We start from the raw sequence: 72089 nt of genomic DNA, 5'->3' as shown, positions 1-72089 counted from the left end.
GGATAATTCATCTGGAGGGATTCCAGGTCTGTTACAATGATGCACTTAAACCTGTTAAGCTTCAAATCCCACATACAGGACACCCAATAGCTCAGAGAGTCCATCTGATACCTCACACTCCACTGTCACACCACTCCTCTTCAACTCGGCACCAGTCAATACTGTGGCGCCACACAGACAGACCTCCATCACTCATGAACTGATGTTCTGCTTGTTGCCGTCGTAACACAAGCTGCTTTTTCCTGTATGGACTGTCCCTTCCATTCTCATGGTCTGAGCTCAGTTTTGCCCCAATATTCACAGTCAGACTGACCACATTAACTCGACTGACCTGTTGACCCGTTTACACAGTGTACAGTGTAACAGAAGGCCAAGCGTCTCAACGAATGCCACTACAATTGAGACTGGTTTGTAGTTTAATGGTATTGAGGGAAAAACATATTTGTAATTTTTATCTGAGAACAAAGCTGGATCCAAAGGATAAATTATTTTATATATTCTGTCTCTCTCTGTCTGTCTGTCTATTATTTTTTTCTTCTGTTTTTCTGGCTCATAAAGCTTTAATCTTCAACTTCAAAGAGTTTTTATCTTTCAAACAAGTCTTTATCAATCCATCATTCATATTTGTTTTCATAAGCGTTGCTACGGAGCCCTGGACATGACATGCAGGAAAAAATATTAGGCTAAATCGTGTGCACGATTTAATTTTCTTTCTTGCATGTCCAGGGCTCTGTACGTTGCATTTCTAGTAAAAAAAAAAAATAATTAAAAAGTGAATTTCAATTCATTTTAATTCTGCTTCCTAAATCTGAACTGCAATTTGGAATCATGCTTTCTATCTCAATCCAAATTCAGTTTAAATTCAGGAACTGGATGAGATCCACAGTGCTAGTTTGTTGTGTGTGGTTGCCAGGGTGTTGATGCTCTTCTCAAGTCAAGTTTATTTTTAAAGCACATTTAAAAACAACTAGTGTTGAACCAAAGTGCTGTACAGTTTGAGAAAAAAGGACACAGGCACAACAGAAACAAGAGAGAAAAAAAATCCTGCAGTTAACTAAAATTAACAGAGTAGGACAGCAACAGAGAGAGAGTGGAAAAAAGAAAAGAAAAAAAAGCATTAAAATCAACAAGTCATACTAACACAGATGGGATTTCTACAAAAAACAAAAACAAAAAAAACTATATCTTTTAAGCAACACCACAGGCTATAGGGAGAAATGATGTGTCTTCAACCTAGATTTGAATGTGGATAATGTGGTAGAGGACCTGACAGAGAAAGGAAGGGCATTTCACAACTTGGGGGCCGAAGTTACAAACGCCCGGTTGCCCTTGGTTTTCAGACTGGAAGCAACTGGTTTGATGAGCGAAGGAATCTCACTGCAGAATATGGTTGAATGAGATTGACAATGTACTGTGGTGCTAGACCATGCAAGGCTTTATAAACACAGAGCAAAACCTTAAATTCAACTCTGTATTCAACTGGTAACCAGTGCAAGGAAGCGAGAACAGGTGTGATGTGGTCCCTCTTCCCTGCACCCGCTATAGGAGTCTAGCCGCTGCATTTTAAACTAATTGCAAGCGATGAAGAGTGGATTTAGGCAAACCTACATATAAGGAATTGCAATAGTCCAATCGTGATGTGATAAGTGCACGATTTACTAATTCTAAATCCTTTTTAAGAAGAAAATGAATAGTAGGTCAGAATCAAAGATGATACCCAGATTCTTGACTCTGTTGTGCAAAGTTAAAGACAGGGTACCTAACTATGCTTTCTCAAGTAAAGCATTTGAACGCTCTGAAACAATCTGAACTGAAACAATTCAACTGCGCAGAGGCGTATGTACATTTTTTGTGCATACGTTTGTTCTCTGAATCACACGTATGCACATTTGAGAAATGATTGTAAGATCAAATATATGTTTCTATGCAACATTTTATAAATGAAGCCCTGCAATATTAATAGAGATTCTTAACTTAACAAACAGCACTAATAAAGTTGAAGACAATCTGTAAATTGTCTCTGCACAGGTCTAGGCAGCAAATTAAAGCCCCGGGCAGCAGAAGTGATGGCAGTGGGCCACAGGGCAAATGCATGATCCCTTATTCTGTACAGCATGTCCTGATGTAGGGAAATAGTTTGCATTTTTGGAGTCGAGCCTGGACTGTGGAGGGCAGAGAGAGAGAGATATTGTGTGTGTGTGTGTGTGTGTGTGTGTGTGTGTGTGTGTGTGTGTGTGTGTGTGTGTGTGTGTGTGTGTGTGTGTGTGTGTGTGTGTGAGAGAGAGAGAGAAAAACAAATGAGCCGTGTCCAGAGATGGTGAGATCACCACGCTGGCGCCAGTTATCAGGATACCATCTCAGACTGACCACGAACTTCACACACACACACACACACACACACAAACTTGTTTACCTGGTTATGATAGTCACATTAACCAAAGCTGACTTCCGAATTTATGTAAAGTGTCAACATTAGTTACAGATACAGTTTTGTTTTCCATTGACAATGCTTCAGTACATCATGCTGACAGCTGACTCATCCATCTCATCTGACTGATATTCAATGATCCTGAGACACACTAAAGTCACAGCCAAAGCAACACGTCTGATGGCTCAATCATCATGATGCAGCGATACAGTTACACCAGCTGAAAGATCGTTCAGAGTCCAAAACACATTCTCACTGTGGTCCAGTGCTGTACAATTGAAGAATAAAGAAGATGGTGTTACCTTGTGATTCAACATCTGGGGAGGTGATTGAATCATGGAAGGTTCAAATAATGGCTGCTCAATGATTTGTCTCCATTGTGCCCTTGATGAACACACCTAACCCCACTCAAGGATGATTGTCTCTGTAGGAAGTGCACTGTAACACACACACACACACACACACACACACACACACACACACACACACACACACACACACACACACACACAGACACACAACTGTTGACATGATTGTGAACAAGTCCACACTTGATCTTGATTTCATGACTGAACACATGCTTTCTAACATGTCAAACATGAATAATAACAAAATAAACCAATAAATTGAATTAGGTTTTTTTGGGGTTTTCTCAGTAGTGTTGTAACACAAGAGCCTCCAAACATGATCAAAATCTATTTTCTTCAAATTGTAAAAGGTTTTCTATCAAATGATACCATGAACTACAAAGCCCCGCACATGACCTGCAGGAAAAAAAATAGTAGGCTAAATTGTGCGCACAGTTTACTAAGTCATTCCCCTCGATTTATAAATCATGCACACGACTTACTAATTTGTTCACTAATGAAATAGTAAATCGTGCACACAATTTAGTAAATTGAGGTAACAACTTAGTAAACCGTGTACACGATTTATTACTTTTTTCCTGCATGTCATGTGCAGGGCTTCATAATGAACTTAATTTTATTTTTGTAGAGTTATAAGCCTTTACTTTTAAGTAACTTATTATCAGAACAACTAGAATAACATTAACATAAACAATACTGGACAAAGAAACTGAGGAAACTATGGGTATTGTAACGAGGCAGCGGACTCGGGGAGATCCATATGCAGCTTTAATGAACAATCGTAGTCGTACAGGCAATGGTCAAATAACAGCAACAGGGATAACGTAGACAAGGCAAAAACAAGGTCAATACCAGGCAGATAGTCAGGGCAGGCGGCAAGCAGAACAGGGTAATCCAGGAAACAGGCAGAGATATAACAAGGCAGGCGACAATCGATAAACAAGGTAAACAGGCAGTCCAGGGTCATACACAAGATAGCAGAAGACAGGGTAAACGCTCAGTAATGTATGCACGGCAAAACAAGACTTTGCGAAGCATAATGAGATATGAGAGTCTTAAATAGTCCAGCTAATGTACAACAGGTGGAGGTGTAATCAGCCCAGGTACGTGGTGTGGGAGTTGTACTTCTGTGACAGGTTAGTATTCCGGTGACGGTGCCCTCAGGTGGTGATCGGAGGAAGCCACAGAGACCGTTTCTGTGACAGAGCTCCCTCCCTGCGAGCGGCTCCTGAAGCGAGATGGGTGTTGACGCCGGGGTCTCCCACGAGGCCGGGGGGCCGGACGCTCCGGATGGGTCCTGTGAAATTCCGTGATGAGATTTGGGTCCAGTATGTCGTCAGCATTGATCCAGGACCTCTCCTCCGGGCCGAACCCCTCCCAGTCGACCAGATATTGTAAAGACCCCGGCGTCTGGAGTCCAGGAGCTCGTTGACCTGATAGGCCTCCTCGCCTTCCACGATGATTGGAGGGGGTCTCTGGTCACAGGTCCCCTCTAGGCTCTCCCCTCCTCTCGGACCACCTGCAGGCTAAAGCAGAGACACATGGAAGGTGGGTGAGATACGGTATTCAGATGGTAAGTCTAGACGATAGGAAACTGGAGTTATTTGTCGTAAGACTTTGAATGGACCCACGTACCTGGGACTGAGTTTTCTGCAGGGTAGGCGGAGACGGAGATCCCTGGTGGAGAGCCATACCATCTGTCCAGGTCTGTATGAAGGTTGGGGTCAACGATAGCGATCGGCCTGCTCCTTGGTTCGACGTACTGCCCTCTGCAGGTGAACATGAGCCTCATTTCAGACCTCCTCGCTACGTTGCAACCAATGGTTCACAGCAAGTAAGTCAGTAGGTTCCCCGGTCCATGGGAAGAGCGGAGGCTGGTATCCAAGAATGCACTTGAAAGGAGAGACACCGGTGGCTGGTTTGTGTAGTGAGTTCTGTGCATATTCGGCCCAGAAGAGGTATCTGCTCCAGTCTGAGTGATTCTGGTGACAGTAGGAACGTAGGTATTGTATGAGCTCTTGATAAAGTCTCTCTGCCTGCCCATTGGCTTGAGGATGGTACCCAGAGGTAAGACTAATGTTGACATTGAGTCTCTGGAAGAAGGATGACCAGAGGCTGGAGGTAAACTGGGGTCCGCGATCTGAGACGATGTCCTCGGGTAGACCGTAGAAGCGGAAAACGTAATTACACAGATGTTCAGCGGTCTCGAGTGCAGTGGGCAGTTTGGGTAGAGGTATGAAACGGCAGGCCTTGGAGAAGCGATCGATTACGGTGAGTATGGTGGTATAACCTTGGGAGTTGGGTAAGTCGGTGATGAAGTCAACAGCAATGTGAGACCAGGGACGCTGTGGAATCGGTAGGGGTTGAAGAAGGCCTGCAGGTGAGTGACGGAGGGTTTTTGTAGTCTGACAAACGGTGCAATTCTGGATGTAAGTGATAATGTCTGACGACAGAGTTGGCCACCAGAAGCGATTGGTTACCAGTTGGGTAGTTGCGGCAATGCCTGGGTGCCCAGTGCTGGGTGACGTGTGAACCTCCTGAATTACCCGTTGACGAAGTGTGGAAGGGACGTAAGTGAGAGAAGCTGGGCAATCTGCGGGAACGGGTTCTTGACGTTGGGCTTCAGTTATCTCGGACATGATGTCCCATTGTACGGGTGCGAGGAGAATAGTTGCGGGCAATATGGTTTCATTAGATGGTGGGGTGAGACTGGATTCGAACTGGCGTGAGAGTGCATCTGCCTTCGTGTTCTTTGAGCCAGAGTGGTAAGTTACATTGAATTGGAAACGTGTGAAGAAGAGTGCCCATCTGGCCTGACGATGGTTGAGGCGCTTGCCGGATTTCATGTACTCCAGGTTGCGGTGATCTGTCAGGACGGTGAAAGGATGTTTGCTTCCCTCCAGCCAGTGCCGCCAGTGCTCCATGGCCGCTTTCATGGCCAGCAATTCACGGTTCCCAACATCATAGTTTTGTTCTGGAGGGGTACGTTTGCGGGAATAGAAAGCACAAGGGAACAACTTAGGAGGACTGGCAGGCGGCAATCGATAAACAAGGTAAACAGGCAGTCCAGGGTCATACACAAGATAGCAGAAGACAGGGAAAACGCTCAGTAATGTATGCACGGCTGACTTCGCGAAGCATGATGGGATATGAGAGTCTTAAATAGTCCAGCTAATGTGCAACAGGTGGAGGTGTAATCAGCCCAGGTATGTGGTGTGGGAGTTGTACTTCTGTGACAGGTTAGTATTCCGGTGATGGTGCCCTCAGATGGCGATCGGAGGAAGCCACAGAGACCGTTTCTTTTTCGAGACACTTTTTTTTGTGTTTCCTTCATGATGTGTACACCCGCATTTCTGTTGCTCTGCCTTGAGCAGAAGGACCGCTCCCTCGAGGCACATTTGGACGATTTCTTGTTCCTAACACCATATACACATTTCCCGGACAGCAGCCTTTGCAACTTTCTGTACGCCGGCCTCAACGCCGCCACTAAAGCGCAGCTGTCTGGGGAAGGACCTCGAGGGAGCTTCCCTGAATATGTGGAGTGGGTGCTGGCGTCATGTGGATCATCGATGACCGTGGATTCCTGCAATAACGACGCCAGTCCCACTCCCACTCCAGTGCCCAGCCAGGAACCTCCAGACGGTGTGGAAGGTCAGCGCGACGCCACCGAAGACAGAAAGCCCGCCTCCACCGCGATGCAAGAGCCAGTGATGAGTGGAATGACTGAGCATAACATCGCCGTGGAGCCGGAGCCCAGCGTGTCAGACCAAGTGTGTGAGTTTGCTGCTACTTCCATCGCCAAGGGTGTCAGTGAGGAAGACGAGGGTTTCGAATGGAGCCCCGCCCACCCTCCCGCCACTGAGAGTGAGTTCCAGGCAAGCACCAATGACTGTTCGTTTGAGTTTGGAGAGGATTCTCTACCTCTGTTAATTCCTGAGACTGTCTGCCCTATTCTAGATGAACTGGTCCCACCCAGCCTCCCTCTCCAAACCCCTGATAATGACTTTGTTTCAGTCCCTCTGCTATTCAGCCTGTTCTCCAGCCCTCAACCATGCCTGCTACCCAGCCCTCGCTGTCTCACATCACGCCCTTAGCTCTACACCAGCCTCCTCTCAGTGCCGTGGCTACACCTGGGGCCTTCAGGTGATGAGGATCCTGCGGCTCCGCCTCCGGCCTCAGGTCACGTCGTAACTCCTCGGCTCATCGTCCTGACTCCTCCGCCGCTGCTCCTTCCACCCTCGAGCGTTCGGCTCCACTGGACTCCCTCGGACCCTCAACTCCACCTGGGTCAGACATCGCCATCACATTGCCACAGACCTACGAGTCGTTCGAGTTTCTCCGACCCTCCACCCCTACGGCTCCGATTGGCTCTGCCTTCCCTCAGGTTCTGCCTCGGCCCTCAGTCGTTCCAGCTCCACCTCAGCCCTCCGGTACCCTGCTGCTGCCTCGGGGGGCTGTCGCTGCGACTCTGTTGCAGACTCCGAGACCATCGGCATCACTCCGCTCCTTTTGCTCTTTGTCTTCACCCAAGGATCCATCTCCATCAGCTGCGCTGCTTCCACGCCTCCCCAAGGTTGTTTGGAGCATTCACCACCTCGGCTCCTCCCTCCAGCAACGCCGCCGTGGGTTGCCGTCCTGGCTGTGGCCTTGAGCACCATCTGGACTGCTCTGCTCAAGGCTACCACCTGGATTTCACCACCACCTGCAGCTCCGTGGACTTCACCACCATCTGTACCTCCCTGGACTTCTGCACCTCCCTGGACTTCACCATACTCCAACCCTCTCCCGGAATTTCGCCCTCCTTAGTCTCCTCTCATCTCACAGTGCGAGGACGCACCTTTCCGGGAGGGGGCGATATGTTACATGTGCACTCTGTTTTGGTTTTTGTTGTTGTTCCATTTCCCGCCGCTAGTTTATCACCATGGTTACTGATCACCTCAATCATCACATTCAGCTGTGTCCAATCACCCCCTTGTGTTTCTGTGTATATAAGCCCTGTGTTTCCTGTCTAGTATTGTCTGGTATCGTTCATGTGGTGTTTGGTCGTCTCCTCGTTGTACCTGTTTATGGATTACTCTCCTTGTGGATTTACTAAAGAAAGTTATACTTCTATACTCCTCATTGTGCGTGTTTATGCTCCTAACCAGCAATTGTAACAGTATCGGAGGTAATATTTCAATTTAATAATGATAAATATTAGAATTTGATACTATAAATATAACAGATTCATCCTCATCCAACAATTTTTACAGGTACATCAATCATAGTTTGTGCAGGAGAAGAATACCTCATTTTAAAAAAAATTCTAACCTTAACTATTCATGCATAAGCACAAGCTAAAAATATAATCATGTGAATGGATACCTACAACCACTGCTTCTTTTCACCATGACTTTGACTGTTGATTAGATTGTGAGAGTGTGGCTTCTTACAGTGCTTTGACAGCACTGATCATGTCAGCACACGATTATGGCAGGAATCTCTCTCTCTCTCTCTCTCTCTCTCTCTGTGTGTGTGTTTGTGACATATCAGGACACAAATGTGTATAATGACATAGGTATTACAAGGAGAAGGTGACTAATGAGGACATTACTCCATGTCCCCATTTTTTAAAAGGCTTATAAATCATACAGAATGAGTTTTTGTGAGAAAGTAAAAGTGTGTATAGTTTCCTGTGATGGTTAGGTTTAGGGGTAGGGGTAGTGTAGGGCGATAGAAAATACGGTTTGTACAGTATAAAAACCATTACGCCTATGGAATGTCCCCACAATTCACAAAAACAAACGTGTGTGTGTGTGTGTGTGTGTGTGTGTGTAAAAACAGGAATCACATGATGTGTGTGCTGTAGGGGATTTGTTTAAAATCAGATGAGCTTGATCTCTGTCTGACGCCGCTGTGACTGGCACATCTAGTTTTATCTGTTGAGTAACACTTACAGGTGTGTGTGTGTGTGTGTGTAATGTAAGCCTATATGAACTTACTGACCCTTTCTGTTTACTTGAAGTAGATGTGAATATTAATGGTTGATGATGTTATTTAAAATGATATTTTAGGAGTGCAGAAGGATGGATGAGCTCATACTAGTACAGTTGCATTAAAATAACTGCATGTAAGAGTGTATGAGCAGATCTGCGGTGCAATGCAGCCAAAGCACCCAATGACCCTTTCACCGCACACACGCTCTCTCTCACGCTCAGATTATAAAAAGTGTGTAAAAACTAAAACAGCTCCTCATGTGATTCTGTGTGATAGTCGATATTTAGTTCTGTCTTACATAAGGAGGGTTTCATTTTCACAAACCGGACACACTAACCCTCTGAACTGGACCAAAGCAGCAGCAGCAGCACATCAAGTACTTGCACTGTTTATGCACTATGCAGTGACCCTAAAAGTTTTTGGACACATATAGGTCACACTTTAAAAATGACTGAATGGATTAGAAAAGCAAATATATTGAAGCAAATGTAAAGAAAGAAGCGTAAGCTAACTTTACAAGAAAAAACTTTTCACTAAAACAAAAGTTTGTTCATTTAAAACAATAGGTCTAGTAAAAAGAAAGACAAAAAAGTATTGTGCCACTTTGTAGTTTGTCAAACAATGTCGAGGGGGTCAATAATACTTTAAAGAAAGCTCTTCACTAGCATTTCCATTCATCTCAGTGGCAGCTATAACTGTCTGTAAAGGATGTGAGTTAAATTCAATTACTGAATTTTTTTTATTTATTTTTTTTGGTGTAGTTACAGTGTCTCCCAGCAGGGCCAGTCCATGCCAACTTCATAATTCCATTGACTCCATGAGTCTATGATTCTTCATGATATGAGCCTTTTAAATGGAAAAATTGGATCCACAGAAAGGCCATGACCTCTACCACACCCTTCATCATGAACACACACACACACACACACACACACACACACTGCTACTCCCACATCCAGTGGCTACAGATTAACCTGACTGTGCATTCAGATGGAGGGAGTGAAACAAAAAAAAAAGAAAGAAAGCAAGAAAACTCCCATATCAAACAGACAAATGACTGGAATTAAATGTTCCAATGAACCATGACAGAATCTTCCAGAAATGCTGAATGCAAAGATTTAGACAAACATTAAAATGTAAAGAGATCTATAAAACTCTCTCTCCGCGTGTGTGTGCGTGTGTGTGTGTGTATGTGTGTGTGTGTGTGTGTGTGTGTGTGTGTGTGTGTGTGTGTGTGTGTCTATAGGGGCTTTCGCACTGGAGGAACCTTTTCATAGTTCCTAGAACTAATTCCGGAAGTATCCACTTTTGGTTGTGTTTGCACTGCAGGAATTGGGAATAAATTCTTGAAACATCATTTGGGGGAACTAAATTGGCTCCTACTTCAGAGTAGGGTCTAACCCAATAGAAACTACCAGTGACATAAGTGTACGTTGATTGGCCGAATGCATGTAAAACACTGTCCCCCGGCATTTTTAAAAAGCTGTATAAACACACTGTTTATAGCCCAATTACTCCATGAACATGGAAATCAGCATTATATGGACCAACACCAAAGTCCAGAAGCTTCTCAACCTTCTTCAACCTGCCAGCCGGAGTGCCTATGATAGCCATTCCATCATGAAATACATTTCCCATAAACCTTTGCCTGGACTCATTATTGTGTGATTACATCCACACTGTAAAAAAGAAAAAGTTAGTTCAACTCAAATTTTCAAGGCAACCGACTGCACAGAATTTTTGAGTTGAAGATATCAACTTAATTTTTTAAGTTTTGAAGAACTACAATTATTAAGTTGCGTCAGCTAAGTTTTTCAAGTTCTGACAACTAAGTTTTTTCTGGAACTTTCAAATCTGTAAAAGCTTACTATTTTGAGTTTAAATTACCCCCCCCCCCCACATTAAATCATCCACTGACAGTAAACCAGTTAATTTATGCATGTTTATTTGAACGACTTTGGCACAAACAGCTTTACAATTCCACAATGTAAACAAGTAATCTTATACCCAAAGCAAATACATCAGGTTTCAGTACTATAATATGGGCAGTTTTATTTTTTACTTTCCGACTCTTGTTGAGACCTTACAAATAATGCAATATTGACAAAGATTACCGATAAACAGTTGTATAGTGCCTAAGAACAGAAATGTGTAAATCCCCAGCTGAAAAAGCCAAATTATCTGAACTTTCTGAACTTTGAAATTAGGAATGTTTCTCCTCGACAAAGATGTCAGGGAAAGTTACCGCTGGCATCGTGACAAGATGGCGGAAGCAAACTTTCAAACTTTCGCAGGGAGCTCCTGGGAAAATCCTTGGAAACCCCGTCGCAGCTGGTTGCCATGACAAATTTCAAATGAGCATGTGCAGATAAGTTGAACTCACTCTAACTGGGTGTCAACTACAACTTCAAAATAAAATCAACTCAATTTATAAAATAAGATGAACTTTTCCTCAGAAATGTCTGAAAGTGAGTTCAAGTGGCTTACAACAGATAGTTCAAGTTCCAACTAGCAATTTTATTGTCAGTGAATGCAAAAATCTTAGTAAGGTGAACAATTTTGAGTTGTCGTTTTTACAGTGCACCTGTGAGTCATTGGCTTGTTAATGTCTGTGTATATAAGCTCTGGGGTTTTTTTTCACTCTTTGCAAAGTCTTTTATGTTGTTACACTGCATTTCTGAGCGTTATCTTGGTTTTCTGATTTTCTGTCCATATTCTGGATTACCCTTTTAAGTATGTTTTCTGCCCTGTTGCTTATTTGGATTGTTTGCCCATGTGTGTTGACTCTTTGCTTGTTATATGGATTACGGTTTTAGATTGTCCCAATAAAGCTGCAGTTGGATCTTAAGTCTCAGAGCAGTTCGTAACAATAAGACATGCAAGTAGATTTTAATGTGTTTTATATATTTGTATTTTATTCCTCATAAAGGTTTGCAAGTGCAGAACATACAGAAACAGTAAAAAAAATATTAGCCTGTCAGTTTGGTGCCTAGAGGACACATTTTGTACCTTCCTAAATCCTATTTAGTAATTAAATTAATCTTTTTTTTTTTAAATCTACCACAGAGAAATAAATGAATCAATACAGTTTAAATTAAATTAATTCATACAGCTGGTATGTAAATCTATTATTAGAACTTATTTTACTATGGAAAACATTGAGATTTGTGCCTCTAATGCTATAAATAAGTAATGGGAGACCAAAGTGTTTCCTATTTATGGAAAGTACCATGTGTCAACAGAAGGGAAGCAAAGTGAGGTCAGTGTGAGCATCCGTTAACTCAGTGATTCCTGTGTATACTCCCTTAAACACACATGAGATCATCAATCACTCCTTCACTGTTGTCATCATACAGTATGAAAATATGAGGATCAGTATTAAATCTGTGACCTTGTTTATATCATGAGAGCTCATGCAATGGATAAATCTGTACTTAGAAAATGTTTTATTGATTTTCCTTGGCAAACAAGCCTAACTTGGTTTTACAATTTTCAGAAATTTTTCTGAAATCAGAAATCATTTGTGCTTTTCTTCAACAGGAATTGATACATTAGTTACACATGCCAGAAAGTATTTAAAACATCATCTTCCATAAATCTCTAGTACAGAGACACACTCCTGCTCTTTCTGTCAAGGTCAGTGTATTTCATTTGTTTGTGGTTAGAGGCGTTTATGGGTGTAAAGCTCATCTCTGTCACAGCTGAGCATCTGAAGTGTGTGTGTGTGTGTGTGTGTGTGTGTGTGTGTGTGTGTGTGTGTGTGTGTGTGTGTGTCTGTGTGTGTGTGTCTCTGTGTGTGTGTGTGTCTGTGTGTGTGTGTGTGTGTGTCTGTGTGTGTGTGTCTCTGTGTGTGTGTGTCTCTGTGTGTGTGTGTGTGTGTGTGTGTGTGTGTGTGTGTGTGTGTGTGTGTGTGTGTGTGTGTCTGTGTGTGTGTGTCTCTGTGTGTGTGTGTGTCTGTGTGCACGTGTGTGCCGGGCTTCTGTCTTCTGTCTGGTGCAGGCATTGGCATTTGTCCCAGCTGGCACATTAATCTAAAGAGTGAAGCTAATTATGGCCACAGTACAAACCTCCAAACATGAGGCTTGTGTCAGACCAACACATCTGCTTAACCTGCAGAAAACAAAGATTAATGAAAATATTATTTAATACTATCTTTTTACTTCAAAATGTCAAATGCGTAATTCAATGTGTTACTTGGCATTTCTTTGTAATTATTTGTGAAATTTACTAGAAGTTTCTGGGTGAAAATTGTTTCAACACCATTTTTCCCGCCATGAGAGTAAAAAACATTGTTTGGAATTTCAATAGCAACACCATAATTACTATATAATACTGTTTACAGCTGCTCATGAAGCTGCTGGAGTTGAAAACCGATTATGGTAAGGGGTGTTACATTTACCACACAAACTCTAAGCAGTTGATCAGTCACAACCAAGCGGAAACCTCCCCCAGTCTCTCGTGAAGCCAATACGGAAGTGACTTAAACTGCGATACAGCGACTGGCCGCTAGGGACAGGCTCCAAAAGAGAGCAGAATCTCATTGAGTCCCATGTTAAATTGGCCAAGTTTACAGCAGAATAAAACATGTTTAAATTGTTGGTTCAAATTGTGGTTTTGGTCTATACTGCTAATTTTGCCCTTCATTACAATTGTGAGGGGGGTGAATTTTTTTCTAACTCATTCTTTTAAATTATATTAAGCCTTAAAGTTCTGCATAATTAAGGGCGTGGTCACTTGAGTGACAGGTAGATGCCGCTGCTGTCTGTGAGCCGTCATGTTACCTCAGCTAATTCCAGCCGCTGAATTTGGCATCTTAGCCGTATTTGTGCTCGATTATTTTATACAATTATTAAATATGGCTTGCTGCATAATATTCAAGACTGATGTGTGTCTGTGTAGATGTGCATGCATGCGGAAGATAAACAACACACGTTGTTGGATCGTGGCATTGGCTAAAAGTTTTGTTTGTGAGATTTACTACAATGACAATACCAGGAGGATATACAACTCTGACAGCACTGCTTGGATATTATAACTAAAACTGCTGCACTATTTTGAAAAAATATACTTTGGACACAGGCTCATTTGTTTGTTAGATACGATCGTATACAGTTTTACAACATAAACGCTGCTCAGATTGCATTATTTCTTGAAGAACGATGACAGAGAGCAGATCATTCAGAAGAAATGTTATGCAAACAATGGATAATATATCAATATTTCATGGACAAAAAGTACTGTTTTTTGTTTTGCAATGGACATTTATATTTTACCCAAGTGCCACAGATTGGATTCATCTCGCGATCTCTATTATAAAGGTATGAAGTCCCATTTTGATTTTCCATGTTGTTATGCACACCCAACACAAATTACTGGTGTTGGAGCATCTATATCTTAAAAAACACCGTAGATTGACAGTAAACCTTTCGAACTTTCTGATGATAAAACTTATCTTCATTAATATTTTAGATCATATCTAAGATAGATAGATAGCTCCTTTGCCTGCTAACATGGTCACGTCGAGCAACCAGTCACATCAGCTCAAACCACCTCCCCGCCTCTTTGCCCATTTTCAGTTATCCGGGAGTGACGTGCGGTGACGCGCAGCTAAGATGGCCGTCAAAACATTTACGCGTCAAAACTGCTGTTCAGAAATCTATGGGTGACGCCACGGACACTACGTCCATATTTTTTTTACAGTCTATGGTCACAACAGACCAGGCCAGCTGGAACTAAAACAGAGCATTTCAGGCAGAGGTTCTGCAGCAATGTACAGTATAACATTTTTTTTTTTTTTTTTTTTTTTTTTTTACTTTAAATCATGTAAAGGTATTCTAGAATATCTCAAAAATAAAAATGTTAAATAAAATTGTCTCCTCTTTAGTAGAGATTTCAATAATGTGTCAAAATGTGGTCAGTGTTTTAGACACCAAAGTCAGCAATCAAAAGTCAGAGATCTCAATATGAACTCAAACATTTACTTCAAGTGATCAGAGCTGCTCCACATTCATTTTATAGCTCTAGACTCTAAATGAAGACTAGAGACTCATTTGATTTTGTTTTTATTTCTCCTGAGGATTATTAAGAGAAATAACATGGTAACTCAATGATACATAACTGTGGAGTCTTATGAGCTATTAAAGGAAACTTCTGAGCAACAAAACCTCTCCTGTTCGCCCCACTTCTTCTGCCTCATCTCTGTTCTATCATGCCCAATCCATGATCATTGGACTCCTGCACCCTCACAGAATAGACTCCAATATCAAAATCGTGAATCTGTCTCATGTCAGGGTCTGATGGATCAGACCAATTTCAGTTCTTTCAGGTAGGAAGGACATTTTCTGCATGTTATTCTATTAATAAAATGCTTATGGCACTTTTGAGGTGAGCTGATTTTTATGAATTTGCATGTTAATATAATCCTTGAGCATGATGAAGGAAATCAGATTTGGTTTGGCTTTTTTAGTTAGCACTAAAAGTCCCCTGGAATACTTAATATATGAAGTGAGTAACGAATGGATAGAAATAAGGCAGGAGATGAGCTGATGGAGGGATACCGGAAGTACTGTGACGTAGTGAGGTCAGCAGCCATTTATATACTCTTGCATAACGATTGACAGGATTAGACTGAACCTTTGTTTAGAACCTCATCACATGTGTGCTCTTTATTTTATTCTATTTTATTTATTTATTTACTTTTTTAAGCCAAAACATTGAGCAAATACAGACCATCTCAATCTGACCAGACAGGCTGCTGAACACCAGGATCCCAGTGTCCTGTTGATGTAGCGAAAGCAGCGAAGGCTTCCGTGTTTACGTCAGAACGCTGTCTCAGCATTGGCCAAAGCTGATCACGTGATCAGCACGATACATGCGTGTGATGCTGATGCAGGAGCTGGCCAATAATGACTCGGCGTTCTGATGTGCCACCCTGACCCTTACGTAGCCTCGGCACTGGTGTGTATTGTTAGGTTCAGAGCAGTGTTGACCAGATTTATGAGTGAAGAGTAACCCTGTAGCCGACATGTACAGTGTGTGGCTCATTATTCATGTTACAGCCGTTTAATCCTGCAGAGATGGATAGATTCATGACCTTCATGAAAACACTCCCATAACTGCACACTAAAAGTGCATGACAAATATCCACTAACAATACAGCATGCCAGTGGACTTAGTGTTAAGAGCGCCAGACCTCCTGTGAGGGATAAATGTGGATCACTGAGTGTGTGTGTGAGAGAGAGAGAGTGTGTGAGTGTGTGTGTGTGTGTGTGTGTGTGTGTGTGTGTGTGTGTGTGTGTGTGTGTGTGTGTGTGAGAGAGAGAGATTTACATTTACACACTTCACACACTAATTCAAAAATATGTTCATCAAAAAAAACAAGGAAAAATATTCGGCTGCTTCATTGATTTTAAAAAAGCCTTTGATTCTTTATGGCATGATGGGCTTTTTCTAAAACTTATCCAAAGTGGAATAGGAGGAAGGACATATGATATCATAAAGGACATTTACAACGGGAACAAATGCTGTGTCAAGATCAATGACAAACGAACTGATTATTTCAGTCAAAATAAAGGGGTCCGTCAAGGCTGCAGCCTCAGCCCAACTCTCTTTAATATATATATCAATGAGTTGGCATCAGCACTTGAGAAGTCCTCCTGTCCTGGTCTGACCCTCGAGGGCAGAGAAATCAAATGCCTCCTGTACGCCGACGACCTTCTGCTGCTGTCACCTCATGAAGAAGGACTGCATGAAAGCCTCTCAATTCTAGAGAAGTACAGTAGCGACTGGGCCTTACCAATTAACATGGACAAATCCAAAATCATGATCTTCCAAAAAAAACCTCGCCTTACTGACAAAAAATATAATTTTACAATCGGGGGAACACTTCTCAATCATGTCACATATTATAATTATTTGGGTCTCACAATCTCAGCTTCTGGACAATTTGAAATGGCAATGAAAGATCTGACCGATAAGGCACGCAGGGCTTATTACAATATAAGAAAATCATTGTTCAAATTCAACCCACCCATAAAACTGTGGATGAAAATTTTTGATGCCATCATCAAGCCCATTCTTTTGTACGGCTGTGAAATCTGGGGCCCCAAATTTAAATTAAACTATGAATCGTGGGACAAAAATCCTATTGAAATTTTCCACCTCGAATTCTGCAAAAATATCCTGGGTCTCCACAGAAATGCCCCTAGTCTGGGTTGCAGGGCAGAACTGGGCAGATTCCCTCTCTTATCTGAAATCCAGAAGAGAGCAGCGAAGTTCTGGTTTCATCTGTCAGACTCACAGGCAGATGCCTACCATCACTGTGCTCTTTCATACAGGGCAGGACACCCAGAGAATGACCCCTTGCACTATTTAGTAGAAACACACCAACTAAATTCAAAAATTCAATTCAAACTCTCAAAAATTAAAGAAATAGGTCAAAGAACCCAGGAAAAATACACCCATGATTGGCAGATCAAAGCAGCACAAATAAACAAATTAAAATACTTTCACAAAATAAAGACAGAGTATCAATTGGCACCTTACTTAATAAAAATTAAAGAATATCGTCAGAGAAAGCTCCTGGCGAAGTATCGTCTGAGCGACCACAGCCTGTACATAGAGACGGGCCGACACAAACAGAGCTGGAGAGCCAAAGAGCTCAGACTCTGTTCAAACTGCTCCGATGGAGTCGTGGAAGATGAACTACATTTCCTTACACAGTGCAGCAAATATAATAATATTAGAGAAACATATTTCACCCAAATTGGTCAAATTCTACCTGAATTCCAACAAGCAAGCCACATTGAGAAACTTTGTTATATTTTAGGAGAGAAAGAGAAGTGTGTCCACCTGGCAGCAGAGTATGTGTCCTCCTGTCATATTATGAGGGACAAAGAATAAACCCTCTCCTTTCATTTTTTTTTTTTTTTCTTTTTCTTTTTCTTTTCAATCTCATTACTGCTCTCTGTATTTATTTACCATGTTTTTTTGTTTTTTTTTTGTTTGTTTAGTTTTTTAACCACTTGTTAAATTATATGATAACATATACAATATAGCCATGCATGTATATATATTTCTTTTTTATCTTCTTCCTTTTATTTTATTTAATTATCAATCTATACCTGTATAACCTATTACATGTTTATTGCTTTGGCAACATTGTATCATAACACAGTCATGCCAATAAAGCCCAATTGAATTGAATTGAATTGAATTGAGAGAGAGAGAGAGAGAGAGTATGTGAGTGTGTGTGAGAGAGAGAGAGAGTGTGTGAGTGTGTGTGTGTGTGTGTGTGTGTGTGTGTGTGTGTGTGTGTGTGTGAGAGAGAGAGTGTGAGTGTGTGTGTGTGTGTGTGTGTGTGTGTGTGTGTGTGTGTGCGTGAGAGAGAGAGAGAGAGAGTGTGTGTGTGTGTGTGTGTGTGTGTATGTGTGTGTGTGAGAGAGAGAGAGAGTGTGAGTGTGTGTGTGTGTGCGTGAGAGAGAGAGAGAGAGAGTGTGTGTGTGTGTGTGTGTGTGTGTGTGTGTGTGTGAGTGTGTGTGTGTGCGTGAGAGAGAGAGAGAGTGTGTGTGTGTGTGTGTGTGTGTGTGTGTGTGTGTGTGTGTGTGTGTGTGTGTGAGTGTGTGTGTGTATGTGTGTGTGTGAGAGAGAGAGAGAGAGTGTGAGTGTGTGTGTGCGTGAGAGAGAGAGAGAGAGTGTGTGTGTGTGTGTGTGTGTGTGTGTGTGTGTGTGTGTGTGTGTGTATGTTTGCGATTTATCGGCCTACACACACCATCCATCAAAATCAGCTGTGAACTATTTAACCTTGCTGACTTTAGGAGTGTCGTTCATAATCCTGAGCCGTTAAACACAAACACACATCAGAAATAACCCCAGTCCCTGCCCGTCTGACAGCGCTGTATAATGTTCCTCACAGAAATATCTACAGTTCAGGCCAAGTGCTTCTGGCACCTTGTTTTATTTCAACAACTAAAAGAAAACTTATAAAACCACTCACATAAAATCTGTATTTTCACCTTTTTTTTTTTGTTTAAAACTACTTAACAATCTCATGTTTGTATTATTGTTACTGGTATCAAAGGAGTGCTGAGCACTTGTTGGCTGCTTCTCCTTACTGTACATTAAAATTTTAAAACAAAATTACAACAAAATTCACATTAGTGATTCATTCATTCATTTATGCCATTTATATTTGCCTACAAAACTATTTTATGATGTATTAAAGTAGAAGTCTTAGATTAAAAACATTTTAAGATAAGAAAAACAAATTCAGTGAAGTCTAAACTTTTGAGTGGTAGTTTATTTTTTATATATGTATTTCTTAAAATAAATATAATAACTCAGGCAAAGTTATAACCTAACTAAAAATGTGCTCGTATCATATTCCAACCTCTGCCTAAAATACACACTTAAAACAAGTTTAGACCGTTTATTTGAGATTATTTATTGAAGGTGTAGTTGTAACTGATCTAATCTTCACCATTAAAGGATTAGTTCACCCTAAAATAATCATTCTGAAATCATCATGTCCAAACCTGTATGACTTTCTTTCTTCTGTGGAACATCAATTGTAATTTTTTACGTAAAAGGGACTTTTGCAGTCATATGATGTTTTTGTGAGAAAAATGCAAAGTAACTTGCACCCAAATGCAAGTTATTAACTGAAAATGTTCCACTCTAGAGGAACTGGATTTTACTGCACTAGTTGTATGGACTATTTTTTTAGCTACTTTTGGTGCTTTTTTTAAAATATATATTTTAAAGCTCGACAGACTTTCCTTATATTGAGAAGTTGAGCCGAGACTTTTCTCTTCCACAGAAGAGACTCAGACCGGCTGAATTATTATTCTGGGCGAAGCTTTAAAAACAATCACTCTTTCTCAAGTGTTCTTGGTATTGAGGAAATGTGTGTTGTGAAATAATCTCTGATGATCATCACTTTTTAAACTCAGCAATAAATGCATTTTGCAAATGTGTCAGCATTTCAAAATCCTTTTGTCAGTATTACCCTATAATCATGATTTAATATTTCTAAATATAAATCTTACTTTTGAGATTTAGAATCATTACTTTTATTGTTCAGAAGGAGCCAAATTACTTACTGATGAATTATTTATTAATGATTAAATTAACAAAATACTGATATTATGATTCATTTTGACTGATAATAGATTTATAAATAAAATAAAATCAGCGCTAATAGACAGAATATGCTCCACTTGTCCTGTTTGATGTTTAATCAGAACTATTAACATGTTTATAAAGAAATTCATTTGTGAAATGAGCAACATGGGCAGCATAATGTTTCCATTCACAGTATCCTGAGGAACTGCTTTATAATTATATCACTTTTCAAAGTAAATAGTGTTTGTTTGTTTTGTTTAAAAATGATCTGCATTGCTTTCGCAATGATGTTCTACTGCCAATAAAGCTGAACTGGACAAAACTGATCTTTTCTCTATTTTTTAACCACCTGACAAGCCCGGGTCACCTGATCAATCTTTGCTCTGATTGGTGAGAGCAATTTACAAGCGGTCTTCTATTGGACAGCTGAGCCGTCCATAACAACGAGTCATCGGGTTAAGGGCGGGACTTGTCGTAATACGAGCTGGTGCTTACCTTCTTTCTGTCCACTTGAGCTGTCAATCAAATGCCTGTTTTCAGTGTTTGGTGTGGAGGCTTATAAATGGAATAAACCAGCAGAATGGTACGAAACCCTTTAAAGTGGGTGGAGACAACCTGGGTCTAAATTATATTTCTTCTGTTTTATTTCTTCGCTGTGTGCTTTGAATTTAGTGCCTATTAAGGCATTTCAGCATCATTGTTTATGTGTGAACGATTGTCCAGATTGCTGCTGAAGCAGACGGCGCTGTCACATGATGTCTGATCCTTTTCTCAGCGCAGGTACGTTTGGACCAATCACAGTCGATTGTGATGATTAGGTGGTCGTTTATAAAAAATCATTTTACAGTGATGGCGGAGTGTAGATCTCCTGCGCATGCCACCTACCGATCCTTGCAAAGAACGTAAATAATAGATTACACGTGTTAGTTATTATATGTTTGCAGTAAGACAAAAACCGTCACGAGACGTGAATTTTGCCCAAGAGGAATGCGGCATATCGGGCCACCGAGCGCCCCCTGCCGGAATAACGCCTCCTTGGACATCTCGAGCTGGAAACATTTGCTGTTCAACGATGGTATGGAAAAGAGGCGGAGGAGGAGTGGATGAAAGGAGGAGGAGTGCAGGAGAGCAAAAAAACCAAAACACTCGCGCTGTTCGCCATGTTGTGTTCGGGAAAACATGAGAGAATATATAGACACATCTGAGGGTTTTTTCAGCGCATATAGAAGATTTAACGTGATAGAAACGGAGCTGATATGATCTGAACTGCGATCAGCTGATCTACTGATCCGGGATCATCCGGACGAAAAACGCGTTTCAGAGGCGCATTAGGATTTTACGGGGGAATATAGTTTATCCGACACTATGATATACACTATTTTTATTTGATGTAGATGTTCCTGTTTTTTGGATCCTAATTTAAACCCTTGAACTGGATTTATATTCGTGTGTTCTGGAATGAAGATCATGACTATGATTATATAAATCTTCAGATTTCTTCTGATCATTTAAAAGAAGCAGAAGATCATCTTGGGATGTTTTTGAACTTGAACGAATCATGGATGGGAATTTTCGCCATGCATGTGGCGATAAACTCCAAATGAGCGCTGTTTCTGTGTGTGATGAGAGTGATCGATATACTGATCAATAAGTTTCAGGACATGTTTCTAGTGTGTAGTGGACAAGCTGCTGTCTCAGGCCACCACACTTTGATTTATAATACAGTATGGTTATATTAATGTTTGATATTTCATCTATGCAAACACAAACACGCGCACTGACCTCCAGGCTGAGGATTTGTCAAATCTCTCAACACTAAACCTCTCTTACAGACTTACACATTGATCCGGACCTGTTTGCTCACAAATAAATGCTTTTGGCAATATTAAAACATTAATTTTAGAGGGAGCGGATTATCAGCTTGGGATTTATTACAGTACAAGAATCTGAACTGAAAATGAGGACAGGCACCAAACTGGCCTTGGCCATATTCCTCGTCTCCTGTTCATCAGGTAGGTAGACATTTCTGCGTTATGTCTTGTGTAATTGTATGTAATAAACTGCACAGCTACAGCCCGTTGACAAACACGCATTTTGTCATGGATTGTGTGTAACATGCTTTCTCAGGCTGTATCGGATTAATTTAAAGCTTTTGCCAGTGACACAAGGAGCTGCTTGTTACTGCCGTGTGTGTTACTGAAGTGTAGCTGGTGTGTATGAGGTCCACTATGATTGTGCAGTTCTTGAACAAAGGTCTCTTATAGTTCCCATACCTGACCATGATTTTTCTGCTTAGTCAATAAGGATTTTTAAAATAACTTGAAGTGTGTATATTCACTGCAATATTTGGTCTAAAGAGCATTTATATTTTGGTCTTTTGATTTAAATATTGAATCCCATTTTGTTAGTAAAATGACTGTTCACTCTGATGAGCTACATGCCATGCAGAAAGTATCTGTAGAAGTCTATCTAGATAAAGAAGTCTCTTCTGCTCATCAAGGCTGCATTTATTTTATCAAAAATACAGTAAAAACAGTGAAATATTATTCCAATGTAAAACAGCTGTTTAGTAAAGTGTAATTTATTCCTGTGATCATAGCTGAATTTTCAGCATAATTACTCCAGTCTTCAGTGTCACATGATCCTTCAGAAATCATTAAAATATGCTGATTTGCTGCTCAAGAAACATTTATGATTAATTATTAATTTTGAAAATCGTTGTGCTGCTTCAGATTTGTATTTTTTCAGGATTCTTTGATGAATAGAAAGTTCAAAAGAAAAGCATTTTATTTTGTAACGCTATAAATGTCTTTACTGTCACTTTTGCTCAAATTAATGCATTCATGCTGAATTAAACTGTTAATTTATTTAGACTGAGCGCTGCTCATTTAGACATACTGTAATTGTTTTAGTCCTACAAGACATAAAGAATCTGCATTGGCATGCAACATCTGGGCTGCGTTCGGCCCCGACAAAACATTGCAAAACGTTTTTTAAATGGAAACAGTGGTGCGTTGAACACCCTGTTCTGATGGCGCAAGAATTGCAACAATGGCAGCTGAGAAGGCCCTTCTTTGTGTTCTTTTTGAAGAATTGATATTCTATATTTTTACTATAAAACTCTTACGACAAACATGTCTTCTTATATCTTCAATTGTTGCATATATCGAGCTGCAGCGGACACATTTGTAAACAAATTTACTTGGACCCATTGTGCGAGCTGTCTCTTCAATATCCATGTTGCTGCTGATTGGGCTGACATTTTTGACACGCCCACCAAACTAGAGAAAGCGTATCTCAAACCCCATTTCACACCGTTTCCAGGAAACATGTTGTTCAACCTGGAAACCGTAGCAAAAGTTTGCGCACCGTTTGAGCTTGAATGTGCCCCTGATGAACAGCCAATCAGGATGAACTTATTCTGAGTTTGAGAAGCAACATTTCTGAATGGGTAGATTTGCAAAATTAAAGACACAGATTTCCTTTTAATAATTCAGACATTTTAATAATCTACTCAGTTCCATCCTGTATGATGCTTTCCCTATTCTAAAGATTCTTTCTCATAATGTTCATCATGAGTGTTTGTCCTGTTATGAGCCTTCAAAACTTCTTTATCCTGAAAACCAGCTGAGAATCGGCCTGGCTTTGGTCAGATGTCTCTCAGATTAGCCACTATATTGGTCTTTTTAAAGATGTCCGAATGCTACTCTGCTCAAGGTTACAGAGTCTGACGCCAGAATAAGACTAATGCCATTAAAGACCAGTATGCTTTGACTTTCTGCTGCACTGGATTATAGAGTTCCACAAATGTGTGTTTTGCTTTTGTGTTTTAAAGGTGAATTTTGTCATTTTTGTAATATATAAAATTAGTGGTCAGCTGATGTGTTTCAGTATCTGATTCTGATATCCGCAGATTTTACTGATATATATTTCTGTATGATCTGTCAGTAGTACAAATGACTCTTGTATTGTAATGTCAGAGTCCCAGTCATACTGTAAGCCTATCATTGGTAGATTGTCTTTCTGGCACTTTCAAAATCTAGCTCAGTTTGTTTTAGCAGGGGGAATGTCTGGGAAACCTGTTTGAAAACAGTCGTTTGGTGATGTTAGTGATGTGCGGAAGCGATCAGACGTGACAGGTGAAGGTGTTTACTGTATTCTAGTTAACTCCAGCCCTCTCTTTCTGTCTTTCTCCTCGTTCCACCAGCCCTGAAATAGGTCAAAGGTCTACAGCAGCCCTCATCCTCTTTAACATAAGCCTGTAGGCTCACGCAGACTTATGCCAAGGTTACAGTCGCAGAGCAAATCCCTCCAGCAGTCCAGCAAACCTCACGCACGACTCTGAGAGCAGCTCGCTGCTGATCAAAGGCAAAATATATTGCATAAATAAGCCTATTCTTAGAACAATAATTTTTTTTTTAAGTTGTGACGTTGTTATTATTATTTTCAGCATTAAGCTTCAAAATATAATTTTTTATTTGTTTCAAGTTTTCAGGTGAAGTTTACCCACATTTGAGTCCTGCAGTGATACTGTTTAACAGATGATCAGGTGAAATCACAGTATCTTTTGTAGAACACTTGTGTGGGAGTCGTAGTAGTTGTTCTTCCACTCATCTAGCGCAGATGGGCAGCGTCTCTCTCGCTCAGCATGTGGGTGGCGTTGGTTGGTGGTTGTGTTTCAGACAGATGTGCCTCTCCGTCCAGCCGCTCTGGCTCCAATGTGTCCAGAGCAGGAAGACAAAACTCTGGCAGACTGAGTTATAGACTCTCAAAGCATTTCTCTTGATGAATCTGCAGATAAACTGGAGAAGACAGAATTTGAATGAACTAAAACTCAAAGCAAGACAGTAAAATATGATCAGGGAGCCGTGCTGTTCTGTGAATGTAAATATGGGGCAGTAAACCTGGGGCCGTATTCACAAAACATTTTATCTTACCACTAAGAGTTCTCCTAAATAGCAGTAAAAGTTCTTAGCTAAGAGTTTTCTCTTAAAAGCTATTCACAAAGCTGCTGAGACAAACTTTTACTAAGGAATAGACAGAAGTCTTAAGCTAAGAGTAAGGGCGGGGTTGACCTCATTGAAATGGAGTAAACACACAGTGATTGGCTGATGGGGGAGGAGTCAGCGATTTAATCATAGAAATATTGTAGAATGAGGATTCATGTTTCCATATTAAAATAAAGGTTTTAAAATACAAATGTTGCCCTATTCAAATAAATATTTTTTTAATAAAAATGTTGCCATAGTCAAAATAAAATGTTGCCATAAAGGTTTTAAAATAGGCTAAGTGTCACTAATTAAACTAGTATAAGTTAATTGTCCACCACTTGGATGTCTGCATCTCAAGAGATTGCAAAATTCAAGCGAAAAATTATGTTTTATAAACAAAGTTTGGGAGAAACACATTAAAACGGTCTTTCTTCAAATCTATAAATAAAAATGTATTGCATTATGAAGTTCAGCAACTAAGGCTCTGTCGCTATTGCCTCAATGGTGTTCAGTGTCTTTGGGTGGATTAGGACTGTTTGTGATTTGGTCTTAGTAACTTAGGAGTCCTCTTGACTACTCCTAACGTTTCACAGATTTAGGAGCTAGTTTTAGCACTAAAATGCTTTGTGAAAAATTAGGACTGACACGCCCATTATTTTTAAGAGTTCCTCCTAAATCGGCAAGTTAGGAGCTACATTTAGCCTCAAGATGTTTTGTGAATACGGCCCCAGAAATCTTAATAGTTTCACATTCTAACTTCACTTTTAATGTCAGTCAAGTTTTTTTGCACTAAAAAGAGTTGTAACTTATTTCTTCATGGCCATTTTCCTTCCTGATCCTTACAATAGAGCTGTTCAGGATGGAGCCATAGCCTTGTGGGCAGAGCTCCAACATACGGCGTAACTTCGAGGCCCGGCTCCTTGTCTCTTCCCGATCCTGTGTCCCTCTCACATCCCCTATGCATTGCTGTCTCCCCTTGACTGTCCCTTCCAATACAGGCAAAAATGCCCAAAATATAACTTTAAAAAAAATAAAAAAATAGAGCTGTTCAGCCATGACGTCAATTTGTCGGCCAACCCAGAAGGCTAATTCAGCATGGCTTCCCTCAGGAATTTTCTCTGGGTTTTTGGAATAGCAGATTTCTATATTTCACACAAGAGTAATGTTTCGAGCACACAGGCTCTTCGTCAGACGAAATGTTACTCCAGTCCACTATTAACATTTTTTGCATTTTTGGAGTTTTGGTTTGCTGACTTTTTTTTGTTGTTTTTTTTTGTTTTTTATTATTTCTTTTGTCAAGCACCCAATCCTGAGCATTTTTTGGCAGTGATGTGTGTGCTTTGGTCCTCTGTTTGCTATATTTCAATAAGTAAAATAAGGTCTATGGCAGGGGTGTCCAACCTTTTTTTTTTTTTTTTTAAAGGGGGCCAGATTCGATATTGTGGACATTACTGGGGGCTGGATACCTAATTTTTATGGGTAAAATTTAAATATTCTTACTGAGTTAGAACTATTCTCTTTGAAAAACCAGTGGTTAATTTTAATTAGTATCATACATTTAGATCATGATAACCACAGGTAAAACTACACATGGCACCTCACTACCATGGTTAAAAAACAACAACAATATGGTTCACTCAAAAAAATGATTCTAGCTGCTTGTTCAGTTTATTTAAATAAAATAAGCTGAACCAACACAAATCTTTAGTTTTTTACTTAATTGGCATTTGCACTCAATTGTATTATGTTAAATGAAATTAAATTTGCAAAATGTTAGGTCAACCTAAACCATTTGTGTTGGGACTACATGAAACATTTATGTTGCATTGATTGAAACTGGGCAGTGGATTTCTAGTTCCCAGGATGCTTTGCGTATGGAAAGATCAGGACAGTAAATGTTGAACTTAAGTGCTGTTTAATGTGTTTTTTAGTAAAGGGTAATACCTTTTAAAGTTTGATGTTCAGTTATATTTGACATTTAAAAGAGTTTATGTTGTGTCGATTTTTTGAGGTTACCATTATGCTGAAGTGTAGACCTTGTGGTTAGGCTCTGGGTGGCTACATGAAATAAAACTATGTTGTTCTCAACAAGCTTTAACTGTGCTAAAGCCAGTGATGAGAAGTTCTTTATCTGATCATTACTTGCATGCTACAAATGTTACACTTAGCATATGAAAAAGTATTATTTTAGTTTAATTTTTATAGAAATATAAATAAATTAGTTTGAGGGCCAGCACATAATTTACACAGTCTACATATGGTCATCAGCTTTACCACTCTCAACAGTCATGAAACATGTATGTCTGTGTACAACAGCTACTCACAACCTAAGAACAAGCGCACATCTTCACCAACGATGGTAACAAAAAAAAAAAACAATGTATACGCTACAAACTCTTTTAAATGTTCAAAATAACTAAACATTAAACACTTAAACACTAAGAGGTCTTTACATTTCCTTAAAAGCGCAGAAAACTTGAGCAACACTGCACAAGGGCACCGGTCTGAATTGCAATAGCACTGGTTGGATCAACAAGAATGTAATTAGGTTCAGGAAACATTCACAGAATACGTCAAATGAAACTGGTGTGATCTCATTCAATTAGGATGAATTTTACTCATCAGTACAATTAACCTAGCTTAAGTTCAAATAAATCAGTTCAACTGTGTGGAAATAGGTGTCATAATTGAATTAAGTTAGACCAACAAGTTATTTTTTTGAGTGTTTCTGTGGTATCCAAAATGGCTTTATTGTAGTTGGCCTATCAAGTTACAACACATTTAGAATAAATACAAATGTACAAAACTGCTAGCTTAAAGGTGCCCTCGAATCAAAAATTGAATTTTCCTTAGCATAGTTGAATAACAAGAGTTCAGTACATGGAAAAGACATGCACTGAGTTTCAAACCCCATTGTTTCCTCCTTCTTATATAAACCTCATTTGTTTAAAATACATCCGGAGAACAGGCGAATCTCAACATAACACCGACTGTTACGTAACAGTCGGGGACTCCGCCCCCAATATTTGCATATGCTCATGATCCAGGCCAGGCGGAACCGCCCAGCGGAATCATCGGAAGTTCTGCAAGCAGAGTGAAGAAACAAGCCAAGCGAGGATAACAGCGAAAATGGCAGATCATGGAAATAAATGTTATGTTCCAGGCTGTGAAGGGGATGTGAAAACTTTTCATAGTCTTCCTCCAGAAAAAAACTGTCAAAAGGCATGGCTGATGTTTATCTATAACCGGATACCGGAACAATTTAACTCAAAGTTGTTAGTTTGCTCTGCCCATTTCACCACGGACAGCTTTTCTAACCTGGGACAATATCAAGCAGGCTTCGCTCAGCGTTTGACACTGAAGAAAGGGGTAATTCCAACTATATTCCCGCAAGCAGTAAGTAGTGCTTTTATCCACATCTTGGCTGTAGAAACTATTTCTGATTAAATGTAAAGTTTCTTAGTGAGCTAACAACATTAACGACCATGTACCCAGTGTTGTCTAGATCTAATGCAAGATGCTAGTACAGTAACAAATAGCAAAGTTTACGTAACTACTATTAACGGTGAGGTTAAAATTTATTACTGTCTTTGTTATATAAATCTATAACATAACCGTAGATACATATGCCAATTCTCTTTTGTCGGATATAATTATAATTTGACCTATATTTAACCAACAACGCATTACACCGAAGCTAACTATGTTAGTTTATTTGCTTACAGATAGCTACAGATACTCGATCCTTCTAGCTAACTTTCTGCACCGTTCAAACTGAAACGATAGTCATTTGACAAGACATTTAGTCACTTTTTTTCAAATATTTTTATTTTTGAGAACTTGTATGACTTGTATGCGTACACCTGTGGAAAAAGATATTTATAGACGATGTAAGTTTTTGTTACTAATAGCTAAATCGTAATCACACTACGGCAGCTGAGTAGTAAACATGACACTGCTTTTTTGGAATGTCTTCTATGCTTTACTTTGGTTGGCTAAATAAATCAAATTTAAAATCATATCGGTAATGTCAATATATTAGAAACAAATTTTCGTTCGTTGTTTAGAGTTGTTATTGCAAAGTGAAGAAGCTATCATTGTAAAACCATACAGCGACACATTATTACAATTATTTTTTTTTACAATGCTAAAAACAAAGTTGCAAATACTGACGTTATGAGTTATATTGTAAAGTTAACGCTATATGCTAGTTCCATTGACGTAACAGTTACGTTTTGCAGGTGCATACTGAAAATAAAGACTAACTTACCACTCAGAAACGTCTATGGCCAATCGCAACAAAATTGGTTGTTCCTCTACATCTGCATCTTCGTCAGAAAAGGCTCAAACATATAAGGTTGAATACCAAAACTCTCCATCGTTCACGCCGTACAGTACAGATTTGTTCGCTATCAGTGTGAGCTACTGGAAGGAGCCGAACAGTGAAACAGCCAATCAGAGCGGAGCACCATATTACTATTCATGAGCCTTCCAAATAAGGCAAAAACAGACCTTTTCATTCTAGGGGCTATTTGTGGGGTTATAAATGGAGCTGTAAAACCATATCTGGACAATTTTCGGCCATAAAAAAGCCACATACCCTCTATGTAGATATCAGGGAACAATTTAAAATGTTTTTTCAAATCACTCAAGGGCACCTTTAAAGGCTTCTTTAATTTGCCATATATTCCATTACTCCTTTAATAAATTTAATGCATGTCTACAATAATAATAAAATTTGATAGGAACATCCCACATTTCTGCCACAATACCATGTTTACAGTTAGTAATCCATGGTAAATGTTTGTGATTTGTGGATTGAAAAGTATTCTAACTGGATTGTTGTCACACAATGTTTCTTCTGTTTTCTGTCTGTTACTGCACAACAAACTACACACATTCAAACCTCAAACGTTGAAAATGAAAGCTGGATGTAAGGACTACAACAGTTGTCCGATCTGTGAAGCATTTAAACTCACATCTTTGTAGTAGCTGTAGTCCTTCTTAGCAACTTTCTTCTTTTTTTTTTTTTTTTAAGCACATAATCATTTCACAATTCCATTTTGACGTATGGAAATGTCATTTGTGTTGCCGAATAAAATGTGAGTTTCTTATAATACTTATTTTTAGGTTACAGTTTGTTCATAATTTGTTAAAATGTGTAAATGACGTGAAATTTCAAGCTCTGATCACTCATATTATTCTACATGTACTGTACATGCAATTTCATGACATTCAAGGAAAATAGTCTTGTACTTTTTGAAATTCATCTTTTAAAATTCTTAATATAAGTAAAATTGTTTAGCATGGAATTAATAAAGTAATAGTTTGACATGTATGCTGTCAAGCATTTCAGCTGTGAAAATCTGCTGACTGAAACGCAGTGAGTGAAAGACACGAGATGATGGCTGTCGGGGCGATACAGAGATATTTTTAATGACCATGTTGTCTCTTGGAGTTTCATGAGCACTAATTCATATCATTGTATACAGCATGAAGGTACGATCTTATTTATGAATGATTTATGAATGAACTGTTCATTTTAAAATCTTCTGCTTCAAACATTCATGATAACTTTCATTAACTCTACAATAAGTAAATTCACTACCAGTTAATTACTCTTCGACATGCCGTAGAAATATACAGAGCTACCTCTAAAACGAGAGTTCAAACACAAAATTCTGACGGCAGCGCTGACCTTAGAGCTTGTTTCTCAGTTAAACAGGCTGTTTTTGCTACTGTTCCTGTAAGACTTCTGATATGATTGGCTAACCTCCATATTTATATGTATATGTGATATGTAAATGTTGGCAGTCATATGTTAATGAGCTTGGGATTTTTTTTAACCTTAGTTTCAGTAATGGTTTTGGTCGACTGGGTTCTTAAAGTTATGAGTTTGCCAGAGGCCAGCTTCAGTTCTTGCAGTCTTTTGCTGGTCCATTATGGAGTCCACATCAGCCTGAACTTTTATTTCAAAAGAGCAATGAAAATACCTTATTCAGAAAGACACAGATAATAGCTTCAAAACAAATTCTACTGAATAATAGGAAATATATTCGGCAGACTCCTCACTCCTTGTGTTTGCTTGAGAACAGGTGAGCCCTAAATATATAGCATAAACCTCTAAAATCACTATGCAGTAATTAGTTTGTAAAGTAAACGAGTGTAAACTTTATGAATTAAATGAGCAGAACGGCATCAGACTTCCGTGTTGCTTTCTCTGTGCTTCTCTCAGAAATCAGTGCTTTCATCAAATAAAATACTACATCACACATTTTCTACTACTTGATATGTCTCTCTCACTCTCTCCCAGAGACTGCAAGCATTTAGGTATTATAATTCGTTCAGATTTGCGTTTGTTGTTTTAGCAGTTTTCAACCTCTGAATATTTTCTTTCAACTTCCATGTTGTTTAATCAGCTATTTTATATAGAGTCCTCTTTGAGGTTGTGGATGATTGTCCTGACGTAACTCTGTACACATTGGTAATTAATAATAATAATAATAATAATAAAATAAATAAAGATTTGTTTGCCTTTTATTTAATATTTAGTAGGGGTGTAACGGTACACGTATTTGTACCGAACCGTTTCGGTACAGGGCTTTCGGTACGGTGCACGTGTGTACCGAAGCATTAAATTGCAACCAATATTCACCACCAATAACCGCAATAAGCTCTGCGTTTTGTTACTTTCGATAAGAAACAAAGTGTCATCCTTCAAATTCTGTCCACGAAATCATGAAGTTTAAACAGAAAATGCCATTTTGACGTGCTTTGATGTGGGGTGACAGATCACTGTACAGGCGCCTCAGTTCAACCGGCAGCGCGAGCGCGGAGCGCAAGTGAATGTGTTCATCTCTTCCTCCTTAATACTAGTTACAGAATAAACATGAAAGAACATCTGAAGGTATGTTGCAAGATTCAGTACAACTTACTGAAACGGTCATATCTCATGTAATCGCTCATTCAGTGTTTCAACGGTGGAAAGACATCAATGAAAGCTTCCGTATTCAACAATATGTCATGATGCATTTACCTCAGAAAAGCCATTCAGTGTTCACAGCTTGTTAGTTCGCTAGAGAAATGAACTCTTTCGCTTAATATACAGGGAGTGCAGAATTATTAGGCAAGTTGATTTTCTGATCATATTTTTTTCCCAAGCACATTTTACCAATTCCAATCCACATCAATCTTAATAACTACTATTAATATTGTTTTTAATCATTTATAAGTGATATATAATTGTTCATGAAGGCTGGAAATGAAAAATGCCTTATATTCAGGTGTGCAGAATTATTAGGCAAGTTTTCTTTTACAGGCAAAATGAGCCAAAAAAGAGATTTAACTCAGACTGAAAAGTCAAAAATTATTAAATACTCATGAGAAGGACGCAATACTAATGCAATACTAGAAATTGCAAAGTTAAAGCATGACCAAGGGACAGCAAAATGCTCATTGGGTCAGCGGGGTCAGACAAAAACAGGTGGAAAAGAAAAGTCACGTTAACTGCAAAATAATTAAGAATTATGTGTGAAACCATCAGGAACCCTTTAGTCTCCAGCGCCACCATTTTCCAGAACTGCAACCTACCTGGAGTCTCCAGAAGTGCAAGGTCTCAGGATCTCAGAGACTTAGGTTAGCTAAAGAATCCTAAAAAATGACCCGCACTTGATAAGAATCACAAGCTGAAGTGTTATAAAATACATGAAGACTGGGTTTTTATAGGCCTTATAGACAGACAGATTGAGAGTGACTCCTGAAGGACCAGCACCACATCCTCTTGTACCACTGTTTGAAGAATTTATCTTCCAGAATCTGGCAGTAAGTTTTGGAAGATCATTTTTAGTCCATCTCTGCAAGACAGACATTTCAGGATAAGAGATGGACTAAAAGTGAACTCAAACACCTTACTGCCAGATTCTGGATAAATTCTTCAAACAGTGGTACAAGAGGATGTGGTGCTGGTCCTTCAGGAGTCACTCTCAAGCTGTCTGTCTATAAGCCCTATTAAAACCCAGTCTTCATGTATTTTATAACACTTCAGCTTGTGATTCTTATCAAGTGCGGGTTATTTTTTAGGATTCTTTAGCTAACCTAAGTCTCTGAGATCCTAACACCTTGCACTTCTGGAGACTCCAGGTAGGTTGCAGCTCTGGAAAATGGTGGCGCTGGAGACTAAAGGGTTCCTGATGGTTTCACACTTAATTCTTCACCTTAATTCTTAATTATTTTGCAGTTAACATGTGTCTTTTCTTTTCCACCGTTTTTGTCTGACCCCGCTGACCCAATGAGCATTTTGCTGTCCCTTGGTCATGCTTTAACTTTGCAATTTCTAGTATTGCATTAGTATTGCGTCCTTCTCATGAGTATTTAATAATTTTTGACTTTTCAGTCTGAGTTAAATCTCTTTTTTGGCTCATTTTGCCTGTAAAAGAAAACTTGCCTAATAATTCTGCACACCTGAATATAAGGCATTTTTCATTTCCAGCCTTCATGAACAATTATATATCACTTATAAATGATTAAAAACAATATTAATAGTAGTTATTAAGATTGATGTGGATTGGAATTGGTAAAATGTGCTTGGGAAAAAAATATGATCAGAAAATCAACTTGCCTAATAATTCTGCACTCCCTGTATGCACTGTATTAGCCAATATATTCATTATTTTACTTAACCTTTTAGTGATATCCTGATTAGGCTATTTAATGTATGTTTAAATAAATCTGATGTTAAAATAACAGCCACTGTGTAGAAATGATTATATTTCAACAACGAATTGGAGTAAAAAACATTTAGAAGTTAATGCAAAAACTGCCTTAGGTGCAGCTTACAGGTTTGCATACAATTTGTTATTTGAGTGTTGATTATTTTATCTAAAAATAAAAAGCAATTGAATTTAGGCTAATAGTTTGGGCTTCTTTCAAGTTAGGGCTCCCTACATAGTTTATAGCATTAGCAGAGATCATTTTTTTTATCCTTAAGAAACTTTTAGTTTTAATTTAATTTAATATATTTAAAGACAAAAACACAATTTGTTCAGTAAACCTCTGTTTAATAATAAAAAAAAGCAATTTTATGTTTAGTTTTCTCTCCACCTGCTGTACCGAAAACTGTACCGAACCGTGACTTCAAAACCAAGGTACGTACCGAACCGTGAGTTTTGTGTACCGTTACACCCCTAATATTTAGTATTATTGTTTTAATTTAAATTACGATTTTTCAATCAATTTTATAATTATAATAACAAAGAATTATTTGATGAGCTATACCAGGCATATTTGTTAAATGAAAACTATGAAGGGAACAAAATTTCTTTTAAAACGGGCTTCTCATGTAATTTTCACGAGCTTCAGCTTAAAGCGAATAGATACAAATAATTTTGAGATTGTAACCGATACATTGGCTCTGCTTTACATCCTTAGTATTATGCTTATATCCTTAGTATGAAATTTTTGGTAATAAATGCTTCTGAATATTAATTAGGTAACATTACATGGCCACTAGCTGGTTTCATGCCCTTTGAAAAGTAACATTTTAAACAATATCTCAATGAACACAAAAACAATTTCCAAAATGTTGACAAGACTAAGTTAACAGCTGTTTAATGTATAACATGAAAGTAAGGTAAATAATATAACATGGAGAACAAAATTTTCAGGTTTACTCAAATTAGGGTGATGCAAAAATGAGTACACCCCACTGAAAGTCTCTGGAGCAAAGCTAAATTTTAGACTAAAAATGTCTAATTTAACAAGAATTCGACCACAGGTGAGTCTAATTATTCATTACACAGGTGTCCAGCAGACAGTTGACTATAAAACGGTGTTAAAACCCCATTTCATGCTGTCAGCAATGGCACCACATGGAAGAGAAATGTCACAAGACCTGAGAAAGAAAATAATTTCTTTACACCAGAAAGGTGAAGAAGATCAGCAAAGCTTTACTTATCAGTCAGAATACTGTAATAAATTACTTATCCACTGAAAAAGTAAAGGAAAGGATTACTGTTCATTTTTAGGTCATTTAATTACAGTTACTTATAATGTACTTGTGTTACATACTGTAAATGAGTTCAACAGTTCTGTGTAAATCAGTATTGAATTTAAAATCTACATTTTTTTGTCTAAAGGTAAACGTAAAATCGTTAGCTGTAGTGCAGTTGCGTGCAGTTGCGCAACTTTGAACCAGTTGGCTGCGTAGTCACTGTCTGAAGATGTCGGCAGAAGTGAGTGGCTGTTTTGCAGAATGGACATATTCCAATTACTTCACTTTTTTGAGGCAAGAACATTACGGTAAAATGTAAGCTATGTCCTAGGTAGAAAAAACTACTCGCGCTCTCTGAGAGACGGTCTTCAGTCAGTGCGCTCTCAACCAAAGCGCACACGCATAGATTTTTGGTATCAAGATTTTTGGTATCATGACATCCCTATTTGTTACTAACAAAAAATTAAGTATTATAGTATGTTTTAATAAAGCTATAATGTTTTAAAAAGCTATAAAAGGCTAAACTATTCCATGTTTGACTCATATTTAAATTATTAAAAGAGTTTCCTTTTTTATTGTCTATCCGGTCAATGTTTATAGGGATTTTAAGTAGTAATTAGTAATGAGTTGAGTTACTTATTGAGTAATTAAATTACTTTTCAGACAGAGTAATTAGAAAAGTATTTTAAATACAACATTGATGATGTAGTTAGTAATTAGTAATTAATTACTTTTTTGAAGTAACTTACCCACTGCCTGTGACACAATACGGCGTACACTGCAGAGGAATGGCATCATGGGTGTCGTCCACGAAAGAAGCCTCTCCTAAAGCCCAGGCACAAAAAAGCCCGTCTAGAGTTTGCCAGGGCCCATGCTGACAAAGATGAAGACTACTGGGACTCTATACTCTGGAGTGACGAGACCAAGATAAATGTTTTTGGAACTGATGGCTTCAAAACTGTATGGCGTCGCAAAAGTGAGGAATACAAAGAAAAATGCATGGAGCCTACTGTGAAACATGGAGGTGTCAGTGTGCTTATGTGGGGCTGCAGGAGTGCTGCTGGTGTCAGGAGCTGCATTTCATTGATGGCATCATGAATTCACAGATGTACTGCTCTATACTGAAAGAGAAGATGCTAACATCACTCCGTGCCCTTGGTCGTCGTGCACTTTTCCAACATGACAATGATCCTAAATGCACATCTAAGGCCACTGTTGGATTTGTGAAGAAGAACAGGGTGAAAGTGATTCAGTGGCTCCTGATCTGAACCCAGTCGAACACCTATGGGAGCATCACTCTCCATCCAGCATCCAGTCTCTAAAAGAGCTCATTCTTGAAGAACGGAAAAAGATAGATGTTGCAAAATGTCGCCAACTTGTTTATTCCATGCCTAGAAGATTTGGTGCTGTCATTAAAAATAATGTACTCATTTTTGCATCACCCTAATTTGAATAAAACTGAAAAATGTGTAATCTAAGTTATATTATTAACCTTACTTTCATGTTAGAAGTTAAACAGATGTTATATTAAACTTAGTCTTGTCAACATTTTGGAAATTGTTTATGTGTTCATTGAGATATTGTTTAAAATGTTACTTTTCAAATTCTGTATATTCATGTAGAACAATGGCACTCTTGCTTGTATGATATTGCTTATGGTATTTAAGTCATTTAGATTAAAGAGGATCAACTTTAAATAGTTTTGCATGACTTTTGTTTGTTTCTCTTTGGAAGCTCTTGTACTTCAGATCTGTAGAGATTCTTCTGCAGGTGTCCAGCTCTCTGTAGATGATGAAGTGATGCTCTCTACAATTTTACACTCGTTTGTATCCTCAGTTATTCCAGGAGGCTGTGAATCCGCATTGGGTTTTAGTGCTGATTTTACAGTATGCTCAGCATCTGAGGGAGGTTATTGATTTTGTGTATTGGATTTGGCTCTCTGTGTGATTTCCTGCAGTAGTTCTTTTAGATTTGAGCGGCCCCTCCTGCACTGGCCTTTGATTTACACGTCTGTCCCAGCAGGCCTGCTGTCCCGCCTCATTAGCTCATTACTGAGAGTATGAGCACTCCATTCAGAGATGAAGCCTGTGCTTCAGCCTCCGCATCTTTCCAAGCTAAAGAGTCGCTGTTACTGTTGCACATTTTTATTCATTTATTTATTTTTTTACTTATTCATTTCAGACAATATTTTTGTACACATTCATTAAATTTTTTATTTAAAATGAAGACGTACGGTGCCAGTATGATGTATTTGGATTTATTTATTTATTTATAGAGCACTTTTCAGGCTACACAGTAAGTACAAAATGCTGTACATTACAAGTAAATAAAGTAATAATAAATTAAATAAATAAAAACAAACAAAACAACAACAACAACATCAATGATAAAATATCCAATAAAAGGTTAAATGCTAGAGAGAACAGGTATGACTTTAAGCGGCTCTTGATGGTATAGCGTACGGGACAGTCTAACCTCGAAAGGCAGGTTGTTCCATAATCTTGGGCCAGCAACAGCAAAAGCTCGGTCACCCTTAGATTTGGATCGTAAATAATAATTTATTTGAGGATCTCAATATTAGATTTGAATTGTATGGCTTAATAAGCTCAACCAAATATTCTGGTGCCATTCCATGCAGTGCCTTAAAAATATATGTCAAGAAGACCTTGTATTGGGGTCTCATCAGGTCCAGTTGTGTTTCCACCTGCAGTTCCTGTGTGTCACTGTGGGTAAATTTGAGCAGATTAGTTGGTAAAAAAAAAAAAAGGTCTTTATATGGCACATATGCCATATAAGGGGACACTTAATATTCAAAGATATTACTGATCTGACTGCATTGACATCATTGTATGTGAACTGAACTGAGCTGGACGATGACATCACTGTTTTCTCCAGAGCTACTATATAGATAATTTAAGTAAATTAATAACTTTATTCACTATTTATTCACTTTTTACAAAGCAGCTTTACAGTGATAACAGGAAAATAATGTAACAGCGTTTATTTTGGCTGTACAGCAGCTATAGAAAATATTGATTCATTTGCTTTGTAAAAAGTGAATAAATATGAATAAAGCTGACTTGACTTGACATATACATACACAGACACACACACATATTATATATATACATATATATATATATATATATATATATATATATATATATATATATATATATATATATATATCACACTCATAGCCATGCGATATGGCTGTATATCGGCACGGCTGTGGTTTGGCTGTTGGTAATCACAGTGTGCTGATATACAGCCATATCGCACGGCTACAAGTGTGATATTGCGTTTATACAACAGTTCGACGGCACAACTGTGTAAATACAAAAGAACAACAAAACACTCTTTTGTGAGGAACTACTTCCTTCCACCATGGATTCAAATCTCAAGTTGACAGTTTAACAGTTGAGCCCAAGCCGCTGTTACTACAAAAACATCACTTCAGAACTAGTAATTAAGGAATGCTGAGTTGCTTAATTGAAGCTTATTGTTATATAAAATAATATTTATTGAACAACAGTATTTAAATTAACAACAAAAGCCATTATGAAAGAAAGAAACACAATCAATCAATAAATAAATAAATAAAAAACAAGCAAACAGTTCAATAAAACATACAAAAGTAGCGCTCTGGTACAGGATTGAAGTTAAATATAGCCTAAATATAAAGTTATGAAATTTAATTTTTAGCCCAAATCGTTTTGCTCTGGAACAAGTAATAGATTAATAAGACCAAAGATTGCCGTTGATATACCCCAAATAAATTATATTTTTAACCACTATCTACATAAGAGCCAGCGCAAATCCCTGAAGCTCTGGCCGAGATGAAGCTGTTCTCTGCGGGTACATGAGTGCTGAACGGTCGCTGACAGCCTGGAGCTCACATCTGCGAAAGCGTCTAAACAAATAGTAAAATAGGCACCATGTTTATATATGAGTCACAAATTTGAGGTCTAAAAAACTTAATTATAATTCTTGCCTAAACTAAAAATTTTGTGACATAACAACAGTAGTATTTATATAAACTATGGTGGATTTGCTCGACCACCATAGTCGCCGCAAGAGTGATACAAATGGTGAAACAGTTCCAAAATATATATATATATATATATATATATATATATATATATATATATATATATATATATATATATATAAACAACAGTTCTTTCTGGTTCTCTGGTAATATATATATATATAAAATGATGACTTCAAAGTGCCATCTGAAATTTTCTTCTAAAATAAGCATTTTTATCAAGCTTGTATGTTTAAGCTCAGTAATTTCAATTAAATGGCAATTAATAGGTCCTTTTCATTACCATTAAAGTGAAATAACATAAATATACAAGCTTGATAAAAATGCTAATTTTAGAAGAAAATATCAGATGGCACTTAGAAGCTTTTGCATCTGAAGTCATTTTATATATATATATATATATATATATATTATATATATATATATATACACACACACTATATATACATGCACAAATATTTACACAAAATAAGAAATTTGCTAAGAAAAAAAAGCAGTTTGAAAGTGGGAGAACGTTTTGTTTTTTTGCGGAGTATATATGCTGAAAGAAAAGACTTAATATCAACATCTTTACACCGAAGAAACAATATTACGTGTGTATACATTTTTTGAGTGTCCATGATGATTTTTCTGTGGTCAAAGCAGGAGTAACTGGGTATTTCACTGCAACAGGTCTGTCTTAATTTAATTATCTTTGCACCTTAATTATTTATTGTAAATGACCCAAAGCTTGTAATGTGTTAGTTGGTTGAGCATTATCGCCCTCTGCTGGTAATAGTGTGATATGTGTGTGTGTGTGTGTGTGTGTGTGTGTGTGTGTGTGTGTGTGTGTGTGTTTGCGTGTGTGTGTGTGTGCGCGTGCATGTTTTTGTGACATATCAGGTCACAAATGTGTATAATGACATGGGTATGACATAGGTATTACAAGAAGAGGTGACTTATCAGGACATTACCCATTTCCCCACTTTTCAAAAGGCTTATAAATCATACAGAATGAGTTTGTGAGAAAGTAAAAGTGTGCATAGTTTCATGTGATGGTTAGGTTTAGGGGTAGGGGTAGTGTAGGGGGATAGAAAATACAGTTTGTACAGTATAAAAACCATTACGCCTATGGAATGACCCCACAATTCACAAAAACAAACCTGTGTGTGTGTGAGAGAGAGATCATACCTTCACAGGAGGATTCAGTGATTAGACTTCTTTATTATCATTGTAACAGAGTCACAACAAAGTTCTTTGACACAATCCAGTTTGCGGCATATAAAAACAACAATTCCAACAAACATTAAAACAACAAACAACAATTTTCAATGAATTTGTAATGTATGAGCAGGGATGAGGCAGAAAATCCAAATGCGAGAAGAAATATTTAATAACAAAAACATAAAGACAGATAATCCAAAACAAGTAATCCACAGAAGGCAGGAGAGCATCGGCAGGAACACACAGACAGGAGCAACAACCCACAAACTACTAGTGAAGCACAGAGATATAAATAGACAGGTTAACAATGGGCAGATGAGTGACAGGTGTAGGTGATTCGATGTAATGGTAACTAATGACACACAAGGTACAAGGCAAAACAGGAACCAAACACAGGAAGTGAAGACAGAAACAAAGAGAACTAAGATTACACTTCAACATAAAAGTCCTACAAAACACAAGACACAGCACAGGGATCGTGACAGAATTAACTCCAATGAGATGTGTGTGTGTGTATACATATATACATACATACATACATACATACATGAGAAGTCAAAAAACTTTTATTAGAGGATTACATGAGGATTCAGTGATTATTCTGCAGATGTTTTGTTAACATTACTAGGGCAAATACAGAATAACAGCTCTGTAAACATAGTTTGTTAGCTGGTGATTTTTTTTTTATTATATATTTTTAACAATGTAGCAAAAGAGACAACAAGAATGAATACAATTTATGACAGGTGTAAAATGTATGAATATGATCTGCTGGGGATTATACAATATGAGCATTAACGAGAAAGCAGACACATGTTGAGACTTCAGGCACAAACACACCATTCAGACTCTCCAAACTCACACGTGACTCCAGAAGAATGAAAGTGACATTTGACATTTAGGAACGAAACATTTCCACCGGCTGAGAACTGAACAAGCTTGATAAGATCGTGAGAGTGATCAGTGCCTGTCGGCCTTTTAATCCTGTGATTTATGAAAGTAAGTTGACTATTACTATGAAAGCTCATAATTATTTCATAATCATGCCGTCTCTGCCCAGCATCCTGATGAAGGCTTTTAATGCTTGTGTCTCAGCGACGCTTGCGTGGAATTCTGTGAATGTTCAGTGGGCTGAAGTGAATGGAAATCTGTTCAGTGTGTTGAATTATTGAGAGAGGTTAAAGACGTCTGTCAGCAAAATGTCAGATTGCTTCATGCGTCGCCTTTCTAGCATTCCTTCCCTTCAATGAGCTGTTGTGGACGAAATACAAGCCCTCTCCCTGACACACACACACACACACACACACACACACACACACACACACACACACACACACACTTTTTCCTGTGCACTGTATACAATCATTCAAAGGTTAATAATTAAAAAAAAAATTAAAAATTAATTAATACTTTTATTCAACAACAATGCATTAAATTAATCAAAAGTGACAGTAAAGACATTTATAATGTTACAGAAGATTCTTCTTCAAATAAATGCTGAACTTTCTTTTCATCAAAGACTCCTGAAGAATAAAATGTATAACGGTTTCCACAGAAATCTGAACTGTTTTCAACATTGATAATAATCATAAATGTTTCTTGAGCATCAAATCATCATATCAGAATGATTTCTGAAGGATCATGTGCCACTGAAGACTGGAGTAATGATGCTGAAAATTCAGCTTTGATCACAGGAATAAATTACACTTTACTATATATTCACATAGAAATGAGCTATCTTACAAGGGAATCATATTGTTTTACTGAATTTTTGATCAAATAAATGCAGCCTTGGTGAGCAGAAGAGACTTCTTACAGAAACTTTAAGCAATCTTACTGACCCCTAATATTTGAAGGCTAGTGTGTTTAATATAAACAGACCATTAAAGCTTTCACTGGCTCTTAAAGTAGTAATTCACCCAAATTTTAGAAAGTCTTATAAGTGCATAACAACTTAAATTTCATTTTATATATTATGATATCATCTCAGACTTGCAATATTATTATAAAATATAAATACAATAAATTTTAAGACACCTTCTGGCCAAATTCTAATGCAGCATTGCATATATCCCTCATGAAGCAAGAAATCCCAGAATGCATTTTGACAAACACAAATTTTAAAAAAACTGACAATTTGACCCAAAATTTGTATCTTATGTGTTTTATTATTATGATTATTGGAGCATTGTGTTGTTAGACATCCAGCTATTGAAATCAGAAGTGCTATTCGACGTGCTCAGCTCTTGGTTACATTTATCGTGTTTGTTACATACAATTTTTTGTTGGAAATCCATTTCATAAATCATTTTAACTTGACTACCTGCTTCATTTCCACCTTAAGATTTTATATGCAATGAGGTTTTAAATGACCTCACATGGACAACATGTAAAATATATTTCTGTGTCGTTCAGGTGCAATACTCGGGCGCTCGGAGACGCAGGAGTGTGCGTTTTATAACGCCAGCTGGGAAAAGGAGGGGACGAACCAGAGCGGAATCGAGTCATGTTATGGAGAAAAGGACAAACGACGACACTGTTTCTCCACCTGGAAGAACCGCTCAGGAACCATCGAGATGGTCAAGCAGGGCTGCTGGCTCGATGACGTCAACTGCTACGACAGGTGCATGCTTGCTTGCGTTGAGTGTATTTCCATGTTGTCTATGATTTGTAGTGCTCAGATGATGAAAACACGTTCTCTGTGTGTGTGTATTTGTGTGTAGCAGTGAGTGTGTGGAGCGTAAGGAGAATCCTGACGTCTTCTTCTGCTGCTGTGAGGGGAACATGTGCAACAACAAGTTTCACTACAGTCCAGAGATGCTTCCGAGTGAGTTCACAAACACATTAATATTCAATGTGAAGCTGCTGCGGCAGAGAGACTGGCCCTAAAATATGATAAGCTAATAAACTACACCATTTCAACATTATTAAAAATACATACTGAGTAACTGAAACAATCTTTGTCATAGAATACACTTGTTTGTTCCCAATCTGAACGTTCTTGTTTCCTTTCATTCATTTTCAAAATCTGAGGTCAGTTGTCCATTGTTCTTTCAGTATGACTGTAAATGATATTCAAACTCACATTAGACACTTTTAACATTAAATAAAGCACATAATCAGTCCCTGAGATTATCATTGCCATAGTTTGTATGTTGTTGTTTCTAAAATAGAATCACATATAGTATAGCTTTCTAGATTTCTAAATGTCCAGATTTTGAAAAGAGTGTCACATTTTTAGTTAATTCTTGTCTCCAGCAACATCTAACCCCGTCACCCCAAAGCCGGACTTGTTTCCCACATTGCTCTACTCTCTGATTCCCGTCATGGCTGTTGCTGTCATTCTCTTCATCTCTTTCTGGATGTACCGGCATCTCAAGCTGACGTACCCACCGCTGCTCGTGCCGTCACAGGTACTTGTGAAACCTTTCTGACCAGTGATCTTTATAGTCTAGAGATTTTTGTAGCTTTCGGGACTCTTTCACATATCATTACTGGTATTAACGTGTATCCATGTGTCTTTTGGGTTACACTTAATTCCAAGGTGTCCTTGTTACAGTGTAATAATACATTTAAGTATGGAGTAATATTAATTAACAACACTAACTTACTGTAGGGTTAGAGTTAGGATTAGGGTTTGATTCCATTTAATTGTGCGCAAATTTACTGTTATTACCACAGCAAGTACATGTAACATAATTCCTTACATTTATATAGAGGTTTTCTGGGTACTCAAAGTGCTTTTATATACGGAAGGGGGAATCTCCTCAACCACTACCAATGTGCAGCATCCACCTGAATGATGCAACGGCAGCCATATTGCGCCAGAATGCCCACCACACACCAGCTTATTGGTGGAGAGGAGACAGTGATGAAGCCAATCAGTGTATGGGGATGATTAGAAGGCCATGATGGACAGAGGCCAATGGGCAAATTTGGCCAGGATGTCGGGGTTACACCCCTACTCTTTTCGAAGGACATCCTGGGATTTTTAACGACCGCAGAGAGTCAGGACCTCAGTTTAACGTCTCATGCGAAGGACGGTGCTTTTTGTCCCCATCACTATACTGGGGTGTTAGGACCCACACCGTCCACAGGGTGAGCGCCCCCTGCTGGCCTCACTAACACCTCTTCCAGCAGCCACCTAGTTTTTCCAGGAGGTCTCCCATCCAGGTACTAACCAGGCTCAGCCCTGCTTAGCTTCAGTGGGCAACCAATCTTGGGCTACAGGGTAATATGGCTGCTGGCCATAACATATGTAACAAGGACACTAAAATAAAGTGTTACCGTGTTTTGTTGCTAGTCATTCATAATAACAACAATCAAATATTGTACCAAGTGTTTCACTGCAAAAAGTGATTTTCTTACTTTTTTGTCTTGTTTTCCAGTATAGTTTACAAACAAGAAAAGTATTTGGCAATGTCAATGGGGCCAGAAAAATCAACTTAATTCAAAAGTGAAAGTTTATTTTTCTTTCTTCTTTCTTATGTTAAGCATAAACTCACTTAATTTTTGGTAATTTTTTCAGAAAACTTTTTTCTTAATATTTTATGTCATTTTGCATCTCAAGACAGTTTAATTTTAGTGTCACTGAAATATGATTGGGTCAGTGACATGATGTGTCCACGTGCATTATTTCCTTTATGCTATAAAACCTATTTGGTTTGAATTCATTTTTAGTACATTAAAATAATACATATTATTTTATGTTTTGTGATCTTAAACTCCCGAAATGTCATGTGGTGCAACTGTCCGAACAAATAAACGGACGAGAAAACTATTTAAAATGGATAAATTGAATTTAAAAAAAATCAAAACTCAATTCTATGGCATAGTACCTTTCATATAAACTAATTTTATAAATATCAGTAGTTTTAAATAATTGAAAAACTTTTGTCCAGCAATTTGTACATTCTCAAATGTCAGCGTGGCACAACCGCAAACATGGCTGTTTTATTATGAATTGACAAAGTAATAACAGTAAACATGATAATGCATCATCCAGAGGAGCCTAACTGATCCTTGTGGCAGTGTGAAAAGGTTTGTAGATCTCTCTCAAATACTGGTAAAATGGCTAATTTCAAGTATGGGTAGGTTGGTACACTTTTCATGTCAGGTCGTACAATTACAGTATATATAATATATACAGACGTGGACAAAATTGTTGGTACCCTTGATAAATATGATCAAAGACGACTGTAAAAAATAAATCTGCATTGTTTATCCTTTTGATCTTTAATTCATAAAATTAGCAAAAATCGAACCTTTCATTGAAGGAAAAGAATTGAAAGTGGGGGGAAAATCACATTATGAAATAAATGTTTTTCTCCAAAACACGTTTTCCACAATTATTGGCACCCTTTTATTCAATACTTTTTGCAACCTCCTTTTGCCAAGATAACAGCTCTGAGTCTTCTTCTATAATGCCTGATGAGTTTGGAGAACACCTGATAAGAGATCAGAGATCATTCCTTCATACATAATCTCTCCAGATCCTTCAGATTCCCAGCTCCATGTTGGTGCTTCTTCTCTTCAGTTCACTCCACTCATTCTCTTTAGGGTTCAGGTCAGGGGACTGGGATGGCCATGGCAGAAGCTTCATTTTGTGCTCAGTGACACATTTTTGTGTTGGTTTTGATGTTTGTTTTGGATCATTGTCCCGACGGATGATCCAACCACAGCCCATTATTGGATTTCTAGCAGAAGCGGTCAGGTTTTGATTTTTTATCTGTTGGTGTTTGATAGAATCCATGATACCATGTATCTGAACAAGATCTCCAGCAGAAAAACAGGCCCACAACATTAAAGATCCAGCAGTATATTTAACTGTGGGCATGGGGTACTTTTTATCCATGTGTGCACCAAACCCATCTGGTGGGTTTGCTGCCAAAAAGCTCTTTTTTTAGTTTCATCTGACCATAGAAGCTCGTCCCGTTTGAAGTTCCAGTCTTGTCTGACAACTGAATATACTGAAGATTGTTTCTGGATGAGAGCAGAAGATTTTTCTTGAAACCTTCCTGAACATCTTGTGGGGATGTAGGTGCTGTTTGATCATTTCTTTAGGCTTTCTGAGACTCAAGACTCAACTAATCTCTGCAATTCTCCAGCTGTGATCCTTGGAGAGTCTTTGGCCACTCAAACTTTCCTCCTCACCGTGCATTAGGATGATTTAGACACACGTCCTCTTCCAGGCAGATTTAATACATCTTTAGTTGATTGGAACTTCTTAATTATTGCCCTGATGGTGGAAATGGGGATTTTCAATACTTTAGCTATTTTCTTACAGCCATTTTCTATTTTGTGAAGCTCAAAATCTTTTGCTGCACATCAGAACTATATTCTTTGGTTTTTCTCATTGTGATGAATGATTAAGGGAATTTGGCCTTTGTTGCCAATGTTTGTTGGAGAAAAACATTTATTTCATAATGTGATTTTCCCCCCACTTTCAATTCTTTTCCTTCAATAAAAGGTTACATTTTTGCTAATTTTATGAATTAAAGATCAAAAGGATAAACAATGCAGATTTATTTTTTACAGTTATCTTTGATCATATTTATCAAGGGTACCAACACAATATATATATATATATATATATATATATATATATATATATATATGCAACTATTTGGTTGTACCGCCATAACAATCATAAAATGAGTTTAAACACGTTTTAATGTTAAAAAAACATAAAAATTTTATTAACAACTGATGATATAAATGATATTAACCATTTTTTAAAAAGGATTTTTAAAAAAAAACCTTTTTGAAGCTTTGTCAAAGTTTTTATTAACATTTTTATATTTTCATAAAGTTTTTATGAAGTTTCAGTTTTTGGTTTTAGTTTTTAGTTATTTCAGTAATTCAAGTCTTTAGACAAAGCTACTGAATGAGAACATTTTTTCTATTAAATATGTTAGCTATGTTTTTCTTCTTCCAGGGAGATTCATCAAGCAACACTGAACAACATTCACATCTCAGTGTTTTTTGTATTATTAGATACATTTATTAGAGCCACAGAGAATAAATCTGGTAATTCAAAGGATTCATACCATCCCAGAAATCTCTATAAAATGATTTTCATGTCAAAGGATTGTGATTGGTTCGTCCTGACCAGATTTGATTGTTTGAAGTGTACTCTCAGTGCATGTGCTTGTTGCTTTATTCTCCTTTAAATGGGGGACAAAACAGTCCATAGAAGTTCTAATTAGATTGATGTAAAAACAATATAATAATGTTTTTTAAATAGCTAGGTGTGTGTGTGTGTGTGTGTGTGTGTGTGTGTGTGTGTGTGTGTGTGTGTGTGTGTGTGTGTGTGTGTGTGTGTGTGTGTGTGTGTGTGTGTGTGAGTGTGTGTTTCCATGTCAGTTTCTCATTGCGGCATATGAGAATCTATCACAGACACCACATCAGTATTTCTCTTTCTCATTCTCATGCTGAGATGGTTTTGAGATCGTTCTTGCTCTCATCGCGCTTGTGTGCTAGAAACAGTAAAATCCCTCTCTTCCTCTTTTGCTAGCGCGCCTTTCATATCATGATAGAGGTAAGAGCTTCATTCACTCTCCCATCCTGCCATGCCGATGCTTTAGTTTTCATCGTCTTTCATGAGTTTGTGATGCGGTCGCTGTTTTCTGCATATGGGGTTCTTTTTTCTTTCTTTCTAGCTCGCATGGATTCATATTTGAGTTGTCCTGCATCAGATGCTGTTTGTCAGAAAACCGTGTGTGTTTGTGTGTCGACGCAGGATAGTCTCAGCAGTGATCTGTGTGTTTGTGTTTGTTGTCTTCAGGATCCCGGACTGATGCCTCCATCGCCGTTGCTGGGTCAGAAGCCACTGCAGCTGCTGGAGGTGAAGGCTCGTGGACGATTCGGCTGCGTCTGGAAGGCTCAGCTGCTCAACGAACCCGTGGCGGTGAAAATCTTCCCTGTCCAGGTATCTGAGAGATTTCATGTCATTACTGTTTGCCCATGTTGCCTCTTCAGCTTTAGTATAGAAGATATTTTCAAGGTTTTAAAGTTTATAATTAAGCAGTAAGCCAAAAGCAATATTAAGCAATTTTACCATGGTTTAGGCATGTTTGATGCCATGCTGTATGTATGTTAAAACTAAAGAGGTTCATTATGAATGCCAGATGTCTTTATGAATAAACCTCCAACCCAAAAAAATTAATTCAGCCTGAAAATACACTTCATTGTACTGCAGACTCATTTTAAACCTTTATCGTTTCAGTCTGTTTTCAAGTGTTTGTTTTTGTAATATTTTGAAAATGGAATTTTCAGCTTTCACGATATCACTGATAGCAATGATGTCATTGTATTATTTTTATACTAAATCACACAATAATATTTTTACTTTTGCACCAATCTACAGTCACCTTTACACTGCGAAAACTTTTGGGAACAATTCAAGTTGCGTTTATATTAAACAGCAACAACAGTTTTGTATTAAACACACCAGTTTTCAATAAAAAAAAATTAAAAAAATCATGGAATTAATAATAATAATCACAGTAAATAATTATTGTGAAGTTAATAAACATAATTTCGGAAGGAGTACGCCCATCTAATCTTCCAATTAATACCAAGGTATAAAACCAGCATCTTACCCCTTCCTGTTGTTAGTTTCTTTTGGCATCCCTCCTCTTCCCCTTCTCCTCCTTTTGTACTTATTTTTGCCTGTTATGGGGGGCAATCGGAGCTCGAGTAGGATATTCTTTCCGAGCCCCTCTATAGCAAACAGCAAGCCAAATCTGTTTACCATTTACGCTAAGATTATATGGGCACACGAACTCGTGAAGTCGGTGTTAACTTTGAAGTGCTGGTGTTGTGAGAAGTGCCGGTACGCAAGAAAAAGTGAGGCTACGCTACAGATTAAAATATAGAAGTGCTGCACCAGCCCACGTCAAGCACTGAGTTTGTGTGTTTATTGACTATTTTACAATGACTTTGAATGTGGGTAATTTTGTAAGTGTTTGTTTGTGATCTCTCTCAGAATAAGCAGTCATGGCAGAATGAATATGAGATTTATAGTATGAGTGGAATGAAGCATGAAAACATCCTTCACTTCATTGGAGCAGAAAAAAGAGGAAGCGGAGTGGATATAGAGCTCTGGCTCATCACAGCGTACCATGAAAAGGTGCATAAACATGCACACAAACACACACCTGTGAACAAGAGCGTTTGTCATCAGCTATGCTCAGATCATTTGTGTACAGTGCTTACTGCACAGTGTATAATCCCTAATATTTAACAAATGTATACAACGATAACTGTTTTAAATTTGTTAGGAAATGGAAATTGCAGTCTTTTCTTCACTTTTGTGAAGTATATATGGGTGAAATGTCTTTTAGAAGGAGAAAAAATGTAAGGCAGGACTTGATCTTGTCCATGGGGAATTGATTTTGCTCATTTCTGCAACGAGTTGTCGTTGCAAGGGAAAGAGGAACTTAATATTTTTGATTAAAGATTACAAAGCACATGAATTAAAAAAAATAATAATTATCTGCACGGATAAATCATTTACAATAAACACTGAAATACAATAAAAAATAAGAAAAATCAATCTTGATTTCAAGGTGTCTTTAAACAGTAGCATGCTACATTACTGTCACATGACCTCACTATGTTGCACAATTCACAGAGACTGATTGAGGTGTTGATAATATCATGAGTATGCGTGTTTGTACTCAGGGCTCGTTGACGGACTTCCTGAAGGCTAATGTTGTTTCCTGGAACGAGCTGTGTCTGATAGCACAGACGTTTGTGCGCGGCTTGGCATATTTACATGAGGACATTCCCAACCTGAAGGACGGACACAAGCCTGCCATTGCACACAGGTACACTCCTCTGATTCAGATCAGGTTATTCTCGTGTGAGGACCTACGTCAACAGGCATCTGTATGATATAAATGTGTATAAAATTTTGTTTAGAAAATATTTAGTTTCTTTTAAAGGGTTAGTTCGTGCAAAAATAACATTTCTGTCATTAATTACTCACCCTCAGGTCGTTCTTCCGAACACAAATTAAGATATTTTTGATGAAATCCGAGGTGTGTATGATTCGTCCATAGACAGCAATTTAACCAACACTTTCAAGGACCAGAAAGGTACTAAAGATATTGTTTAAAAAGTCGACATGACTGCAGTAGTTCAACCTTAATGTTATGAAGAGACGAGAATACTAAATAATGGAGAATAATACGAGAATAACAAAACAAAAATAATGACTTTAATCAACAATATCTTCTCTTCTGTGTCATTCTCATATGTTGTTTACGTCCAGCACTTCCAGGTTCATCGTCAGAACACCGACTTATTATTGGCCGGTGTAACGTAGTTCGTAGATACGGGAAGAAGGAGGCGGGAACCGGCGAACATTTATAACGACTGTCAGCAGTTATACGTATCTGAAATACAGGAGGGGCCTACCAACTATTAACGTAACGCTGCTAAAAATATGTATTAATCTATTTCCCAGTGTATTGTCACAAACACCAAAGACAAGGCTTGTATTTCTACACCTTTATATAAATTGAATGTGAAAAAAATAAACAAATAAAGCAATGCACGTACATGAAAATAAGAATGAACTGAAATAAAACCAGTACAGTAAATCAATAGAAAATACTTGTAGATTGTCTATAAAGTAATGTGAAATAACAGGAAAAGTATGGCAATGACGATGGAAAACAAAGCTTATCTGATCAGTTCACAATTGTAGATGAATGATTCTTTGGGTAAATCTAGAACCATCCCCAAACACGTTGAATAGTCAAGGTTCAGGATTATATCCATGTCCCATTGAAAATGAACCAAAAAAATAAAAAATAAATAATAAAATAAAAACTTTCCCACAAAAAGTGAACCCTCCTCAAGTGCTCTTCAAATCATCCAGCCAACATGGAAGCCCACAGTCAAATCCTTGTACTCAGGACATTTGATAATCCACAAAGTAATGTAGTGAACCATCCAATGGGGAGAAACACTTGATGTCCATATAAGTAGTGTCCTTGCAACTACTCATACAGATTAAAGACACAAAAATATAAAGGAACATTTAAAGAGTCCATCTACAAAAAGAAAAGAAATCTACCATTAGCTAAAGAAACCCTCACATAAATTATATACATCAAGTGAAAACAGATGTATGACACAAAGATAAACAAAACTTACATGATTGAACTGGAAACAAAGTTTCTCAATCAGGACTCCAATGAGTTTTGCTGGAGGTGCTAGGGTAAGCCCATGCTTCCCTCTTCCAAACAACCTGACTTCTTCTACACTCCCAACTGATTAAATACCTGGGGCTTTAACACTCTAGCACACCCTAGTGGTGAATACGATCAAAAATAGCCTGATAACAGGTAACACTGTTACACATTCAACATAACTTTAATTCCAAAATAAACAAAGAACAAAACGAAAGTAATGCCACACAAACATAATAAAACATAAAATAAAACATAAAATAAAGTCTAGGCCTGGTCCTCTCTCGTCCTTCACTCTCGTCGCTCCTCCTTTTATGCTCCCGGAGCTCCTCCGTGAGAGACTCAAGGCCGGTGCGCCTCCCAGGTGAAGCTCGTTAACTCTCGCGCCACCGGCATCACGCCGTTCCCTGACGGCTCTCGCCCGCCCTGGTCACCACAGCCGCTCCTGCGTCAGCATCACACGCATGCATCGTGCTGCTCACATGATCATCTTTGGCAAATACTGAGCCGGCATTCTGAACATAAACAACGTATGAGAATGACACAGAAGAGAAGAATTTGTTGAATAAAGTCGTTATTTTTGTTTTGTTTTTGTACACAAAAAGTATTCTCGTCTCTTCATAACATTAAGGTTGAACAACTGCAGTCACATGACTGTTTTAACGATGTCTTTAGTTCCTTTCTGGACCTTGAAAGTGTTGATTATATTGCTGTCTATGGACGAGTCATATACCTCTTGGATTTTATCAAAAATATCTTAATTTGTGTTCTGAAGATGAATGAAGGTCTTACGGGTGTGGAATGACATGAGGGTTTAACTAACCCTTAAAGTTAAATTATTACTTTTTTCTACTCATAGTAATGTACTGTTAGAGGAACTATTTATGTTTACTTATTTATTGACTTGTTTATTTTAATCTAAAATTTGTATATATTAATGTTAATCTTTTTTATATTTACAGTACTCCCTGGCAGCGCCCAGTTAGATGGCAGTATGTGTCATTTTGTTGTCCAGGTTACTCATTGCTATTTAATCTCTCTCTCTCTCTCTCTCTCTCTCTCTCTTTCTCTCAGAGATATCAAAAGTAAGAATGTGTTACTGAAGAGCGATTTAACTGCCTGTATTGCCGATTTTGGCCTGGCGCTGAAGTTTGAGGCAGGGAAATCTACAGGTGACACACACGGACAGGTGAGAATGGTATTTGCATGTGCTCAAAAACAGAGAAAAAGGATGAACATTTTATGTAAGTAGGTTTTTTTCACAGCAATGCATTGCAGACCTTCACTGACTCTGTGACTAGTCCTTATTTGTGACAGATTTAAAGTGTTAACTGATTGTTGATAATAGTGTTGGTGAAAGTTTCATCAGCAGTTGTTGTTTGTTTGTTTTGGTAAAGGTGGGAACGCGACGCTACATGGCTCCAGAAGTGTTGGAAGGGGCAATCAGTTTCCAGCGTGACGCGTTTCTCAGAATCGACATGTACGCGGTGGGTCTGGTGCTGTGGGAACTGGCTGTGCGATGTACAGCAGCCGACGGTAACAAACACTCATTCATTCAGAGACTGTTATGAGAAGTGTGTGTGTGTGTGTGTAAACCGGTAGTGACCCTTGTGTGTCTCTCAGGTCCCGTGGATGAGTTCTCTCTGCCGTTTGAGGAGGAGGCAGGTCTTCATCCGTCGCTGGAGGACATGCAGGATGTCGTTGTGCATAAGAAACTACGACCGATATTCAGAGAACACTGGCTAAAACATACGGTAGAGCATACACTCACACACACACTGACATAAAGTACATTACATTTTTTAATAACATTTCATCATGGTATAATAAGTTTTGACAAATCTTCAGTTTATTTTCCACCATTTTCCAATAAATGATTTGTGTCAAGTAATAAAAAATAATACATATATTTACTATCTGACCACAGAAACCGATTAAGACCACGTGACTATAAAAATATGAAAAAGGTTTTGTATTTGTCAGTAAAAGGAATAAATATAAAACATGTTAGTGTTATTTTTGCATTATTTATATACTATTATATTATTTAATATTAATATTTTGAATTAGCTTTTATATTTATATTTTCAGTTTTTCAAATTAATTTTAGTTTTAGTAATTGCTTCTATCATTTTTATTAGCTTTTGTTTTTTAGATATTTTTATTTAGGTATAATTTATTTTATTTCAGTTTTGGTCATTTTAATACTTTAACTTAAAAATTAGAAATGTTGCTGAATTTTTTTTAATTTTTATTTTAATAAAATTAGTTTCATATAATATTTGTATTTTATTTTATTTCAGCTTTATTTCAAATAATGAAAAATAAAGAAAAAACAAACAAAAAATTCACTAGTTTCAGTTATCAATAAAACACTGACACATGTTGTTAGGAAAAAGTGGTTAGTAGTTATAAAAAGCATCTTGGTTACGTATGTAACCCTCGTTCCCTGAAGGAGGGAATGGAGACATACAGTGAACCGAGGAAATGGGATATCGCTAGAGAGCCCTATCACCTTCGAGTGTAACTAAACGAGCCAATGAACAATGGCGTGTGAGCTTTGCATCATGCGCACCGCCCCCGCAGCGCGGGTATAAATGCGGAAGCGAGAGCACTCAAACTATGTTTTTCGCTGAGGAGACAAGCATGCTGACAGCACTTCAGCGAAGGCACAGGAACTATGGTGACGGGACGTACGTCTCCACGTTCGACGTACATCAGAAGTGAACCGACGAATTGGGATCCCTAAAAAAACGCCACAGTTACTGACCCCTTCCAGCACCCAGCGTAAGCTACAGCAACCCGGCGCACGTCAGGGCGGAAAAGGGAGCAAGCTAACACTGAGAGAGTCTACTGCTGTTCCTCAAGACCCATTCAGTAAGACTTGCATAACACTGGGACTCTGGCAATGCTGTGGTCCCAGAGGGAGGCAACGCAGCCGAGTCTTCATCTCCAGAGGACTCTGGCTCACCTTCCGATGCCACTATCGACATCTGATCGTCCACAGGTGCACCGAAGGAAATGACTGGCTGCTCAGCAGAGGGACCAGCACGATTCTCCGGCAGCACCTCTGGCTGCAGTGTGGTTGAGGGTTAGGGGCCCACGGAGAAGTTCTGAGCAGGGAAGCCCTAACAGTAATCCGCAGGTCACCCTGCCTACATGCCACGCCACTGCCTTTCTGGTGTGAACCATTAAAAACAGCAGAGCGGGGCACAGGGGAGGAGACCCCCGCCCCCTGAGAACCAAAGAACGAGAGTCTAGACCTCAACACTGAGATCGACATATTCCCACAATGAGAACATGAGCTATCCACAAAAGCTGCCTCTGCATGCTGAACACCCAGGCATTTGACACAGTGATTGTGTCCGTCAGCAGGGACCAGTGAACGACCGCATCCAGTAACGCACAGACGGAATGACATGAAAAATGAAAAAGACGCAGTGTCCGTCTGTGAATCTCTTTTAGAAGGGGGAAAATAGCTCTTTATTTTTTTAGGGGATCAGCTGCGGTGTGACTGAGGTACACACTGATCACCTACAGTCAACACACACAGAGGAACCAGCCCAAATCTCAAACCAACTGGAACAAAACTGTTTGCTGTAAAAACAGCAGTTGAGAGCTCTTGAGAAAGCTCGCATGCCAATGTTCATTGGCTCGTTTAGTTACACTCTAAGGTGATAGGGCTCTCTAGCGATATCCCAATTCGTCGGTTCACTGCTGACATATGTCGAACATGACCGACTGAAAGGGAACTACTGGATTTTGAGAAATACAAAGCAAAGTTATACAAAATATATAAGAAATATTTCACATTCTCTATATCAAGATGACTAATTAATATATAAGTTAATGAGTGATTTGGTCATGTGACTTTTATTCAGTTGGTCAGATTTTCTTGCTTTCGATCTTATCAGGTTTTGTTCATGTAGCTCCAGTGCTGCTTCATTAAAGCTGCTTCATTTACATGTGAAAATATTCCAAAATGGAAGCATTTTCTGTGCTGTCTCATACGTTTATTGTTCTGTAGGGTCTGGCGATGCTCTGTGAGACCATAGAGGAGTGTTGGGATCATGAGGCCGAGGCGCGTCTGTCTGCAGGATGCGTGGAGGAACGCATTATCTCAATGCAACGCAACACCAACCTCATCGCCCCCGATGACATCCTCTCTGTTGTCACCATGGTTACCAACCTGGACTTCCCCCCTAAAGAATCCAGCCTATGATGCTGTTCTCTCAGCCAATCATAACGCAGCCTATGAAAGACGTGTGGGAGAGAAAGCGGACTACAGTTGACTTGTGACATACAAAACAAGTGGAGAGATTCAAGAAGGAACTCAAGACCCAAGGAGATAAAACACACAAACATCTATGTTTGCACCAAAATGTCTTTTATGCATAAAGTAAAGACTTTTACTTTTTTATAAGAACAGCAACTCATGTGATTTTAGTATAAAAAGGGCAAAACTCTGGACTGCGCTTGCTGTTCGTTTCTGCAGATCATTACAGTCATGCCAATACGAGACATTTCTGAATGTCTGCCATTCAGCCGTGAATCACACACATGGATTTTTTGTGAATTAGTGCTGAAATAACCATAAACCTCCCTAAACAGGAATACCTCATTTTGATTTATTGTGCTTTTATCTGAGCAGCTGCTACGGAGGCGAGACGAGTAGCTGTAACACACGGTAGTGTTTCTGCCTTTCACATCTCTGCTTCACTGTCATTGCAGCCTTCACAAAACTCTTTTTGAAGGGGTCGTATCATGAGGAATCGATGCTCGCATTACTGAATCACAGAAGCCAGGGTCCAATATTAACATCTGCCAATGGTGGATGAATTCAGAAAAATTAACTAGCCAGACATTTTTACCACTCGTGCAACTATATTTTACATTTGCGTTAAACACAATTTTCCATGTTAGTGACACATCATTGGCAGTGAAACTGCACAGTCACATTGTGTTTATATTCATATTTTTATTTTTGTGAGGAATGGAGAGCTGGAGAGTTCATCTTAACCCAATGCTGCAAAACTCGTTTTGCTCTTTCTTTCTGATGTGAACATCAATGTATGAACATGTTAATAATGCCTATTCAGTGTTTGGAAACTTGGGCCACCCAGTCATGATGTCAAATAACCTGATCACCAGCAGAAATTATGAGGAGAGTAAAATGTGGTAAAGTGTGTGAAAGCTTGTGCTGTCGTGCTGCAGAGCCTTCAACATTAGAAACAAGCAGTTCATGTTTTTCAACAAGATCCCTGATCATTTCAGTCTGATCTGAACAGTCTGAGCAACACATTTCTGTGCAGATTGATTTATGGATCTATTGATCTGATGCATCTTCACAAAGAGACTGTTATTGAAGGATGGAGCAGATAAAAACTAGACTGAACCCACAGCAGACACATTCATTTTACTCATTTCACGTGAAGAGGCATTTACATAGACGACAAAAGTGTAACAGAAAAAACATTGACTTGCATTATAAGTGGACCTTCGGGGAAACAAGATAAATGATCATAGGCCCCTTTAATGACAGTGTTTGCACGCAATCACATCTTTCAGGGCTGTAAAATCTGTATAACGCCACATTCTCCTGCCGCTGTAAAGCGTCTCTCGTTCATCATCTCTTTCTGAAACACTACAGCAGTATTCAGGGACGCAGGATTCTGCTCACTCACAGCAATTATGCAACTGACATGCAGCAGCAATTGCGACTGTAGCTTCTATTTATTTCATTAATAATGTGACAAACTCTCAGTACTGTGAATACAAATGGAGGTTATTGTTGCCCAGAATGTGTTACCAGATACAACAACTGTTGGGTGAATAATGGGTTTGTTAAAGACATTTCAGATCAATCTAATTCCCCCAGCAAAACACATGTACAGGATATGAATAATGTAAATATGATTGTTGGTTTTAAATTATTAGACTAGCATGATGTTGCTCTGTTCTTTTTGGTGTCACTAATCAAAAACCAGTCCTTTATAAAGAAATTATTCCAAAAAATTGTTCTGCTGGATATTTTATACAATTTCTTATTGTCTTAATGTTTGCAGAGCCAAATTCACTGATTATGCATGTGATTCTGTTTTTTTTTTTCTCTTTTTTTAATATAAAGAAATTTTCTTTATACTTATTTTTCTTTAATGAATGATGATGATCTGATGAACTTATTCACCACCTTTAAATCATCACAAAATAATTATTGAGCCAATTTACGATAATACACATTCTGGGACCAGGAAATTCAGACTAGGAATTTCAGACTAAGAAACTTCTAGTCGGAACTTCCTAGTCAGAGTTTCCTAGTCAGAAATTGGACATGAACACCATCTCAAGTCATATTTGCTACTTGGAAACTCTGGGATAATTTTAATGCCCAAGTTTCCGAGATGGGCATGTCATAATCTTCAAACATGGAGGAGGGAGAAGGATTGCCGCTGTGACCGGTGTTCTTTATTACTTTGCCCACAACAGCTACATTGTCTTTTCTTGTTGTTAAAGTAGTACATGTTTACAAATATGAACAATCAATTGAAGCATATTGTATGTTTTATACACAGTGAAAATAGCCCTGTACGTAAAATAGCACTGAATAAAATGTAGCATCCCATTCACTGAAAACCATATAAACATTCACCACACTATCTAGATAGCTTGCTGACAATTCTGGAATTTCGGTCAAATTCAGTCTATTTTTGGTATCTCTGTGTTTCCCAGTAGTAAATATGACTTGATAGGGCGTTCATGTCCAATTTACAACCAGGAAACTCCTAGTTGGAAATTCCAAGTCAGACTTCCAAGACGTTTTATAGTCCCTCTCAAGTTATATTGACTACTTGGAAACCATCAGACATCATCTTTCATATGCTGACCATTAATGCTGCAAATTTGTAGAGGAAGCCAATGAAGCTCAGTTTTCACATTGAACACATCCTCATTGAACACATCCTCTGATTTCTTCTTGTGTGTTCATCCTCTCAATGTCTATCTGTTTGGTGGTCAGCATCACCTGTTCACAAGCTCTTTCTGAGTAAGAGACACTCCACATTCAGCTAGTTTAAGTGGTAAAGCACAAAAAAACGAGATCTGCATGTGCTCTCCATGTAAAGTCCCTCTGTAATCGGTTGTGTAAGTCCAATCGTAGCGATACAGGAGAGATTCCTCCTGAATGAAAGTCCAGACTATAATGAATAACACAAAGCTCTACTGCTTTCCTGCCACTTTTGGGCACAAGCCAAGTCTTGCATGTTGTTGACACGTTTGAGAGTGTTGATCACATTGAATTCAATCCCAAAACCATCGGTCTGCTGAATGCACAACATTATCACCAAACAGCATCTCTGGCAGAGCTGGCATATGCATCATCTCAGAATCGCAGCATGGTCAGAATCAGAGTCAACTACTCAGATTATCATATTAAATTTCATTTCTTCTACATCAAAACATGCATGCACTCACCTCTCAATATCTTTAGACTTCATGATATGAGTCTTCACAGCAGTGACTGTCCAAGGCCCAAAGTTGAAGCCCTGTTTACTGCTGTGAAATCCCTGCGAGATCAATAATGACATTCTGCAAATGAGCTGAAGAACAGCAACACAATCAGCAAGTTTCTTTCACAGCAGACAAACAATGTCTGAAAAAGAATAGTGTTGAGTAAATGTGGCAGAAATCAACTAATGAATGAACATGTCACTTTACTTTATTAGCAGAATCTTTAATTGATCACGACCATAGACTGTAAAACTGTTTAAAAAAAAAAAAATAAAAGTTTATAAATGTGTCCATGTGGACTCGATATCAAACCAGAAGTGTAAAGAGTACCCTGAAAACCATACTTGAGTAAAAGTACAGATACCTTACAGCAAAAATTACTCCATTACAAGTTACAAATCACCAATTCCAATACAACTTTAGTAAAAGTCATAGGCCCGGTTTCACAGACAGGGCTTAAGGCCCGGGTATACTTCAAACGAAATCGAAGAACGAACTGATGTGACATGATTTCGAACAAAATCAGGCCAAAACGAAGTTTGTTTTGTGTTCTTTTTGGAAGTTTGAAACGGCTTGCCAAAGCGAACTTTCAGGAAAAGTTCGCTTCAGATGCAAAACACCTTTGTACTACCATTGGTCCGTCACGATAACGTAACAGGAGGTGTGCGCTGAGGCTCCACACTCATTCCATGTGTTTGAGTTCGTCGAGGTAAGATCTCCACGGGTGAAAACATGAACACACTGGATAGCCGCTTTATAGTACAAAATGAAGTTGTGCGTCTGATAAAATGAGGCACTGACACTGTTTCTCATGTTTGATACTGTAAAGCTGCTTGATTTTAAGCAGTCTATTGAATAAAGTGCTATATGAAGACGTGACTTGACTGGAGTGCTACTTTGCAGAGCTCGTGCTAACATTCCCATGCTGTTATGATCAGATGCTTTTCTTATGCTTTCTATAATAAATGCTTGCTGTTTTCTCATTTTTGTTGTGTTTATTTTGTTACTGAGAAGAAAGTGCATGGCACATATTTACATATTCTTCTAACCGTCGCTCTCAGCAGTGTGGGTGTCAGATGTTCGTTTACAGTATATCGCTGGTCACGCATTTTGAACTTCGTTTTACCCCTAAACGAAGAACGAAAAAGAACTGTTTGAAGTATACCGGGGCCTTAGTTCAATTAGTATATTTAAGTAGCTTTTATAAACGTTCACAATCCGGTGTGCATCTTGAGACAAAACAATGGCACTGACATATTTTAAGATCTGTCAGAACAAGTTGCTTTCAGTTAAAACAGCTTGAACATGCATTTTAGTCTAGGACTAGCTTAAGCCTTGTCTGTGAAACTGAGGGTTAGAGTATCTGAGATGAGATGAGAAATAATGTGTATTTTCTAAAACCAAAATGAAACAGAAAACCTCAATATTGCAATAAATCAAGGTTGACACTCTTAAACATCTACAAACTCTCAAATCTCAGTTGAGCCCAAGTGCACAAAAAGCCCATAAGTAAACCAATAGTAAAACAAACAAACAAATAAAACAACAAACAAACAAACAAAAAATGTAATTAAATAGTCAAAGTCTACTTGCACTGGATGTGCTGGTTTAAGCTTCATCACCGGCTGTGGTCATGACCTCATCTATTAAATCAAACACCTGCGATTCAGCAACTACCAGCTAATGCACTCGCATTCACGTAAAGTAGCCTTGTTGACAAGTTTGGGTGAGTAAAGGCAAAACGCACATGATATAGTACCTTCAGTGCCCTTAGATGGCGATATTGCTTCTTCATAGCAGAAACATACTGCTGCAGAAAAAGTTAGGTGCTGTGCAAAATGTATAGAACGCAACCTCCAATTCTTCTCGATGTCGAGCAAATAACAACTGATGGTTCCGGCTATGATATTGAATAACACAGTGGTTCCCAGATTTTTCCTGCCAGTCCCCCTTTTGTAGAGATTTTTTTTTTTAATATAAACTTGCAATTCAGCCAAAATATCACTCTCCTAAATTTCTTCTTTCTTTTGTTTCAGATTTCAGCTATTCTACCTCTTGACCATTATGTTTAGAGTTTATTTTCTTCAGAGGAAAAGGAATGAAGGTTATGGTTACATTCTTAATTTAAAGGGCTTTTTTACACCAAGAACAGGAGAATCATTCTTTAATTTATATTACATTTCACATCAGCAAAAGTGTAAAAACAATATGCTTTCTCAATAAAACAACTATTGGTTTGAGTTTATATATTTTATCAGTCTAACTTATATGCTAGTTGCAAAGCTTAATCATTAAACATTTAGATATTACAAATGAAAAGATGGTGAGTTTGTCAACTGTTACAATTTTTGACACATGGTTAAATTATGATAAAAGTATTGTATTCAAGAGTTAGCTCTACAGGGTAACTTAGTTTACAGGTAACATAGTTGATGATTTCACCATTTTCACTCATAATTGTCTGGCTAATCAAATGTTATTTTCTTGATCAAGTTAAAACTCATTTCAAAACGTAATTGAATTAAAATCATAAAAATATTGCAAACCAAAAAAAATTAACCCAATATAATTGATGGTCAATTAATATGCTTCTTGACAATAAGTCATTGAAGATAAAATATATGAAAAAAGGAGGATATTTGCTGTTGAAAAATTGATGATCTTGTTACAGTACAGGGACACGGAGGCAGGAGTAAAACACACGGTGGTATTTATTGACATTCAACAGAGTCAGATGGTAATGCAGGTGAGTTCTACTGATGAATACTGATGTATAGGAAGCAGAGGGTAATACTGTCCTTTTATGTCCGTAGGAATGAAAGAAGATGCTGACACAGGAGACTGGACACGAGGAACACTGAAACGTTGGAGACAGGTAAGTAGATCAATGGAGTCCTTGAGGTAAGCATTCAGGTGGGTGAAGTGCAAACGAGACCGGACAAGGAGTGTGTGTGAGTGCCAGTCTTTTATGGAGCGTTTGATGATGGTACTGATGATGAACTGGTGGCGGTGATTAGTAATCCGGGGATTGAGTGCGCTGGTATTGGTGCTCTGGTGATTGAGTGCGTTGTGATTGGTGCTCTGGAGATTGAGTGCGCTGTGGATGGTGAATGGTGGAACCTGACGTGTCTGTGACAGTACCCCCCCTCCCACGGCCCACTCCTGAGGCCCGAGGACCCCGGCGTCGTGGTGGTCGTCCTCTTCCACGTGGAGCAGGCTTGTCAGGATGGTTGGCGTGGAAAGTTTGAAGAAGATTGGGATCGAGGATGTCATTTCTGGGGACCCAAGAGTGCTACTCGGGACCGTAGCCTTCCCAGTCCACCAGATATTCCAGTAGACCACCACGGCACCGGGAGTCCAGAATCTCACGAACCTCATAGACTGCACCGTCATCCAGAAGGAGTGGAAGGGGGGGCTCGACGGCTGCCACATCAGGTTCTAAAACATGACAAACTGGGGCCCAGGACAGGAAGCAGACAAACTAGCTAAACCGACTGTCTGCTAGCTGCCTCATGTTACAGAAGTCAGATAAATCCCAACACATAGAAACTCTTGCACCTAGATATTATCAAATAGAGACTGTGTCTGTACCCCGAATTAATAAAAACAAAAAACTTCCAAACCCATTTAATGGTAAAAATTTAATTGATGTTCAACAAATAAAAAATAGAGATAATAATGATAAACAAATGATAAAGCTTGGGTTGTTAAATATTAGATCACTTTCTTCAAAAGCACTTATTGTAAACGATATTATCACAGACAATAATCTAGATGTGCTGTGTTTGACAGAAACCTGGCTAAAACCGGACGATTACACTACTTTAAATGAGTCTAGTCCTCAAGGTTATGATTATCGACACAATCCTCGACAGAAAGGAAAAGGGGGAGGTGTTGCTGTAATTTATAGTAATATTTACAGTATCAGCCAGAAGTCTTTCAAATATAATTCCTTCGAAGTGATGGTGCTTTACGTAACATTATGTAAGTTGACATTTGTGTTGGCTACTGTATACAGGCCACCAGGGCACAATACAGACTTTATCAAAGAGATTGCCGATTTTCTATCAGAATTAGTACTAGCTGCAGATAAAGTCCTTGTTGTTGGTGATTTTAATATCCATGTAGATAATAAAAAAGACTCCTTAGGATTGGCATTTACAGACATTCTAAACTCTATTGGTGTTAGACAACATGTGTCGGGACCCACTCATTGTCGTAATCATACTTTAGATCTAATATTTTCACATGGAATCGATATTGATGCCGTTGAAATTCTGCAGCAGAGTGATGACATCTCAGATCATTATCTAGTCTCGTGTATATTACATTTAGTGAAAGCGGCTAAACTGCCTCCCTGCCATAAATACGGTAGAACCATTACTTCTACCACTAAAGATCGCTTTATAAATAATCTTCCTGATCAGTTTCATCGCCTTAGCATACCAGACAGCTTAGAAGACCTCGATATTGCAACAGAAACTATTGACTCTCTCTTTTCCAGCACATTAGACTCAGTTGCTCCTTTGCGTTTAAAAAAGATTAAGGAAATTAATCCAACACCATGGTACAATGAGCACACTCAGGCCCTAAAAACAGCAGTTAGAAAAATGGAGCGCAGCTGGAAGAAAACAAAACTAGAAGTATTTCGCATTTCGTGGAGAGAGAAAATGACTGAGCACAGAAAGGCCTTAAAAACTGCAAGATCTGCCTATTTTTCAAAACTTTTAGAAGAAAATAAACACAACCCTAGGTATTTATTTGATACAGTGGATAAATTAACAAGAAATAAAGCTTCAACTTCTGATGTTTCCAAAGAGCACAGCAGTAATGACTTTATGAACTTCTTTACTTGCAAGATTGATAATATTAGAGAAAAAATTATAACCATGCAACCGTCTACTACAGTCTTGTGTCAGACAGTGCATTGTAGTGTCCCTAAAGAAAAATTCAATTCATTTACTGCTTTAGGAGAGGAAGAATTGTCTAAACTTGTTAAATCATCAAAATCATCCACATGTATGTTAGACCCTATACCGACTAAGCTATTGAAAGAGATGCTTCCAGAGGTCATAGATCCTCTTCTTAATATTGTTAATTCATCTTTATCACTAGGATACGTACCAAAAACCTTTAAGCTGGCTGTTATTAAACCTCTTATTAAAAAAACACAACTTGATCCTAGAGAATTAGTCAATTACAGGCCGATCTCAAATCTCACTTTTCTGTCAAAAATACTAGAAAAGGCAGTTTCATCACAACTATGTTCCTTTTTAGAAAGAAATAGTATCTGTGAAGATTTCCAGTCAGGATTTAGACCATACCATAGTACTGAGACTGCTCTCATTAGAGTTACTAATGATTTGCTCTTATCATCAGATCGTGGTTGTATCTCTCTATTAGTGTTACTGGATCTTAGTGCTGCATTTGACACTATTGATCACAATATTCTTCTAAACAGACTTATCTGACCGTTATCAGTTTGTAGTAGTAAACGATGAGATGTCATATCAATCACAAGTTAAATATGGAGTACCGCAAGGCTCAGTACTAGGACCGTTGCTTTTTACTCTGTACATGCTACCTTGGGAGATATCATTAGGAAGCATGGCATTAGTTTTCATTGTTACGCTGATGATACTCAGCTCTATATTTCTTCACGCCCTGACGAAAATCACCAATTCGCTAAATTAACAGAATGTATAGCTGATATAAAAAACTGGATGACCAGTAATTTCCTACTATTAAATTCAGGAAAAACAGAGATTCTCATTTTTGGACCGAAAACTTCTTCACGCAATAATCTAGAATACTGTCTAACACTTGATGGCTGCTCTGTTAAGTCTTCGTCGTCAGCTAGGAACCTGGGTGTGCTCTTTGATACCAATCTTTCATTTGAAGGCCATGTTACTAGCATCTGTAAAACTGCATTCTTCCATCTGAAAAATATATCTATACTACGACATATGCTCTCAATGAAAAATGCAGAACAGTTAGTGCATGCGTTTATGACCTCAAGGCTAGACTACTGTAACGCTCTACTGGGTGGTTGTTCTGCTCGCTTGATAAATAAACTACAGCTCGTACAAAATGCAGCAGCTAGAGTTCTTTCTAGAACTAGGAAGTATGACCATATTAGCCCAGTTCTGTCATCACTGCATTGGCTTCCTGTTAAACATCGTATAGATTTTAAAATCTTGCTAATTACTTACAAAGCACTAAATGGTTTAGCTCCCCAGTACCTAAGTGAGCTCTTAATACATTATAGTCCTTCACGTTTATTGCGATCTCAGAATTCAGGCCAGCTGATGATACCTAGAATATCAAAATCAACTGCAGGCGGTAGATCCTTCTCCTATTTGGCACCTAAACTCTGGAACAATCTTCCTAGCATTGTTCAGGAAGCAGACACACTCTGTCAGTTTAAATCTAGACTAAAAACACATCTCTTTAACCTGGCATACACATAACACATTATCAATTTATATTTTCAAATCCGTTAAAGGATTATTAGGCTGCATAAATTAGGTCAGCCGGAACCAGGAACACTTCCTATAACACCAGATATACTCGTTACATCAGAAAAAGAATGGCATCTACGCTAATATTAGTCTTTCTGTTTATCCCGAGGTTTACTGTAGTCAACCGGATCTGGGCCGTATCCAGCTGAGACCAAGGACTGGTGCCATGACACGACCACAACGCCGCCCTGAAGTATCAGCAGAGATCGAGTCAACTAGATCATCCATTGTGAAGACATCATCAACACGACAGCCAGTGCCACAGTTCCTCAACAGACCGTCCATACCGGCGTGATGAATACGATCCTCAACTGGACACGACCACAACGCAGCCCTGAAGTATCAGCAGAGATCGAGTCAACTGGATCATCCATTGTGAAGGCCTCATCGACACGACAGCCAGTAGCACAGTTCCTCAACAGACCGTCCGTACCGGCGTGATGAATATGATCCTCAACTGGATGGAACTGAAATAAATACTTTGATTGTTGCGATCCTATCAGACTTATGATAGCAACCTGATTGTAACAAAGCACTGTTTGCCAGAGGAGAACTGGCCCCCCGACTAAGCCTGGTTTCTCCCAAGGTTTTTTTTTCTCCATTTTAACACCTATTTGCCACTTGTTTGCCACCTGATGTCACCTGATGGAGTTTGGGTTCCTTGCTGCTGTCGCCTTTGGCTTGCTTAGTTGGGGACACTTGACATTTGATATTCAATAGTATTCTTGACATTTATTCAACAGTGCTTCTGATCTGCCTGCATTGACACTATTATTTAAGAGCTGCTGTGCAGCCAAATTATGTACCAGTTATCAATGTAAAGCTGCTTTGACACAATCTGCATTGTAAAAAGCGCTATATAAATAAAGGTGACTTGACTTGACTTGACTTCTGTGGAGAGAGGAACAGAGGGGTGGTGAGGTTTAAGGAGTGACACATGGAATGTAGGATGTATTTTGTACTGTGGATGGAGTTGGAGTTGGTACGTGACTGGGTTGATCTGTTTGGTGATGGTGAATGGGCCAATGAATCTGGGACTCAGCTTCTTGCAGGGCAGATGCAATCTGATGTCCCGGGTAGACAGCCAGACCTTCTGTCCCGGTTGGTAGGAGGGAGCGGCGAAGGTCTGCTGTCATTCTGCGTCTGCGCAGGGCTCACTGCAGTTGATGGTGGGCTGAGTCCCAAACCCTCTCACTCTCCCGGAACCAGTAGTCGACTGCAGGAACGTTGGAGGGTTCCCCGTCCCAGGGGAACAGTGGGGGTTGGTAACCGAGCACGCACTGGGATGGAGTGAGTCTGGTAGATGGTTGACGGAGGGAGTTCTGTGCGTACTCGGCCCAACCCAGGTACTGGTTCTAGGAGTTCTGGTGGCCGTGACAGAAGGTACGCAGGAAGCGGCCGATCTCCTGGATCTTCCTTTCCGTCTGCCCATTCGACTGAGGATGATATCCGGATGACAGGCTGACGGTCACACCCAGGAGGGAAAGGAATGCCTTCCAAACACGAGAGATGAATTGTGGTCCTCTGTCTGAAACAATGTCTTCGGGAATGCCATTATAACGGAATATGTAGTTGAACATAAGTTCTGCAGTTTCCATGGCGGTAGGTAGACCTCTCAGGGGAATCAGGTGACAGGCTTTGGAGAAGCGGTCTACCACCACCAGGATGCATGTATGGCCATCAGACGCTGGGAGATCCGTGATGAAATCCACTCCCAGGTGTGACCAGGGTCGCTCAGGAACGGGCAGAGGATTGAGCTTGCCGGCTCGAAGATGGCGAGGGCTCTTGGAGATGGTGCACTCCCTGCAGCCCTGCACGTACCTTCTGATGTCGTTGGCCATGTTGGGCCACCAGAAGCACTCCTTAAGCAGCGAGAGGGTCTCATTGACCCCCGGTGGCCAGTGCCAAGTGATGTGTGTGCAAAGTGAATAAGTGGAGTGCGTCGTGTCCGAGTGATGTACTGCAAGCCTGGTGGACAACCCTCTTAGCAGCTTTTAGGTATTCCAAGTTCTTATGATCAGTTAACACCTGGAAGAGATGTTTGGCTCCCTCCAACCAATGCCTCCATTCCTCCAGGGCAAGCTTGACGGCCAGGAGCTCGTGGTCACCGATGTCGTAGTTGACCTCCGCCGGGTTGAGCTTGCGGGAGAAGAAGGCACATGGATGGAGTCTACTTGGTGTCCCCTGCTGCTGAGAGAGGACCGCTCCCACTCCAGTGGTGGAGGCATCCACCTCCACGACGAATGGCAGATCTGGATCAGGGTGGACGAGGAGGGGAGCAGTGGTGAAGGCTGTTTTGTGGGCTTCAAAGGCGTTGGTGGCTTCCTGGGACCAGGACAGAGACTTGGGCTGGTTGCAGAGTAGATTGGTTAGTGGATGGACAATGGAACTGTAGTTTTTGATGAAGCAGCGGTAGATATTTGCAAAGCCAAGGAAGCGCTGGAGTTTTTGATGGTGGATGGTGTGGGCCAGGACGTGATTGCTTCCACCTTCCTGTCGTCCATCCGGATGCCACTGTGATTGATGTTATATCCCAGGAATTGAACAGATGGTTGATGGAAGGAACATTTTTCAGCCTTGAGGAAGAGTCGGAATTGTCGTAAGCGTTGAAGGACCTCCGCAACGTGGTGGCGATGTTCGGCCAAGCTCCGGGAGTAGATGAGGATGTCATCTATGTATACCAGGACGAACCGGAGCACCTCGTGGATGAAATCCTGGAATACGGAGGGGGCGTTGACCAGGCCATATGGCATGACGAGGTATACGTAATGGCCGGTGGGCGTGACGTAGGCGGTCTTCCACTCGTCCCCCTCACGTATCCGGATGAGGTTATACGCGCTGCGGAGGTCCAGCTTGGTGAACACAGTGGCACCATGGAGATGTTCCAGAGCTGCTGGGACGAGAGGAAAGGGATACCAGAACTTGACTGTGATCTTGTTCAGTGCAAGGTAGTCGATACATGGCCACAAGCCTCCGTCCTTTTTAGCCACAAAGAAGAAACTTGAAGCAGCAAGGGAAGTAGACGGGCGGATGTATCCTTGGTTAAGGGCCTCTTCAATATATTCCTCCATGGCCTTCTCCTCCAGTACAGACAGGGGGTAAATCTTTCCCCTGGGCACTGGCTCACCCGGTAACAGATCGATGGCACAGTCCCATGGCCGGTGTAGAGGCAGCTTGGATGCTCGTTGCGGGCAGAAGACATCGCTGAAAGGGGCGTAACGTCCTGCTGGCAATACAGCTGGTATGTCCACTGAACGTTTCTCAACAGGACTTTCAATGGAGGTGGTACAGATGGAGATATCGTTGGAACGAGGAGACTTGGGAACAGGAAGCTCGGAGAAACAGGTAGGAAAACAGTGATTGCCCCACTTCAGGACTTCGCCCGTCCACCAGGAGATGGTTGGACTGTGCTGCTCAAGCCACGGGCGCCCTAGAACCACGTCAGAGGTGGATTCCTCCAGAACCAGCAAATGTACATATTCCACATGAAGAATTCCTACTTGCAGTTGAAGGGGACCCACACATCGACTGACCTTCTTACAGCTTAATGGTTTGCCCGTGATGGAGTGGATTTGGTAGATGCTCGGAGAGGGCGAGGTTTTGAGTTTGAGTTGTCGGCAGAGGGCGCCGGAGATAAAGTTTCCTGCTGAGCCTGAATCGAGGAGCGCCACCACTGGAACAGATACATCAGCAGCAGTAAGGTTTACTACAGTTGTGAGTGGTTTCATTTTCTTAAAGGAGGGAATAATAGCACTCACCACAGGTCGAGGAGGACGGATGGGACATGCAGAGATCGCATGTCCAGGAGAGCCACAGTATAAACAGAGATTTTGGGTAACTCTTCATTGACGTTCGGCAGGAGTGAGTCGGGAGTTATCAACTTGCATTGGTTCGTTGGCTGGTTCTGAACTGACGGGTTCGGATCGACGGAGGAAGTTGGTTGAGGCTGACTGGCCCTGGTGTTCTTCGATACACGACTGCATATGAGTACCTACGAGGATGTAGAGCTGGATGAATTGCTCGAGGCCGATGGAATCCTTGTATTCAGCGAGATGCAACCGCACCCTCGGTTCCAGACCCTGATGATAGGTGGTGATGAGAGCTTGCTCGTTCCATCCACTTGCTGCGGCCAGCGTTCGAAACTGCAAGGCATATTCATTAACAGACATAGATGCTTGTTTAAGGTTGTAAAGCTTCTCACCAATGGAAGAGTCAGAGACGAGCTTGCCGAAGACTACACGGAAATGTGAGACGAAGGAGGAATATGATTGGATAGCAGGACCTTTCTGGGTCCAGAGGGAATCTGCCCAGTGTAATGCCTTGCCTTGCAGTTGAGAGATGATGAACGCTATCTTCGATGTATCATTAGGATAGAGGTGTGGCTGCATCTCCAGGACCAGTTCACATTGCAGGAGGAATCCGCTGCAGTCCTCCGCCGATCCAGAGTAGGACACCAGTCGGGCCATGGGACTGGCGTGAACTGCAGGTGGTTTCTACCTTACTTTACTTGCCAATGAAATCACTTTGAACACTGTGAGAATCATGAAAGATAAAAAATCATGAGTTCAGTTTTTAAAGTTAACAACAACATTATCATGATTACAAGTATCAGCTGTTGCAACATAATAAAGTATTGTAACTAATAACAAAAATAACCAAGGTATTAGTATAAACATTATTAGTATAGATAATCTGTGCAGACAGGGCTTCTTTGCATTAAAACAGAACAAAGGATACACAGAGATAAAAGATTTTCTGAAACACTTTTGTTAGAACAGCTTTGGATAGTTTGACACAGGCTTCAGGCAAACAAAGACAAAACATTTAAATGTACAATTTTGGCCATATTTGAAATATTTTAAACATGCCAGTATATACATATTTCAATATCAAATGTTTATCAAACTCATAGCTTCAATCACCAGTTGCTGTTTCTCATTCTCTGCGAAGCAAGGAAAAATTTCATTTGGAAAAGTCTAGTCACACAGCTACCCCTTGTGGTCTCCAGTGTTGGGTATAGTTACTTTGGAAAGTAGTTAGTTAGGTTACAACGTTACCATCAATTAAAAGTAATCAGTTATGATACAGCGTTACCTATTCATAAAAGTAACGCGTTAGAGTACTCATGCGTTACCAAAAATTAAAAGCCATTTGCAGCAGCTCACACATGACAGACACAGCCCCCGGCCCCTTTAAATGCACCTAGAAGTCGTGACTCCCGACAATGAATAACGTCAGTCATCCGACTAAATTAACACTGCAGGATAACAATAACAGGAAAGACAGTCAGCAATAGGCTATTCCACATGGCGTTTTATTTATTTATTATCACAGAACATATTATTAATCAAAATTCGCACCTACCCAGCCCGGGTAGCCTAGGCTACTGTATATTATGAGCACCACAAGATAACTCCTGATTTTTCTTTAACTTTAAATAATGCAGTTATCAAAGTACAAGTATGCTTACTTGTAAACACAACCTTAAACAGGCTGTTGCTGCGCTGTTGCTTTGGAGCTGGTGCACCACCGTCGTCCTCCTCAGCAGGCTTTGCTACCAGAGTGCTAGATTGGTGTTTGGATGCAAGATGTTTTTTTAAATTTGAGGTAGAATTTTTGGCGGTCGACAGAAGCTTTTCACCAACGCAGAGTGTGCATTTTACCGTTATGTTCTTTTCTTTTTCGTTGACAAATTGAAAATAATGTGCGTACTTCCATAAACCAAACGCTGTCCTCTCTGCCATCTTGCCGGGAGTTCGAAAAAAAAAAACCCACACACACACAGGGTCAGGCGCAGGGCACAGACAGACGTATCACAGCCATTGACTTTACGATCACAGAGCTTCGGCTCCGCTGATACATCCGCAGGTGGCACAGTAGACCTAGGCCTACTGTCTGACAAAAAGCAGGCTGCAGTCGGGATTTTCCTTTCCTTAAAATAACGGATTACTTTTTTAAAAAAATAACGAAGTTACTGATTACTTACGCACGAAACTAACGCGTTAAGTTACACATTTCAGGAAAAAAGTAATTAGAGTACTCTAACGCGTTACTTTGTAACGCGTTACCCACAACACTGGTGGTCTCCAAGATAACACAAAAAACATGATCCTTGCATTCCAGTTTTTCTAAATTGCTAAAACACATTTCTCAAAACCATCACCCACTTTCTCAAAACCTTAAACAGAAAACCTAATCTTCAAACTACATTCAGAGAACATTTGACTCTTCTGGCAAAATCAAACAATTGCCTCAATACAGATCACACACACAGCCAGTCAATATAAAACACTATAGATAATTCATTAGACACTACATAAAAAAAAAGAAAAAAAAGAAAAAAAAAAGAAAAGACTGTTTAATGCTTCTCTGAAGCCGCATAAATGCAATTACACAGGAATTAAAATCGTGGGAAACAATGCTTTGAACATAGTAATTATAAAACTACAGTTGTAACAAAATGAATTTAAAAATAATGAAATAATAAACAATAAAATCACCACAGGATTAAAAGAGGTCTAACATTTACTCTTACTTCACTGCTCCTTGTTGGTAGACATTTTTTTTTTTTTGTAATTTGCCCTATATGTTTCGTCTCCTGCTTCTTGAATGTCGCGCCTCCTGAGCTGGCTGGAAAACCTATAATTTTGCGTTCATTTACACTGAACCAGAACAGTATCAGAGTTGCCTTTGATACTAGGGGCTGAGGTGGTCTGGTGGTTACGTTCTGTA

The 72089-nt window shown here is 39.1% G+C and overlaps 1 protein-coding gene across 3 annotated transcripts; it reads left to right on the top strand.

Moving 5' to 3' along the window:
• Positions 1 to 20427: 20427 nt before the first annotated feature.
• On the top strand, positions 20428 to 55951 carry LOC125274472 (activin receptor type-2A-like). 3 transcript variants are annotated; one of them, XM_048200899.1, is made up of 12 exons: positions 20428 to 21905; positions 42542 to 42749; positions 42850 to 42953; positions 43385 to 43539; positions 47643 to 47666; positions 47913 to 48056; positions 49116 to 49259; positions 49814 to 49959; positions 52405 to 52519; positions 52728 to 52866; positions 52954 to 53084; positions 55358 to 55951. In XM_048200899.1, the coding sequence occupies exons 1-12, from the start codon at positions 21851 to 21853 to the stop codon at positions 55550 to 55552; spliced, it is 1560 nt and encodes a 519-aa protein (XP_048056856.1). In that variant the 5' UTR covers positions 20428 to 21850; the 3' UTR covers positions 55553 to 55951. The 3 variants fall into 3 exon arrangements, with proteins under 3 accessions (XP_048056856.1, XP_048056857.1, XP_048056858.1); XM_048200900.1 differs by having other exon boundaries at positions 20429 to 21905; positions 42853 to 42953; XM_048200901.1 differs by lacking the exon at positions 47643 to 47666 and having other exon boundaries at positions 20434 to 21905.
• Positions 55952 to 72089: the final 16138 nt, after the last annotated feature.

Source organism: Megalobrama amblycephala, linkage group LG8, assembly GCF_018812025.1.
Source record: "Megalobrama amblycephala isolate DHTTF-2021 linkage group LG8, ASM1881202v1, whole genome shotgun sequence".
In the NCBI taxonomy this organism is placed as follows: domain Eukaryota; kingdom Metazoa; phylum Chordata; class Actinopteri; order Cypriniformes; family Xenocyprididae; genus Megalobrama; species Megalobrama amblycephala.
This window is presented reverse-complemented; position numbering and strand designations above follow the sequence as displayed.

Coding starts and splice junctions, on each gene's coding strand:
- LOC125274472 (XM_048200899.1), top strand. CDS start 21,851: ATGAGGACAGGCACCAAACTGGCCTTGGCCATATTCCTCGTCTCCTGT. Junction 21,906..42,541: donor CCTCGTCTCCTGTTCATCAG/GTAGGTAGACAT, acceptor TGTGTCGTTCAG/GTGCAATACTCGGGCGCTCG. Junction 52,520..52,727: donor CAGGTGACACACACGGACAG/GTGAGAATGGTA, acceptor GTTTTGGTAAAG/GTGGGAACGCGACGCTACAT.